This window comes from Mustela lutreola, chromosome 5 (assembly GCF_030435805.1).
Source record: "Mustela lutreola isolate mMusLut2 chromosome 5, mMusLut2.pri, whole genome shotgun sequence".
Lineage (NCBI taxonomy): Eukaryota > Metazoa > Chordata > Mammalia > Carnivora > Mustelidae > Mustela > Mustela lutreola.
In genome coordinates this window covers 76,599,383-76,671,471 of record NC_081294.1, presented here as the reverse complement: position 1 = coordinate 76,671,471, position 72,089 = coordinate 76,599,383, and the positions used below count along the sequence as shown (strand labels likewise).

The following is a 72,089-nucleotide window of genomic DNA, read 5'->3' as shown; positions in this document are numbered from 1 at the left end:
AGGGTGAGCATGAATGAGTCACTGGCCCTTGCTGGCTCTCTTCATGCCTCTTAATAACAGAGACCTACCTCCCCTCTTAAGTGCTTCATTGACGAAGTGCATGTATGCAGGACGGGGGGTATCTTTGCCTCCTAGCATTCTGTGGGGCTGCCAAAAGTTTGTGTTATCTAGTAGGACCAAAAGAATCAAGGTATGTTAAGAAGAGCAGGAGAAAAATAATTTGAGATTGGATTCTAAGGCATGGCCTCTGTCAGGGAATATTATCTGGTCACCCTTACACGAAGGTACTCCAAATAGTTTCTCTGTGGCTCAATGCCACAGAGCCCAAACTCTTCAAAATGCCTGCAGAAGGAGCAGCAACACAGAACCGCAGCAGCAACCCAGAACTAAACGATCCTCAGGGATTACTCACGCACCTGGCCAAAGGCCCTCACCATCTATTTGGTGATAGAACAAAGTATGGGCTTTAGGATTTTGAAGGGGAAAGCAGGTGATAGGGAAGAGAAACTTTCATGCATTGGGGTAATCAATGAATGTTGGATGAGGGCCACTGGTATAGGAATGTGTTTCCAAAGGAGTCCAAGTGCATGGGTAGTTGATTGGCAAAATTCTCACCTGCCAAAGGAGTCCATTGTCCTCTAATGGGAAGAGAGAGAAGTCTAGACTAAGACTAGAGGGTCTTGCCATTTCAGCCAAGGTGATCAGAGGGCTTACTAATATGGCATATCTACCAAAATGGAGATGGGAAGACAGGTTACTATTAGGTGGGCTTCCTGCACTGGTATGAACCATTCTCAGGACACCTTTGAGCCTCTCTGGGCCCTGATTTTTGTCTAGACACTTCCTCTTGAGCTGAGGCTGGGAAGCTGGTGCAGACACCCACAACCTCACTCTTCAGAGAGCTGCCATTAAGAAGCTGCTTAGCAGAACCCCATGCCGGGCAGCTAATGGGTTGGAGACATTAAGGATAAATGGTTTCCCAGACATCGGCATGAGCAGAGAGCTCAGGAAGAAACAAATATTTTAATTTCTAAGAAACACAAGTGTGGGAGGGAAGGAAGTTCCCTCTGCTTATTCTGCATCTATTGCTCTCCAGCTTCCACCTGTAACAGTCCCTGCAATGCTCAGGTCTAGGGATTCCCTGTCTGAGACAGGAAGGCCTTTGGCAGGCAGAGAGATCTTCACTCACCCAGACATGTGGCAGTAGAAGAGATTCTCAGAGATTTACAGGGAGGGAGATTCCTGGGTCTGAGTTGGCTCTAACCCCAATGGTCAGGAAATCCTTGAGTTAATCTTGTGATCAGTCAAGGCCAATTTCTCTGTGATTGAAGAATAGAGGGAAATGACTAGAATGGGATATCAGGGATGGGACACATTTAGACCCAAAGTAGTTGTTCTAGGCCAGTGATTCTCCCAGCATGGATGGGACCCGTAGCATCAACATCATCTGAGAACTTACTAGAAATGTAAATTCTAAGGCTCTACCCAGATCTACTGAATTAGTCAACTCTGGATGTGACAACTTATAATCTTGTTTGAACAAGCCCTCCAAGTGGTCCCTACGCATGTTTAAGCTTGAGAACTACTGCTCTTGGCTCTACCTCAGATAGAAGGGGAATGTCAAAGCAAAGAAGAATTAGGAGAGGACACAACAAGTAGCCTCATTCAACGGGAAATAATAGCAATAATAATAACTTGCCCAATGTGGAAATCCAAAGCCAGGCCTCCTCTGTTCTCGCTGTAAATGTCACAGCAGTGGTTAAGTGGCCCTACATGGACGAGTCTGGGAAAGATAACTAACCCTGACCCTTCACATTTTGTTGAGGGTAGGAAAGAATAATGGAACAATCATTTCAGGTAATGTATCTCCTATTCAGCTCCTCTAAGCTACCTTTTCCTCCAGCTGGGCCCCTTTGAGACTCTCATGCTTCCCCATCATCTCGTGTCTTTTTCTCTCATCCAGTGAATGAGAACTGGTTTAGTTTCATAACCATGTCAGTAATAAGACCCTACCCCTGAGGAGTAAGATGAAGAAGCCCACCTAACCTGCAGCTATAACCTATAAAGGGGCAGCCTTTCTTCAATATCCTCGGCTCTGTTCCCATCCAGGCCATGCCATAAAGAAAAAGAGGAGCTACTCAGCTACTCTTTCGGTGACATTTTATACCATACCTGACTGGTCATACTTGCAAAGAAAAAAAAAAAAAAAAAGATAAAATTAGTCTCCTAACCAACCTGTAAGTTTCCTGAAGGCCAGATCTGGTATATAGCTTATTGTCCTTTAATATTTTCCATACTAGATAACTAACACACTAGATGCCTAATGAATATTTGGGAAATTGAACTGAAGGAAGTCCCAGAAGCAAGACACTAATGAGTCTCTTCTTCTAAACTAGAAACACAACAGAGATCAAGAAATGGGTCCTCTCTGAAATGATTAGCCCTTTCCTGGTACCTCGGTGCCCAGGAACTGCCATCTTCATTCATTTTTCCTTCAACAAGCAGGTACAGCATACCTGCTATATGTGAACCCTGGATCTTACCTTCAAGTGGGGAGAAACAAATATAAAATAAGCAAACATATAATATTTCAGGTGGTATTAATTGCCTTGGGAAAAACAAAGTAGTGTAAGGGGGCTATGGACAGTGGGATTAGGGCTCAAGAAAAGCCACTCAGAAGAAGTGTCATTTGAGCAGACACCTGAAGGGAGTAAAGGAGCTAGACTGGCAGCTACGTGGTGGGGAAGAGTGCTCCAGGTGGAGGGAACAGCAACTGCAAAAGCCCTGAGGTGGGGGCACCTTACAAGGAGTCCAGCATGGCTGGAGTGGAGTAAGCAAGGGGGAGAGAGGTGGCAATAAGATCAGAAAGATATTTGTGCTCAAGTTACACAGGGCCTTGCAGACCTCCATAATAAGGATTTTAGATTTCATCCTGAATGAGAAAGAAGTCATCAGAAAATTGTGCACGGAAGAGTGACATATTTTCATTACATAGGACTAGTCTGGTACTGGTTGTTTGTGTTTTAAGAAAAAGAGATTGGGGCACAGAGGGAGAGGAAGAGAGAAAATCCTAAGCAGACTCATGGAGCCCAAAGCAGGGCTCCATCTCACAACCCTGAGATCATGACCCAACCTGAAATCTAGAGTCAGATGCTCAACCAACTGAGCCACCCAGGTCCCCCTTGGCTGCTGTTATGAGAAAAACCTACAGGGGATGAAGCAGAGAAGCAGGGAAACCACTTACGAAGTTATGGTACAGCCTACTCATTTCCTCCCAGAATTCATCCTCTCTTTCCACATTTTATTTTATTTTATTTTATTTTATTTATTTATTTTTTATTTTTTTTTTAAATATTTTATTTATTTATTTGACAGAGAGATCACAAGTCGGCAGAGAGTCAGGCAGAGAGAGAGAGAGAGAGAGAGAGAAGCAGGCTCCCGCTGAGCAAAGAGCCCGATGCGGGGCTCGATCCCAGGACACTGAGATCATGACCTGAGCCGAAGGCAGCGGCTCAATCCACTGAGCCACCCAGGCGCCCCTTTATTTTATTTTTTTATTCAAATGGTTTTCCTTCGCCATCCTTTTTCCTTTTTCTTCTTTTTTTTATTAAGATTATTTATTTATTTATTTATTTATTTATTTATTTTTTTAAGATTTTATTTATTTATTTGACAGAGAGAGAGATCACAAATAGGCAGAGAGACAGACAGAGAGAGAGATGAGGAGAAGCAGGCTCCCTGCTGAGCAGAGAGCCCTATGCGGGACTCGATCCCAGGCCCCTGGGACCATGACCTGAGCTGAAGGCAGAGGCTTAACCCACTGAGCCACCCAGGCGCCCCTATTTATTTATTTATTTGAAAGAGATCACAAGTAGGCAGAGAGGCAGGCAGAGAGGAGGAAGCAGGCTCCCTCCTGAGCACAGAGCCCGATGCGGGGCTCGATCCCCGGACCCTGAGATCATGGCCCAAGCTGAAGGTAGAGGCTTTAACCCACTGAGCCACCTAGGGGCCCCTCTTTCCACATTTTAGCTGGGCACAAGTCTGTTCAGAAAGAGAACTACATTTTCCAACCTCCCATGTGGCTTAGTGTGGCCATGTGACAAAATGCTGATTGACAGGGTGTGAGCAGAGAAATAGATGCAACTTTCAGGTCATGTTTTTAAAGGTATAAGCCTGTCCTCCTCTTCTTCCTTTTCCCCTTTCCATAGGCTAAAAGCTCATGGGCAGGACAGTGGCAGCTGGATCAGCTATCTTAGGCTACAAGATGATAGTCACATGATGAAGAGGACAAGGCCCAAGCCCTGAGAAACTAGGGTCTCTGACCATGTGGAATGACTATTATCAATGCAACTATCTATGCACAGGTTCACAGTCAAGAAGAATCAATCTTCTACCTTGTATAAAACCCTGTGTTTTGGAGACTCTGATACAGCAGCCTAATCTAGACTGTAACGAACTCAGAGGAAATCACAATGGCCTAGACAAGTAATGATGGTGGCTCCAAAGAGGGCAGAAGTGGTGTAACTAGAGATTCTGGAGATAATTTCAAGGTAGAACTTATGGGGCGCATGAGTGGCTCAATCAGTTAAGTGTCTACCTTTAACTTAGGTCATGATCCCAGGGTCCTGGGATTGAGCCCCAAATCAGGCTCCCTGCTTCTCCCTCTCTTCCCCGCTCACGCTCTCTCTTGCTATTTCTCTCTCTCCCTCAAATAAATAAATGAAATCTTCAAAAAAAAAAAAAAAAAAGGCAGAACTTACACCATTTCTGAGGAATTGGATTAGGGGCCATTAAAGGAAGAGAAAAGCCAGGAATGACTCTGAAGTTTTGGGGACTGGCAGAATAGAGTGGTATTTACCAGATAGGAGAAGAGAGAAGGGAGAAGACAGAAGGTGGGGGGGGGAGTGAGCTGGAGCGGTGCCTGAGTGACATTTACATGGAGATGTCAAGTAGCAGCTGGATGTGAGTCTAAAGTTCAGGAAAGATGTAGGGGTTGACGATATCCATTTGGGATTCATCTACATGCAGCTGGCTTTAAGGCCTTGAGATAGATGTCATTAGGTAGAGAGTGAGAGCGTGTCAAGAAAAGTAGGGGTGTGATGACAATCCCAGACCATCGCAGAGGTGAGGAAGATGAGGTAAAGCCAGCACAGGAGACTATGGAGGTGGGAGAATGGAGAGAGGGGTGTCTTGGAAGCCAAATAAAGAGGATGGGTTTGTTCTGTGTGTGTGTGTGTGTGTGTGTGTGTGTGTGTTTTGACAGAAATAGTGAGAGCAGGAACACAGGCAGAGGAGTGGGAGAGGGAGAGACAGACTCCCTGCCAGGCAGGGAGCCTGATGTGGGGCCCCAGGACCTTGGGATCATGACATGAGACGCTTAACAGCTAAGCCACCCAGGCCCCCCAAGAGGGTGTTTTAAGAAGGAACAAGCGCAGGGCGCTTGGTTGGCTGAGTCAGTTAAGTGTCTGCCTTCCGCTCAGGTCATGACCCCAGGGTCCTGGGATCGAGCCCCACATCTCACTCCCTGTTCAGTAGGAAGCCTGCTTCTCCCTCTGTCTGCTGCTCCCCCTGCTTGTGCCCTCTTTCTATCAGATAAATAAAATCTTAAAAAAGAAAGAAAGAAAAAAGGAAGGAACAAGGAACCATCCGTGCCAATGTGTCTCCAGAATGACTAAGAGATGACCATGACTGCTGAAACTGGCAACAGGGAAGTCACGGGTTGCACAGACAAGAGAATTTTCAGAGGAGCACTGAGGATGAGGCAGAAGAAGAGCAGAAGTGAAGATACCTTTGAATTCCTGGCAGGCAGAAATCATCCCAGCAACCTAAATTTCACCCCTCCTATCACAACTGCCAGCATGCTAAAGGACACGAGGGCCCCTGGCATTTGAAGCTGACCGGGCTCCCCATCCTCACATGTCTGAATAACCAGCCCAGAGCCTGCCCCATCTCATCTCCCAGAGTTTCCAGGCTTTGGAGCCCAGAGCTCCCGGCACTTGGTCCCTGCCCTGCTGGCTCCCAAGGCCGCTGTCAAGGACTGCCAGGAAGACTAGGTGGCCAGGCCTGACTCTCCTGGATCATAATTAGGGCTGCTGCTGCTAATGGTGTTTGGCCCCTGTGGAAGAGCAACCTGGGAAATCCTGATACTTCCAATTTTCCCCCTCAGTGCTTTTCCAGATTCAATTTCCCAGCCAGCGTCTGTGCTCCAGCCTTGGGCCCTGGCTGCCTGCTCACCAGGGAGAATGAAGACAATGCCGTGGCTGCCATTCCGGAGGGCCTAACCAGTTACTGAAGTCATCTCCAGGCCATTATTACAGCAGCATCATATTAAGGCAGGTGCCAACTATGGGGCAGGTGGCAGGGGGTGCTATGAGGAAGGGGTGGGGGAGGCAGACCAGCTTCACAGAGCACACGATGAACATGACTAGTGGTGTGATCAGAAAACTGATGGCTAGGAGAAAGTAGGCCTCCCAGGAGAGCTCTGGAATTTCCAGCAGAAATACAACTCAACCATCCACTCTTGCCTGACAAGGAGACTTCCTCGTGCTCTTCTCTCTAGGGGAGACAGCCTCAACAGGCAGAACTCTGGACACTGTCCCATGGCCTGGCATCCCCAGACCTAGCTCTCCTCTGTCTTAGCAGCCTCAGGTCCTGGCCTCTTGCCCTGCAAAGTGCTCAGCCCATAATGGTCCTATCTCCCAGGGCTGGAGACTATATTTCATTGCCCCAAAGGACCTCCAGCTCTCTAGGGCAGGAGTTGTGGTGCCTCAGGGTCTCAGAGGAGGGCCAGAGGGTTCCCTTGGGTTAAGGGCACTGGGATTGATTGGACCTTGGCTTCTGCTATGGCAGATAAAGACAGAAACCAGGATTTATAGGGCCCTGCTACATGTGAGATCAATATAAGGTCCTTGTTTAAGTATAAAATATATATAACATAAAATCTACCATTTTTAAGCATATAGTTCTACAGCAATAAGTGCATTCCTACTGTTATACAACCATCACCACCATCCCTGTCCAGAACTTCTCCGTCTTACCCAACTCAAATTCCATACCCATTAAACACTAGCTCCCTTCAGTGCAGGGTCTTGCACATTTATCTCTGGTAATCCTTGTTGTGGAATAAGAGTTATCCCCATTTGTACCAGTGAGGACACTGAGGAAAAATAATGCTGCTTTTCCTAAGGAAAGACACGCAGAGAGAGGATCTGAATTCCCGTCTGCTCAGTCCCAAAGCTTGTGCTCTCTCCACTTCTCCACACTGAGCTGTCCAGTATGGGCATGGTATCCCTGAGTGATGTCACTGATGACTAGTAATCTCACACATGATGTTGCACGCTGAACTATGGCTGGTGATGGGAGCGCTTCTGGCCAGCGTGTTTTGTACATCTCGAGAAGGATTCCCAAAGCCAGGCCAGGCACCATTAGTTAGTCTTGTGAGGAGCTCACAGCACCCAGGGTCTCTCACACACCCTTCTTTAAAAAAATTTTTTTTTAATATTTTAATTAATTTATTTATTTGAGAGAGAGAGAGAGCAGGAGCAAGGAGGGGAGGGGCAGAGAGGGAAGCAGGCTTCCCGCTGAGCAGGGAGCCCAACACAGGGCTTGATCCCAGGACCCTGGGATCATGACCTGAGCCAAAGGCAGAGGCTTGACCAACTAAGCCACCCAGGTGACCCCACATCCTTCTTTAAATTGGTAGCTCTCTTCACAATGACTATGTTCATTCCCAGGGTGTTGGGCCTCTGACACCCTGAGGGGCTCCCCCTCCATACTGTGGGATAAATGAAAGAAGCATAGGCTATGCGGTGGGTCCGATGGCTTGGATTGGGATTCTGTCTCTGTTATTCTGTCCCACTCAAGTTAGCTCCAGCAGAGAAGGTTCATGTCAGCATGCTGGGGCCTCTCTAGACCCTCCAGGAGCAGAAGCTGAAGCAGAGCATGAATCTAGATGCGAGACTCCTCAGCGGCTGGACGTTCTGGCTCTTCCTTGTCAGGTCCCACCCACACTTAAAATGATTTGGCCACACTGGGCAGGTCGGCTTCTCTTCCAGGCTCTGGACACTTCTGGGGAACTCTATGCTTTAGGTGGAGGCTTCTAAGACATGGAGTCTGACTGGCCTAGCTTGTGTTTTTTTCCACCAGGCCACAAATTAGAGGGGAGTGGCCAGCTCCTAAACTGACCATGGGTGAGAACCTCCTCTGGTCCAATCACCTAGGGCAGAGGAGGGTGGTGGTGGGTAAGTGGTGGTTTAAGAAACTGGTGGGCAGAGGGGTCCTGTGGTACATAATATGGCAGGCAGCCAAGTTTGGGCCAGTCTCTTAAAGGGGGCCGTGGACTGGGTAGTAAATGGATCTAATACAATATACTATGTATGTAAATTACTTAATGTTTCTGGGCCTCAATTTCTCTCATCTATACAAATGGAACAATAATTCCTACCTCACATTGTTGTTGTAAAGACTAAATGCAAAGACAAAAGTCAAAGCGCCTGGCACATGCTTTCCCTCTTGCAGAGGGAAGTTGCAGGGCCACTTCCAGAGCTGTATTGACCTCAGCTGAAAAAAACTTGAGAGGGGATTCTCTCTCCTGCAGCAGACTGAATTCTCCCTGAGGACAAACATCATGCCTCACTCTCTTTTTGTTTTCCTCTTGGCACCTTTTACTCTCTGCTGCTGAAATGAGCTTCCCAGCCAATCATCTAGTGGGAGAGAGAGATGAGGTATCCTCCTTTATATTCCTGAAGGGCTCATATTGCTAGCTAACCCTCTCTAAGAACCATTGGCAGCATGAGTGATGGAGAGCAGAAAGGGCTCCCATGACAAAAGGAAGATAAATGTGCCCCTGTGATTAGGAGAACACTTTGATGGAAAGCCTGGGACAAGGCAGCATTTTTCTCTGAAATGCTATGAGACAATAAAAATAGAAATAGGTCTTCCCCAGTGCAGGGGTCTAGGGCAAATGACTTAATTTTTCAGTGGTTAATCTATATTCAGAGAAATTGTCCTAGGCATCATGCAATCATTGACTCAGCAGATATTTACAAAATGTCTGCTCTTATGGAACTTTCAATCTCCTCAGAGAGAGACAGTAATCAAACAATCCCATATGAATATATAAGGACAAACCAAATCACGGTGAGCATTATGAAAGGAAGGAACATTTTCTAGGAAAGCTTATACCAAAGAACCTGAAATAGGTTGGGGAGTCAGACATGTTAAAGATGTTGATCTTCCTCTTGAGAGCAGTGGGAGGTCATGAAGGATTCAAGCAGGGTTTTGCATAGGAGCGCCTGGATGGTTCAGTCATTAAGCGACTGCTTTCAGCTCAGGTCATGATCCTGGGGTCCTGGGTTTGAGCCCTCCATTGGGCTCTCTGCTCCGCAGGAAGCCTACTTCACCCTTTCCCACTCCCCCTGCTTGTGTTCCCTCTCTCGCTGTGTCTCTGTCAAATAAATAAAATCTTTAAAATAAAATTTAAAAAAATCATTTCACTATAATAAAGGGGACAGCTGTGGTAACTCCAGCAAAAGATAACAACGTCTTTGACTTTGGCAATGGTGTTAATGGTAGAGAAAGAGAGAAATTGTGGACTAAAAAGATATTTAGAAGGCAAAATTAACTGAACTTGATGATTGACTGGAGATGGGGCAGAGGGAATGTGGTCCAGACAAGGATTCTAGCTTATATAGCTGCAAGGAAGACAACGCAGGAGACAAGTCTTCGACAGGCTGCCCTTGGGGAACCTTTGACAAGTCCAATATCAATGTTGAATTGATAGCTGGATACATGTCTGGAGCTCCAAGGAAAGGTCAAACCTAGAAAAACAAATGTGTGGGTCACTGGTTCAAAGGTGGTTCAAAGGCAGTAGAGGAGTTCACCTAAGGAGAGAGTGAAGAGAAAGAAGAAAAGAGGACTGGGTCAAACCCTTAGGAACTCAGATATGTCCTTTAGGGCAGTGGCTCTCAAAGTGTGATCCAAGGACCCTTGGGAGGCTCCCCAGACCCTACAGATCCACAAGGTCAAAACTATTTTCATAACACTATTAAGACATCTATTCATCTTTCTCACTGTCTTAACATTTGCACTGATGGTGCATAAGCAACTGAGAGTAAAATAGTTTGCACCTGAGCAGAAATCAAAGCATGGCACAAAAATGTACTAGTAGTCCTTGTATTGTTCACCACACACATGCAGAAAAAAAAAAAATCACTTTCACTTAGAAATGTCTTTGATAAAACAGTAAATATTATTCGTTTTTACTAAATCTCAATTTCTTTCTTTTTTTTTTTTAAGTAGGCTTCATGCATAATGTGGGGCTTGAACTCACAACCCTGAGATCAAGAATCACATGCTCTACAGACCAAGTCAGCCAGTTGCCCCTAAATCTTAACTCTTGAGTACATCTTTTTAATATTCTGTCTGGGGAAATACAAAGTACATTTAAAGCACTTCTGCTATATCCCAAATACAATGGTTGTCCCCAGGGAAAGCACTTCTGCAACTGTTTGAGTTTCAAGCCAAACTAGCCTCTTTTTCCATGGAGCATTATTTGGACTTGAAAGAATGATTGAAAGACAAACTAAGATTATTCAGACTTGGTGTTTGGCAGACAATTTCCCCAAAATGAACAAAGTAAGCCTGTCACTCCAAGGAAAACAACTGACACTATTTGTTGCCAATGATAAAATTTAAGCTTTCAAGCAAAAATTAGAATTCTGGAACACTTGTATCTGCCACAATGAGCTTGACAGCTTCCCAATGCTTAAAGATTTCTCTGATGAGATTGATGATGGTAGAATGAATATGATTTTTAAAATATTATATAATGAAATGTATCAACATTTGGAAGATCTATGTAACTCCAAGGATCTAAATTTTCCAAATGACCAATGTATGATGTTAAAAAACATACTCAAAGTGCAAGATAAGCCAATAGATATAATGTAATAGAGTAAGAATTATTTGATATGGTCCCAGATTCCACACTGCAACTAACCCTTAAGAAATTACTGTGTATGGAGTTTTGGTGTAGTATCAAAGAAGAAGATCTACAATTATTTGCAAGCTAAAATATTCCCTTTTTCAACTCCATGAGTTTTCAACTCTTCATATGCTTCAACCAAAACAACAGATTGAAACTGAACAAACGCAGAAGCAGAAATAAGAATCTAGGTGTCTTCTACTAAGCCAGATATTAAAGAGATTTGCAGAAATGCAAAACATGCCAATCCTATCACTAACATTTTTTGTTTAAAAAAATATATTTCTCGGGGCGCAAGGGTGGCTCGGTCAGTTCAGCACCTGACCCAATTTCAGCTCAGATCATGATCTCAGGGCTGTGAGATTGAGACTTGCATGGGGCTACCCACTCAGTTAGGGATCTGCTTGAGATTCTCTCCCTCTCCCTCCCCCTCTATTTCTCCCCCTGCTTGTGCTCTCTCAAATAAATAAACAAAATCTTTAATAAAAATAAAAAACATAGTTTTTTTTTTTTTTAAGATTTTGTTTATTTATTTGACAGAGCTCACAAGTAGACAGAGAGGGAGGCAGAGAGAAAGGGGTAGAAGCAGGCTCCCCACTGAGCAGAGAGTCCAATGCAGGGCTCGATCCCAGGACCCTGGGATCATGACCTGAGCCGAAGGCAGATGCTTAACCCACTGAACCACCCAGGTGCCCTAACATAGTTCTTTAAAAAAAAAAAAAAAAAAAAAATATATATATATATATATATAGTTCCCTTTTTAAAAAAATGTGTTATTTATGTTAACATATAATGGGGTATTGTTTTTAAAGGGATTAATCAATATTTTTTTAATTTCTGGATTTTTTTTTAAGATTTTATTTATTTGACAGAGAGGGATACACTGAGAGAGGGAATACAAGCAGTGGGAGAGGGAGAGGGAGAAGCAGCCTTTCCAACAAACAGGGCATCTGATGCGGGTCTCAATCCCAGAACCCTGGGATCATGAACCGAGCTGAAGGCAGATGCTTAACTGACTGAGCCACCCAGGCGCCCCCTGGGTTTTTTTATTTTTTTAAAGATTTTATTTATTTATTTGACAGACAGAGATCACAAGTAGGCAGAGAGGCAGACAGAGAGAGAGAGGGAAGCAGGCTCCCTGCTGAGCAGAGAGCCTGATGTGGGGCTCAATCCCAGGACCCTGGGATCATGACCCGAGCGGAAGGCAGAGGCTTTAACCCACTGAGCCACCTGGGCGCCCCTGGGTTTTATTTTTAATACAGTAAATATCAATAGATATAACCCATATAAAAGCTTTGGGAGACCTCGGTAATTTTTAAGAGTATAAAGCAACATTAAGACCAAAAAAAATTCGGAAGTGCTAACTTAAAAATTGCAATCCTCTCATTTTAAGAGGTCATTCTACACAACTCCCTGAACAAACAACTTGGAATAAGGTAGCTCTCCTAATTCATAAATATCTTTAGGGAAGAGGAAACACTACAACTCACATACAGGCACAATGTTTTAGAGCTGCAGAGATGGGCCCAATCAGTTTTTAAAAGGGCCCAGGAAACCCCCCCATCAGGAAGCCCCCACCCTGTCCCTCTTTCTTCCCCCAGAAAGTAATGGCTAAAGTGGTCAATGAAATCCAACATCTTTCCCTGTAAGTGCCACCACCTCTTCCCATCAGCATGTCTCACTCTTGATTTTTCAATCTGAACTTGGGAGAGGCAGTGCTAGAGGAAGGGAACATGAAGGGGCAGATAGGGTCAGATGCGTTTCTGAAATGCCAGCACATTCAATTTGTTGGGTATTTTGCGTGAATTTCCTCTTGAGTTCACAAGCTCCTAACTCAGCAGAATTAAAATGGAATGAAGTAATTAGAGCAGCAGACTGGGAGGATGTTCTGGGCCTGGCACACACAGGAAATGTGGGGCAGAGGGAAAGGAAGGAGAGAAGACAGCCTTAAAACAGAGGGCTCAGCAAGAGACCCATCCCAAGAGTTAGCTCCTTGGGAAAGTCTCCCCCATCCTCCCTAGTCCCTGGATCAGCAGCAATCTCCTCTGCTCTGCTTTGTAAGAATCTTCTCCTGGTCTGGTCCATCTTAATCAGGCTCCAACCATCCCTTCTAGGCCCCTTTTCAGACACTCTGACCAGACACATCTTACTTCTTCTCATGCCAAACTCATCATTCTCTGCCTACACCATGATTCTTTGTGCCCTTGGACTGGTATTTATTACACTGTATTGAAATAACTGCTTATATGTCTGACTCTCCCAAGAGAGCAGTGGCTCCCCAACTGCTGGACTTCAAGTATGCATTGCATCCTATGCACTAAACCAACTGCTACCTCCTAATAAGACTTTCTCCACTGCTTCCTAAATTCATTTGGACCTACAAGCCTTAAGTTATAAACAGGAGGATGCAGCCTTGCATGGTGAGGTGAGCTTAGGTGCTAATGCTACATTGCTAGCAGGTGTGTGACTGGCTTGGTGATACGATTGTAGGGATTGATGTGTGGGTTATTTATGCCTGAGCCATGAAAATCCCGAATGCCTGGCTCATTGGGATAAAATTGGTGACCCCATTGCATTACACCGCAAGAAAGGCCAGAGGCTCCTCATTCTGCAGCATCCTACTTCTATTTTGACAGCTTTTCCTGTTACACTTGCTGGATCTCTCTGTAAAAGTGCTGTCCTTTCCCAAAGAGAGGAATGCAGAGTTCCTAGGCCTGTAGGCTCCTGGAAATCAGCCAACCCCCCCCCCCCACAATGCTATCAGGAAGAGTAACCGCTCTCTATAAAGGAAATTCCTCTCTAGAATCCTGACTCTCTCAAAACCAAGGACACTCCCCTTCTCCCATTTCTGATTCTTGAGAGGGTAGGAAATGGCATGAGAGTCTCCTTTTGTCTTGGTCAGTCTGGTAAATTGATGTTCTCTACATAGGTCTACCCCTTTGGATGAAAAAGGCCTTCTCTTAGTCCCACCATCGTAATGAGGAAATTAATCTTTAACCAGCAAATTTCTCTCATACACACCATTTCTGAGACATGACAAAATATTGCTGACGTCCCATTTTGCCAAGTAAACATAAAATGAAACAAAACAAAGCCCTACTATTTACCATCATCTTTTCAAGGAAATATGCACATACAAATATAACCTCCCATTATAAAGGAAAGATTTCATATGAAACATATTTAGATTTATTTGAAGACTCATTACATTGTCCTTGTTTTTTCTCAATTCAGTGAAATGGGCCCTTGAATACTGTAGTATGGAGTTTGGGAAAAACTACACCAGACTGTGAGCTCTTATGAGAAAGGGGTGGTTTTTCTTCATTTGCGTTTTCCCGTGACCTAACCTAGAGCCTGGCTTCTGATAAACGCGCGCCACATTTCTGTGGAAGAAAAGAAGAGAAGAGAAGAGGAAGGAAAGAATTCCCCAGTTGGCACACCATGACAGGAGATAGACGTCAAGAGCTATTGTCCGTGGGGCCCCAACTCTACTCTGTGACCTCTTTATAGAGCAAACAGTTGATCAGCCTACTCCCTTGCTTAAATGTCCTCGGTAGTTCTACACTGTTGTGTGAGAAAGTCCAAGCTTAGCAAAATACACTAGTCACTTCATAAGTGGTCTCTCCCTACTCTTTCTAGTCCTCTGTCCAGACACTCCCCCAGGACATCCCTTACCTCTACTCATACCAAACTCACCGTTCTCCCCATTCACTGTGCTCCTTCATGCCTTTGGAATTCCTGTTCCCTCTGCCTGGAATCTGCTTTTTCTCTTCTTTCAGATTGGCCAACTCCCAGCTCACTCTTGGAAAAGATGCAGTTTAAGTGTCTCTTTCCCTCCCTCTTTCCCATTAGCTGCTCCCTCCTCCCAGATCCCATGTTACCTGTAAAACAGCAATTAGTGACCTGGGTTATGATTATTTCTATGCCTGTCTTCCCCACAAGACTGCATCTTGGAGGACAGGGACCATGATTTTTCATCTCCAGTGTCTGGCACTCTTTGGAATAAATGAATGAATGGATGAATGAATGGGGAAAAAAAACAATGAATTAACCAGCTAACCTCCCTTTCTTGCTGGGCAGTCCAAAGTTAGAGCCAACTGTGGATTAGGGGAATAAATTCAGGTTCCTTCTCCCGTAGAGAATGAAAAGCCATCTAAGACATTCCTACTCTCTGACCAAAACCCCCCAGCTTCCTTCATTACCTGTAGGGGCTGAGGCACTGCTGAGGCTAAGCAAGGAAAATTCATCATTTCCCCCACAAAGTCACTTACACAAACCCATTCAACTCTTCCTTGAAGTTACTAGTGCCAAAAGCAACCATGAGGGAATTTGGTGCTCCCTAAAGAAATAGAGAGTTTGGGTTGAGGGCTTCAGATTCAGGTTTTGTTGAAACAGAAGTTATAGCTAAAGAGTGAATAAAGTCTTGGCATGTTGATTACTCTCAAATACACTTGCCAAATATAAAATGTGAGAAAACATATCACCCACGAAACTATCCTTTCCTCTGGTCTTTCTTGCTTATTCTTTTTTTTTTTTTTTTTTAAGATTTTATTTATTTATTTGACAGACAGAGATCACAAGTAGGCAGAGAGGCAGGCAGAGAGAGAGAGGTGGAAGCAGGCTCCCTGCTGAGCAGAGAGCCCGATGCTAAGGACCCTGAGATCATGACCCTAGCCGAAGGCAGAGGCTTAATCCACTGAGCCACCCAGGTGCCCCATTTCTTGCTTATTCTTAATTATTATAATTTTCATGATTCATGCTCCCATCAATTTCACAGTAACTTGCTCCACATCTTTTAGCCATTATACTCAAAAAGTGGGGTCAGGATGTGATTCTCGACTCACATGTTTAATATAAACCTGGGCACAGCTAAGCCTCCTCCTGACCCAGGCACCACCTGCCTCTAACAGATTAGTTCATTAGCACAATTTCTAAATTCTGAGAAATCGGTGATACCTCTGCCTGTCCAGGTGCAGATACATTTTACACGATGACAGAATTTTAAACTTCTGGAACCCAAGAGCAATGTGAAGCCAACAGAACCATCTGCTTAGCAACACCCCAGGGAAGGGAGGAAGACCGGGAGATTAGGTTAGGGGGTCAGGAAGGATCAAGTGGGAAAGCAAGAACAAAGATATTCAGAGACGAAAATGACAAAAGAGGGCAGGAAAGGGCTAGAAAACAAAATGACAAGAAAAAGAGGAGGGAGAGTGTAGAGGTAGAAGGATCACACAGGTGAAAGCAACGAAGAGGGCAAGGTCTGAAGGAGAAAGGGCCCATCCCCTCTGACCACATGCTCATTTCCTCCAGAAGAAGGGCAGTCTCATCCCCCATATAACCCACTCCAAGTGTTCAACAAGTGCTTATTTTTTTTTTTTTTTTTTTTTTAAAGATTTTATTTATTTGACAGAGAGAGATCACAAGTAGGCAGAGAGGCAGGCAGAGAGAGAGGAGGAAGCAGGCACCCTGCTGAGCAGAGAGCCCGATGTGGGACTCGATCCCAGGACCCTGAGATCATGACCCGAGCCGAAGGCAGCGGCCCAACCCACTGAGCCACCCAGGCGCCCTCAACAAGTGCTTATTGACTCCAGCACTGTTTATGGACAAACGATTCAATATGAGAATCCAAGTATCTGGTCAGGCATAATTCTGGGACTGAGGTTTGGGCATTCATTACACCCTCTAATTTCTCTTTCCATCCTAGGCTCTTGATCTCATCTGTTAGAAGCATAATGTCAGGCTGTGGTAGATTCTGAGTCAGCAAGGTCAGCTCCCTATGCTGGGCCCATCCATCCCAAAGGAGGTCCACAGACCATGGTTAACCCATCAAGTTGTGATATTCGCCCACTTCTCCCACCTGAAAATAAATAATTCCCTTTGGCTGGATGCAGAAGAGATTCAAATGAAGAATTTTTAATGCAGATGCCTGGTCTTCAGGGCACACTCTGCCCATCTCCCCTTGCAGGGAAAGAGTCTTCCTCAGAATTCATTAATTTCAGCACAACGGCTACCTTCCTAGGCTTGGTCCTTGAGCCAGCCTCACTATCCCCTTCCGGTAGCTATTGGCTTAATTGTCTCTCCCCCGCTCTCTGCCTAGCTTCTTCTAAGAGAAGACCTGAAGGCAGGACTGTTCCAGATATTCTCTGTTCCGCTAGGATTCTCCACGGCTTGGTGAAGTTTCCAATTCTTTCCTTTCTAGATCTCCCCACCAATCTACCCCTAGCATCATCTTGGTAGAGATCTCAGTATCTTATAACCTCCTTTTTAATAAATTCATACTTGATCTCCCTTCAGTTTTATACATAAATCCAGTGCTAATAGAGAAATAACATATGTTAAAAAAACAACAACCCTTCAGAATCTGGATGACTAGTTCCCAACTTCCAGCCCTCTTTTCTCCTAACTAAAATATCCTCAAGCCTCTGAGTTTTCAGGTTAGGCCCCACTGTAACCTCTTCAAGCTCTGCCATTTATCTCTGGTAGAGCACTGAATACAGCAAGAGGCTACAGACATCCTGACATCTGCCCATCAGCAAGTCAGAAATGATGGCTTCAATTTCCTTTCTCATTTCATTTATTCCCAGGCTGCTCCCACCCCATCTTCATAGGCCAGTTCTTATTACAAATAGTCAAAGTAATAAAGCTATTCTCCACTATTTATCGGGTTGCAGGCTTCCTCCCTGTCACATACGCCCTCATGCCCTCTCTTCTGTCTCTCGATCACCCTCCTTTTGTGTCTCTGCCTCCTTTCTCTCACCCCTTCCAGAGGGAATTCAGGGTTACTGGCATTCCCTCAAAGTTCTACACTCTTCCTAGAACCTTCTGACAGCATTCTCAGCTAGGTTGGTGATCACAAGACTAAATACATTTTTTTAAGATCTTTCTTAAAGATTTTATTTATTCATTTTTTAAGATTTCATCTTATTGAATGAAACAAGATGGGATCGGGAGGGAGACAAACCATAAGGGATTCTTAATCTCACAAAACAAACTGAGGGTTGTGGGGGGGAGGGGGGGAGGGAGAGGGTGGTTGGGTTATGGACACTGGGGAGGGTATGTGCTATTGTGAGTGCTGTGAAGTGTGTAAACCTGGTGATTCACAGACCTGTACGCCTGGGGCTAATGATACATTATATGTTAACTTAAAAAAAGATTTCATCTTCTTTATTTATTTGTCAGAGGTAGAGAGAGCACAAGTAGAGGGAGCAGCAGGCAGAGGGAGAAGCAGGTTCCCCGCTGAGCAAGAAGCCCTATGTGGGACTTGTTCCCAGGACTCCAGGATCACATCTGAGCAGACCCTTAACCAACTGAGCCACCCAGGACATCCCTTTTAAAGACTTTTATTTATTTACTGGAGAGAAAGAGAGAGGGGGAGGGAGGGAGAGCACACTAGCAGGATGGGGGGAGAAGCAGAGAGGAAGGGAGAAGCAGACTCTCCTGCTGAGCTTGGAGCCTGATGAGGGGCTCAATCCCAGGACCCTGAGATCATAACCCAAGCCAAAGGCAAAGGTTTAACTGACTGAGCCACCCAGGAGCCCCTAAATACATTCTTTATGATATGTTTCATATTTACTGATTTCCTCATGCCAATGTCTCATGCTATGTATCTATTGACCCTACAAAACCTGCTGTCCTGGAAGAATTGAAAAATCCCAGGGAGATTCGTGGGCCACAACCCAGCCAAGTTTATCCTGCCCCATTCCAACAACAGGAATTGTTCTTTCTGAGCTGGGCTAACCCCAAAGGCCAAGGCACCAACCCTACAGACTGGGTCTGGATCAGAAACCAAGAATTCTGTGAGGACAGACCTTACATAGGCACCTGTGGAATCATTCTTCTTGCCAGAATGTTTTATATCCTTGGGCAGTAAATATAAAGAGATGCAATTCAGCGTGTGGGGTAAGGCATGGGGCTTTGGAGTCAAAACTCAAACTAACATTTGTTACTTATTTTTGTTACGTATTACATATTAAAACCTATTGTACGTGTTACACGGTACATGTTACATGTTACATTACATTACATGTTATATCACACTACGTGTCACATTGCACTACATGTTATATGTTACCTTGTTACATGCAACCCATTATACATGTTAAGTGTTACAACCTATTGTTACATGTTACATGTTGTTACATGTTACTGCCCTAACATTTGTTACCTGCATGAACTTGATCAAGCCCCTTAAAGTGTAATATCTCCCTGGTTGCAAGGACCAAACGAGAACATGTGGGTAGAGCATCTAATGCAGGGCCTGGTACATAATGATCACCAGATAACTGTTAGAAATTATCATGGTCATATATGAATGGACATAAGTCAGATAAACTGTTCAAACCATCACAGGCTGTTAAGTAAAAAAAAACACAGCTTCCCTTTTTTCTTTAAGCATTGCCTCCAGGAGTTGCTTTAATGGATTGCTTGAAAGGAGTGATTTATAAGTACCATATTGTTGGAATGCAAATAGAGACTTCAAAGAGGTGAAAAGTAACTTGTTTTCTGGAGTGGGACAAACATTCCCCTTGGGATCTTGTTTATAAACTAAATATTCTGTAAGCAAATAGCATTACGATGAACTCCAACTCTTATTTAGGTGAAATGATCACGAAATTATATTCCTAAACTTTTGACTAAATGAGGGTTTTACCCTATCAACAAGGAGCCATTGCTCACAGGAAATGCCCTAATTTCAAAAACACAAGGAAAAATGTCAAACTTGAGGGTTTTCCTTCTATACATCTCTATTGTAATCTTGCAAAACACTGGGTAATGGTCCAACTACTCGACAAATGCAATTTTCATTTATGTATGGGTTATCCAAGGCAGATATCTAACCAACCCTATGTTTGCTTCTGTTTTATCTGCCCTTTATCTTTACTGTGCTACACACACACACACACACTACTCTCCCACATACACATACATTCTTTCATTCACAGACACACAGTGACTCATTCAGACACACTCATTTACTAATACACTCTCTCACACACACATACTCACATTCTCTCTCTCTCTCTCACTCACACACACACACACACACACACACACACGTGCACGCGCGCGCAAATCCACTTGGCCCCAAACAATCTATTCAGTGCTTACAGAGGATGTCGATTCCTGGGAAAAGCATCTTTGTTCCTTTTTTTCCCCCTCTCTGCAGGTCCCCATTTCCTGAATATCACGCAGGGAAGGAAGAGAAAGCAGGAGGAAGGAAGGAAAGGAAATCATGGGCTGTGTACCCCAGCTCAGCAGTGCAGGCTGTGGGAAACAGAAGGCTCCTTCCCCCTGTGTGCTGGCATCTCTCTTGCCATTTTACTGAAACTTTGGGGTGTTTTTCTCTCTGCAGCACCCACGCTGCCTCCCTTTCTGCCAAACCTCCTTGTTGTGACAGAAAGAGAGGCTGGTGGGTTGGGGGAAGGGGAATGCAGTAGGTAGCCTGAGGGCTGAGTTATAGCTCCCCTTCTAGGAATAGGGAGGGGGGATTCAGCTCCAGACAAATCCTAGAAGCCCCCCCCCAACCCAGTGCTGAACCTCATACATACCCAGAGCAGCTGCATACACACCAAGCTGTCAGGACCCCCCGCTCCAAAACCCACTCCACCCCTCACAGGACTAGAGCTCAGCCGGCAATCAGTAATGCTGAGTAAGTAACACTCATTCAGGGACCTACATGCTCCACTGACCATGCCATCCAGACACCAAAAAAGTTTATCTCTCATTCTCTCTCTCTTTTTTTAAGATAGGGGGAATGGGCAGAGAGAGAGAAAGAGAGAGAGAATCTTAAGCAGGCTCCATACCCAGCACAGAACCCAATGCAGGACTTGATCTCATGACCCTGAGATCATGACCTGAGCCAAATCAAGAGTGGGACACTTAACCAACTGAGCCACCCAGTCATCCCAAGATTAACTCATTTCATTTCCTTCCAAATAGGGACATTCTTCCCTTCAGTCCAGGCAAACTAGACTGAACCAGTCCAGATTCATTCAACTACTCGATTATTCAACAAGTATTTTTTTAGCACCTACTATGAGCCAGAAACTGCTTCTAGTGCAGGAATATGCTGGTAAAAGAAAAGTACTGTGCTTTCATCGTGCTTGCATTCTAGTGGGAGAAGGCAGATAAGAAACAAGTAAACCAATAATCAGTGCTAGGATGAATATCAAATAAGAGGATATTATAGAGCAGGGACTGGATCAGCCAAGTATGGCCGACTTCCAATTTTGTAAATAAAACTCATAAAGTAAATAAAGAACACTCAGCAGGGGCCTACTTTATTTTCTCTCTTTTTCTTTGTATTTTTAAATTAATTTTTGAATAGATAATATATTCAGTGAGTCTAAATTTAAACGACAAAATAGAAAAGGATATGCAGAGAAGCCTACCAGCTCTGTTTCCTAGCTCTCCAGTTTCCCTCCCTAAAAACAACAAATGTGAATTTCTTGTGCATCCTTCCAGAGAAATTTTTCATATAAAAAGCAAATACATGTGTAGAGTCTATATCTTCACCCCAAGGAAGCTATTTTAAATTGGGAGATCAGGAAAGGCTTATAATTTAGGCTAAGATTCAAATGATACAAAGGTGGCAGCCAGGCAAAGATCTCAGAGCAGCAGCTTCCAGGATCTGGAACAGCTAATACAAAGGCCCTGATGCTAGAATGTAAATGGTGAGAAAGGAGGCTGATGTGTTTGGGGCACACCGGGCCAGAGGGCAGTGACTGGAGAGAAGCTGGAAAGAAATTCAGAAGCTGGAAGATTCTCCTTCTAAGGACTCTTTAGTGTCCTTATACTCCTGCCCGAGTTTCCACATTGTGGGGAGAGGGAAGTCACTCCTGACATCTAACTTGAGCCTTCTTTGCACCCTCTTGAGTCTTTAAAAATTATTTTTTAAGATTTTATTTATTTATTTGAGAGACAGAGAGAGAATGAGAGAGAGAAAGAGAGCGCGCGCATGAGAAGGGGGAGAGTCAGAGGGAGAAGGAGACTCCCTGCCAAGCAGAGAGCCCGATGTGAGACTTGATCCCTGAACTCCAGGATCATGACCTGAGTCGAAGGCAGTCACTTAACCAACTAAGCCATCCAGGTGCCCTGCATCCTCTTAAGTCTTAAAAGGGGGACACTCTGTCTTTTTTTTTTTTTTAATTTTTTAAAGATTTTATTTATTTATTTGACAGAGATCACAAGTAGGCAGAAAGGCAGGCAGAGAGAGAGAGGAAGGGAAGCAGGCTCCCTGCCGAGCCGAGAGACCCTGGGATCATGAACTGAGCCAAAGGCAGAGGCTTTAACCCACTGAGCCACCCAGGTGCCCCAACACTCTATCTTTTAAGAATAGAACTCATGTGTATCTACTGCATACATTTATATGAGCACGGAGAAAGGTGTGGAGTAGAACAAGAATATGAAGGGGGTGTGGGGGCTAACATGATTAGTGTCCCTAGAAGCAGGTCTTGCAATCAGAATTCTCAGTGTAGGACCTTGGTAAGACTTTGTAAAGATGATGATTATCAATCTGAATTGAGCAGATGGGTCCTTTCCTGGTGGCAAAGACAGAGAGCAATAACTTTCCATCCAAAGCTTTGCTTTGTAACATGTATGAAATTCTCAACTTATCTGATAGTTACATGGCCATAAAGTTTCAGTCTCGGGTTTTCTAGAGCACCTGTCATGTCTGAGGAAAAGCAAGTGATGTAGGGTAGCTATTCCCTGTGCCAAAGGAGTTTATAATCCAGCTGGGAAAAAAAGAACTGAAACTTGAGAAATAATGGTAGGCTAACCTAGACAGTGCTTACTAGTTCAGAGAAGTTAGAAACCAATGTGAGTAAGAGCTGCCAAAGATCTCATGGGAAGATGAATTGAGGGGACAGAGAGGATATGGGATACTTGGCTGGTTCAGGTGGTAGGGGCCCGCGATTGATCTTGGGTTCTTGAGTTCAAGCCCCGCATTGGGTATAGAGATTACTTCAATAAAAATTAAAAGAAGGGCAGGACAGAGAAGATATGAATAAAAGTAATTATATCTTGATTAAAAGAAGACAATGTGGGGGCACCTGGGTGATTCGGTGGGTTGAGCCTCTGCCTTCAGCTCAGGTCATGATCTCAGGGTCCTGGGATCAAGCACCGCATCAAGGAGCCTGCTTCCTCCCCTCTCTCTTTATTCCTGCCTCTCTGCCTACTTGTGATCTGTCAAATAAATAAATAAAATCTTAAAAAAAAAACAAAAAAACACTTTCTAATGAATCACTTCCTTTAATATTTACAATAACCCCGTGACTGGGTAGGGCAGGTATTAGCTGGCTCCATTTTACAGCTGAAAAAACTGAAGCTTGGGATCATTAAATACATTGTCCAAGTCATAGAGCAGAAACTGAAAACCAGTTTCAGTTTATTATCATTTATTATCATTTAAGAGCCCAGGCTTTATTGTGGAGACAGCAGCGGGAAATTTAAGCAGGAGGAAGACTGGATACCAGAGAAAGAAGCAGGGAGCCTAACTAATCTGAATTACATGTCAGTTGCACCAGGTGCACGTCCGTGCGCTCTCTCTCTCCGTGTGCTCTCTCTCTTCACAGGAGTCTACAGGCTCTGCCTTCTCCCTAATTCCCAGATCACAAGCCCCAGTTCAGGAAAAGGAGGACTTATTGGTGGACAACCTCAGCAGAGTAGGAGTACTAACCAGAAGTTCACCACTTCTATAATCATGTTAGCAATGCAGACCTACACCCATGCATCAGACCTGCAGGTTGTCAACAGCAAGTTACTAAGCCCCAGGCCTGGAGTAAATTAGGCCATGTCTCAGAAAAACAGGTTATGTTACTCATATTAAGTATTTGTGTGGATTAAAATATCACATTTTGTTTTGTGAGTCTTTTCTCAGGATCCTGCTGAGTGGCTGGAAGGGCTATCTTCCACACCTCTGCACCCCCTGAGCTCCTTAGCCTACACCTACCACTTCCCAGAGGGCAGTGGCTGAGATGAGCTCCCTCCCTGTTGTCTATCAGAGTCAGGCTACAAGACCTGGGGCAAGGGGCTTCAGCGACTGCCTTTGGAATGAGGCTGCCTTGGGGTTGCCCCTGGCAACCAAGCTGCTTCAGTGACGTTCATTTCTTAGAGAAGACTTGAGCTGGAGGAGGTCACTAACCCGTAGGATGCAGAGAATATACCAGACATCGTCCTCTCTTCCTCCTCCCTGTCCCAGATCCCAAGGCTATGGTGAGTACAAGTGCTGTCCTGTCACCTGTCTTCCCCAGGCCAACAGTATCAGCCAGTGATTCTCTCTGAGGACAGGGAGGTTTAGTTGAACATGCGTCGTTCGCTCTGCAGCTCAGATCCAGGCACCCAACACTTTCTTGGCCAGTTCCTCCCACACCATGTGCCCTCAAATGCCTAACACTTTTTCACCATTTCACCCTTTTCGCCCTTTCTCCAGGAAGCCTACCTTGACTTGCCTCCTTTGCCCCAGGCAGGGACAGGTGGCCCTGCCCATGAAAGCCAGAGGGTCACTCTACCCTAGCACCCATCACCCCGCCTGTACTTATCCGTTGTTATGATTAGTTCCTGGAGATCAAGGACTATGTCCTATTCTAGCATAGGGCCTGACATGTAGCAGACACAAAATACATGCTTTTCAGATGGAAAAATGAATGAATGAGAACACAAAATTTGGACAGAAGCAAACAGGGGAGGTGGGCAGGTGCTTTTCCAGCACTGGCTGGAGGAATCAGCACATATAGAGCACAGAGGGGCTTCTGGGATGATTCTACTTCCTCTAGGAGGTAGGGCATGAGAAGAGAACAAGGAAGGTAAGCCAGGGCCAAATAGGACAGTCTCGAAAGCTGAATTAAACATTTGGGAAAGGAGGGGGCACCTGGGTGGCTCAGTCGGTTAAGCATCTACCTTCACCTCAAGTCATGATCCCAGCGTCCCAAGATCGAGCCCCGCACTGGGCTCCCTGCTCAGCAGGAAGCTGCTTCTCCCTCTCCTACTACCCCTGCTTGTCTCTCTCTTGTTCTCTTTCAAATAAATAAATGAAATCTTTAAAAAAAAAAAATTGGGGAAAGGAGAGGGCAAACACAAAGCAGCATTTTAGGAAGACACATCTGGCCAGGTGTGCTGGATGGATTTTAGGGGAGAGCCAGCTGTCAAGAAGACTGGGCAGGAGGCTCTTTTGACAGTCCAGACTTGACATGTAAAGGGTCTAGACAGGAGCAGTGACAGGGGAAATAAAAGCAAGAAATCAGCCACCCAGCCCTATTGCACGGCTTCTTGGCGCTGCCTGGGAACGCCAGCAGCTGCCTGACCTTGGTTAATTAGCATCATGTGGTTGCCATCCAGACAGACTGGCCATGGAGCACTTTGCTCTCCCCGAAATCTCAGCTGCCATCCCAAGTGCTTACTTCAAGGGGGCTCAGCGGGAGTCGGGTGGAGGCAAAGTCCCGGAGAGAGTTTCTAACCCAGTAGCCCTGGAACAGTGTTCCAGTATATAGTGTAGGCATCTTGTGAAGAAAACAATGGAGTTCTCTGCTCAGACAATTCGGGAGACTACAGATTCAACCAAGGGCAAAGCTGTTACTTTACTGTGTTGTCTTAGGGGAGCCCCACGCCTCCTCCCTCAACCCTGTGTTTATCAGTTTAAATGGCAATAGAGACCTTTTCATGCCACACCCATATGCAACTCCTAATAGAGCACTCACAAAGCGGGTGGAAGACTCTGGAACCAAATCTCTTTGTCTTGCCTCCAGCAGGACACTTGTAGATTACACATGCAGAGCACGCTGCCCAAGTGCCCACCACCCTTGCTGAGAGGACTAACTTCACCTACTGCCCCCCTTAGAAACAGGAAGCTGCTTACAAGCAATGCCTCAGAAGCCAGTCTGCCTGCATTCAAATAGTAGCTCTACCACTTAACAGTTAATCCAACCTCTCTGTGCTTCAATTTCCTTATCTCCACAATGGGGAAAATAGAACCAACTTCAGCGGGGTTGTTGGGAGGATTATATTAGGGAGATAAGCCCTGAAGAGCACATTGCACTGTGGTTGGTGCAGAGTAATCCCTCCACGTGCACTGTTTTTTTGTTTGTTTGTTTTTTAAATCTTACGCAGCCAAGTAAGTATTCTATGATGAGAGCCCAAGCCCTCCAGCCCCAGCTCTGAAGTGAGACAACCAGCAAGGCCTGGTACAAGGAAGTGAGGGGGTCAAATTTTCTCTGGGAACACAGTAATAGAACACGGGGCTATGTGATTAACAGGGGAGTGAAAGCTGACAAGATTCGAGAAGAACCAGGATAGGTAGCTGGGCCTGAAGATCACAGCAAGTGACTCCTTCCACCATCTGCCCCTCCCTCTCCATGCCAAGATGCTCATCTTCCCAGGGCCCTGTTTGTACCCTACCTTTCTCAGAGAAGCACCAAGCCCTCAGGTATTTCAAGCCAGTGGCTTCCTGGCTGGAGTACTATTGCTAAAGTCTGTGTCTACCCATGGAACATTTCCAAAATCAAATAAGCAGGATTTTTCCTTACACCAACAACCAAATCTCCAACTCTCTGGACACCAGCTGGGTGTCCTACAACTTCATTCAATCCTGACACTATCTGCAGTTAATCTCAGATCTCACAGGTTAAGGGCTCCATCTCCTAAGACCGCCCCCCTTCACAAATCCCTGGCCACCTCTACCTCTGACCAACCAGTTATAAACTGGGGGGTTCTTACAATTTCCCCTCCAGATGCAAGAATTTGCTAGAACAGCTCACAGGACTAATGAAAACATTTTGCTTACATTTACTGATTTATTTATAAAGGGCATTATGAAGGCTATAGTGAACAACCAGATGAAGAGGTATACAGAGTGAGGTCCAGAAGGGTCCTGAGCACAGGAGCTTCTGTCTCCATGGATTTGGGGTACCTCACATTCCTGGACGTGGATGAATTCACCAAAGTGGATGGTCTCTGAACATTGTCATTTAGGATCTTTTACGGAGCTCTCACCACTCAGGCATGATCGATTAATTACCTAATCTCTAGTCCCTCACCCCTCTTCAGAGGGTGGGTGGAGTGGGATGAAAGTTCTAGGCCTCTGGGATCCTGGGTGGCTCAGTCGTTAAGCATCTGCCTTCAGCTCAGGTCATGATCCCAGCGTCCTGGGATCGAGCCCCGCATCAGGTTCCCTGCTCTGTGGGGAGTCTGCTTCTTTCTCTCCTTCCACCATTCCCCATGTTCACGCATGCTGGCTCTCTCCTGCACTCTCTCTCAAATAAGTAAAATAAAATCTTAAAAAAACAAAGTTCTAGGCCTTTAATTAAGGCTCAGTCTTTCTGGTAACCAGCGCCATTCTGAAACTATCTAAAGCCCCACCAAAGAGTTGCCTTATTAGAACAAGAGGCTCCTGTCATCCTGAAAATTCAAATGGGTTTAGGAGCTCCTCGTCAGAAACAAAAGGCGCTGCTATAAACCCCATCAGTTAGGAAATTACAAGCGCTTTAGGAGCTTTTGCCCAAAATGGGGACAACGGTGAAATATGTATTTTTTAATATGCCCCAGCTAACAACTCAATAGGTGTTTATAGACTCTTACTATTCAGGTAAAAAGCTCATATCACATCCTTCATGACTCAGGGGATATCATCTCATTGCCTCTTTTACTCTCCTTTTACCTCTCCTTGCCCTCACCACACACATACCTTCCCAGGGCTCACCTTGAACTCAAGAGCTTTCACACATTCCAAGGAGAGGCCTTTGGATTTGGAAGGCAGAATGAAGGAATGGGGAAATAAGTCCTTCCACTGATACAGCATTTTACAAAGTGCTTTTATGCACATTCCCTGATTTTGATAATAGCCTTTGAGGAAGGTATTACTACTTCCATTTTAGAGATAAAAAAAAAAAAAAAAACCACAAAAGTTTAAAGAAGTGAAATAATAGCTCAAGCTAGCACAGCTACATGGAGTGGAATCAGCCCTGACCCCAGCACTTTTGACCTCTAAGCTAGGGGTCTGTCCACTATACCCTCTAATCTGGCCTCCACCCCAATCCAGGACTCAGGGTCAGACTCACATACTCAAGAAGCATGGCTTTGATCTGCCAGAGAATTTGTCTCTGGGTAGGTCACACTCAGTTCTGTGGGTCTGTGGGTAGGCAGCACCCCGAAATACCTAGCTCTGGCTCCGGAAATGACTTTTGAGAGCAGGTGAACTGGTGATGGCATTCAGGGATGCCAGAAGCCAAGTCTGCATTCTGTATACCAGGGACTCAGGAAGTTAGACACCTTGATTATCTGATAGGTTCTGAGTCTCATTTGTTAGCCGTAGTAAGAGGCATCACACCCTTCTCTAGCCTCCAGAGAGGCCAACTGACCCACCCTTGGAAAAGATGGCTGCCTCCTTCCTTTGTTTTCCTTTTTTAGATCTGTCCCTCCTCTCCTCCTACAGTGGGAACCACTTTATTCTCACTCAGTAACCAGCTTCTGAATCCTGGGACTCACCTCATCTTGGCCCTCACTTTTCTTCACCTACCAGCTTTATCACAGAATCTCTCAGAAGGCACCCCCAAATCCCCTGTGTTTTTATCCTTGTAATTTCAGCACTTCTTCATTACACTGGGCGGGGGCAGGATAGATTCCTTTCCCCGGGGCGCCTGGGTGGCTCAGTGGATTAAGCCTCTGCCTTCGGCTCAGGTCATGATCTCAGGGTCCTGGGATGGAGACCCACATCGGGCTCTCTGCTCAGCAGGGAGCCTGCTTCCCCCCCTCTCTGTCTGCCTCTCTGCCTACTTGGGATCTCTCTCTCTGTGTCTAATAAATAAATAAAACCTTACCAAAAAAAAAAAAAAAAGATTCCTCATCATCCTCCCTGTGCTGTGGGGATGTGAAGGGAAGTGGTGTGAGCCCTCATTCTACCCTACCCAAATTATTACCCTCCCCAGCTTCACCTCAGCTGTCAAAGCCTATGATAGCACAGATACTAAGGCAACCACACAAAGTTCCCCCAAGGTACCTGGAGGAAAGCTGCAAGCTTTTTACGTTTCTCCTAACACACATACACATTCAACTTTCTCTCTCTCACTCTCTCTCTCCTTCCCTCTCCCTCCCTCCATACAATGATGTGTTAATGGAGTCCTCTATTAAATGTAGCAGCTGCCAGAATTTTAGGCTGACTGGGCAGAGGGCCTGAACCCATTTATTCCAAACTATAGCCTCATCACATATCTCAGGTTTTTATCTTTTAATTTCCACACTGTGCCTCAGCCAGGTCAGTGAGTGCCAAGTCCTGGTCTGAGAGCCCACACGTTTCCCTGGACTACACACTGATGCCTTTCTGTCTACCAGCCACAAAAGTAGTGCGTGGGGATTTAGAGGGGAGGACAGAGGGAAGGGTAAGTTAGTACACATCTCCCAAAGTCCACTCATATCCAAGAAAATGCTGCTTAAAAAAAACCCCATTGCGGAGCCTTTCTTTGACATTTGTCTACAATTGTGACAATTTACTACAATGTCAAAAAGTCTAAAAGCCACTCTCAAGAAAACACTGCCTGTTTCTGAAGACTTTGGACCTGAGACCATCACCCACTATCATTGCCATCTGGTACCTGTCTTGTCCTCCATCTTGAGTTATTTGAAAGTCATACACTACTTCACCAGTTGTTTAGAATAAAGACAACAAAACAACTTTAATCATAGTGGGGGAAAAATACTAGAACATCATCGGCTATGTACAACCTGGCAAATTATGGAAACACAACTTGGTCAAGGGTGGAATTCCTGCCACCACAAAAGTTTGGTTTTTCCTGCTTCTCCCAGTTTTTTCATTGACCTACAATTTTCAGAGCATTCATCCCACAAATACTAAGTCAGTGCCACCACATGCACTGATATCCCATCCTTGCATAGCCCTTGGATTCATGGCAAGACTGCCTCTTCCCTGTGGTTCTCTGACATCCCCATCTGATTCCCTGTACACTGTGATCAGAGGCTCCCCAAAGCAGCTGGGCCAATTTGAGCCTTTTTTTTTTTTTTTTTAAGATTTTATTTATTTATTTGAAAGACAGGAGGTGAGAGAGAACATGAGCGAGGAGAAGGTCAGAGGGAGAAGCAGACTCCCCGTGGAGTTGGGATCCCCATGCGGGACTCGATCCTGGGACTCCAGGATCATGACCCCGGCCGAAAGCAGTCGTCCAACCAACTGAACCACCCAGGTGTCCCAATTTGAGCCTTTCTTGAGCTGAACTTGCCTGTCTTCACACCTGAGTCTAGAAAATGCCATTTACCATTAACTGTCGAGCCTATAATCTGTGTTTTGTAAGAAATTTCATTTAAATGGGCTAGATGTACTCCACAGTTAAAGAGGAGAATGGGCGATACACACTGTAATGGACAGGTCCTTAGGGAATCAGTTTCTCCCATTCCCTAGTTATTCTAAGAGCATATGGTTCTGGAGGGACAAGATGACCCTTACAACTTCAGGGATAAGGACATGACCCAGGCTTAGCCCATTAGATTACTTGGCAGCAACTGGTTCAGAGAAGGACATATGACCCAAACCACACCAATCACAGTCTTCTCTATGTTTTTTCAGGATCTATGGGAAAAGATACATGCTTTCTCCCTCTGGAATAGTGAGTTCTAAGGGTGGTACTGGTGTGGGGCTACTGGTGGCCATCTTGCTGCAAGATGTTGAGAGCCTGCCTAAGAATGAAGCAATGCAGCAGCAAGCAAAGCTAAATGATGGAAGTCTATACCTTGATGGACCATTTGAACTCATGGATTTAGTTTTCCTGAAGCAAGTCTACTCTTCACTGGAGATGTTTGGGAAGAAAACAGATGGTCGCCTTTCACTGGTCTTAAAGGCTATTAAACTACCTTCCGTAAAACATATTAGGAGAAAAGTTATGGAAATGGGTAAGAGTTGCCCCAAATTCCCTTTTTCTCCTCCAGATCTAAACATGAGATCCCAGATTTCTTGAGAAAAAGAATCGGGAACCACTCTCATTCTAAAGTTTTTGGTTTTGGTTTTGGATTTTTTGGGTGCTTGGGTGGCTCAGTCAGTTAAGCATCTGTCTTGGGCGCAGGTCATGATTCTGGGGTCCTGAGATTAAGTCCCCCATCAGATTCCCTGCTCCCTGCTCTCAGCTCTCTCTGAGGGCTCCTTGCTGTGCTCTCTCTGTGTCAAATAAATAAATAAAATCTTTAAAAAAAAATTAAATTAAAATAATGAGTCAACTAAGTATTTGAGGCATGTCCCTAAATCATTTGGGAATATCTGGAGGATTTACTGTGCTCTCACATTTTCCTGCAGCTACTATCAAAATAGATGGACCAAGATATATCAGTGGCATGCCAGGACCCAGTGACATGTCAGAGAGAGTTCTCCGTTCCTTTGCCTACTCCATCCCTTCCTATCCTCCCCATCAATGTGAAGGAGGTTAAACTCTAAGAGGTAATGGGAAGCAGTTAAGCCTTATAAAGGCTCCCTTGGACAAATGTAAGAATCCACCCTCACCCTCCCAAGATGGAGTCAGTTCCATGTCTTAGAGGTTCTGATGATAAAGCCTGGACTCAGAGAAAGCAGAGAGTAGAAAAGGAAGAAAGAGGGAACCTAAAGAGAACTATTACAAAACGAGTGAAAACAATCTCCCAAACACAGAAACAGCAACATGAAGAAGCCCAACAGACTGGCCAGAACATAGCAGGACCTGAACTCCTGAAGCCCCCCCATCACAGCAGGGATTTCTCTGGGCAGGTCCTGACTTTCTACTCTCAGACAACTCTAGACCCTGCCCAGGGGAGTGTGGAAGTTGGTCGGCTCCCAAACAGAGCACAGACCTGCCCAATTGACCACATTGTCTCCTCATGGCTCAAGGGTTCATGCAGTCAAGATGCTTCCATAATTGGTTAAACCCATGGAACCTCAGCCTGTGGTTCTATGCTAACAAGGCTATTTAAGCCCTCACTGTCAAGGAAAGCACAGCTGTCTGCCAGATGCCTGTTGAAGAAGCTGTCTACTGATTGCTAGAACACATCCTCATCTTCTCTCAGTGGACCTTTACTCATCTATACTTTTTGGTCAGAGGAATAGGGGGTGTTGTTCCCAAAGTTCATAATCATGGGGTATTAATCATCATCACTATCCTCACAGTCATCTGGGTTGTTCAGTACTCTGCCACTTGGGAGAGGTGCTGTCTTAAATTGGAAGCAGAGCCTGAGACAGGATTTAGGTCATATGGTGTACCGAGGTGTGCCCTCAGGAGAGAGAGAATGAAGGAAGCAGGATAAGGCAGGAAGAAAGATGTGGTTGCAGCTTTGCGTTTGGCCTCAGCCCGATCCCATGGCAGGGGGCTCAGGAGCATGAATAGCACCCAAAAATTTGATCCTTCCTTCAGGTCAAGGGGCTGGACTTTGTACTTTCTTGACTGCAATCTATAGGGGGGTACAGATGGGGTCTTCCACCCACCAAGAGCAATTTTCTGTGCCCAGTACAGCAGCTGGAGACATGGATACACTAATGTGGTAAAGGGGATTCAGGCAAGGTACCAATAGCCCTCTAGGGCTACTGTATTAATGAGCTCTGTCTGACATAACAAATTACCATAGACTGGTTGGCTACAGTTTATTATCTCATAGCTCTGGAGGCTGGAAATCTGAGGTCAGGGTGCCATAGTGGCTGAGTTCTTACAAGGGCTTTCCTCCTTGCTTGCAGAGGGCCATCTTCTTGCTGTGTGCTCACAAGGCAAGCCCTGTGATGTATCCTCTCACAAGGGCACTATTTCCACCATAAGGGTCCCACAGTCCCACCCTCGTTACCTCAACTAAACCTAAATACTTCCCACAGGCTCTTCTCCAAACACCATCCCATTGTGGGGTTAGGGCTTTAATCATGTGAATTTCAGGGGGACACAATTCAGTCCATAGCAGCCAATACCCTAAACAGGGAAAAGAAACAATTGTTAGCCAGATTTGTTCCAGAAGAGCCATCTCCCTTGCACCTAAGTTTTTCCAGAAGCCCATCAATGGTCTGACACAGAAAAATTAAACCTTGATGGGCTGAGCCCGGCCGAGGATCTCCCAACAGCTTCTTTTCTAGGTCTCAGCAGGCACTGCTTCCTGCCCTGGGAAAGTCAGTTTGTGATTGTTTGCAAGCCCCAGTCCTTGGTACACATTCCATAGGTGACAGCAGAGGCATCTGTGTGCCATCCTATCCAGCTTAGACTTTGAAGCTCCCAAGCAGAGCCATTAGCATTCTCTTCGGTCACAGACTGTTCTCTTTAGCCCTTGTTATCTCATTTTCTTCCCTTCTGACTTTCTCATCAAGAGCAGCCGCTTCCTTGTTCCTAGAACCTCTTCTTTACTTCAAAGAGCTCTGGACTCCAGGGAGGCCTGTGGCCAAGAAACTTGCTAGACACCTCTGGATTCCCAATGAAGGACAGATTGCCACCTGCTCTGCTGCTAAGAACTCAAGCACCTCCTAACTCCCCTCACTTCAGGACTGAGCGAACAACCAGCTAGGAAGGTGCTTTCCCTCTGGGCAGTCTGCAGTGATTAGGCCTGGTTTATGGAGGCTAGCCTGCTTAGCTCCCCAATCCACTCCTACTTCTGGATTTGGAGAATTTAAATAGAGCAAGTCAGCAGGGAGCATAACAGGCCCTGCCCTGGAGAGTGGGAATCCACCTACTGCCCAGCCTCCATTCTGAAGTCCCTTTCTGTTCATATGGGAGGTGGGGAGGACTCTCCATTTCCCAGAAGGAGTCCTAGGGGGCAGAAGAGAGTTCTCAATGAGGGGACCATTCATGCTGCCATTATTTATTAAGAACTGCCATACATACAGCTGTGTGGTAGGTTCTTTTTTTTTTTTTTTTTTAAGATTTTATTTATTTATTTGACAGACAGAGATCACAAGTAGGCAGAGAGGCAGGCAGAGAGAGAGAGAGAGAGAGAGAGAGAGAGAGGGAAGCATGCTTCCTGCGGAGCAGAGAGCCCAATGTGGGGCTCGATCCCAGGACCCTGAGATCATGACCCGAGCCGAAGGCAGCAGCCCAAACCACTGAGCCACCCAGGCGCCCCTGTGTGGTAGGTTCTTAACAAAAAGGAAAAACTAATCTCAGGGAAGCTCAAATTCTACTACTGGCCCCAAAGTAAATTTCTTTAGCAGTCTATAGATTTTAATAAGAGGGACATCACTGCTTGCGGTTCTGACAGGAGTTTGACAGATGGTAATTCAGCTTCATTTTTTAAACTCTCCTTTGAAGGCTGCCCTTTCCTACCAAGAGCCACTGGTTGTATCCCCAGCCACAAGCTGTTCCAGGATGAGAAGACTATGCCATACTCCTCCACTGCCAGGGGCCTCATTCTGACATCTCTACATCCTCCCTTTTCTCATGCCCTACAGTTGTCTAAGGCACACAAGCACTCACGCCTTACAATTGCTTCTGCAGTAATTCCAGAGAGGAACATGAAAACCACTTTCCCAGGATCATATTTTACCAAACTCCTCTGCAAACAAACAGTTGTGGCAATAGGTTGCCATTATTTGTATTCATTTCAGTCCTACCTGGTCCCAGAGCTGGGTCCAGCTTCACTGGCCATATGAATCCAGGTGGGCCCAGAAGCACACAGAAAAGGACCTCGACTCCATCTGCTGGTTTGACAGCAGCTCTTGATTGCAGCTTTTGAATTCCCTGCAAGGCAGGCTCTGGCTCTGAACCAGCAGACCAAGATATCTTTTCATCATGATGGAGTAAAGATATTTAGCCATTTTATCAGAAGTGATGACATCTACCCTTCCAAACTTAAACCCACAGACAGAGACACAAATACAGCTGGAAAACACAGAGCCAAGGATCATTGATCTAACAGGAGCTGGCTGTGCTCTGAGCAAGCTCTGCTCTGGGGCTGTAACAGGGACCTGCCTGTAACAAGTACACAGCTCCAACCCAAGGCCAGGGTGGGAGGGGTTAGGACAGAGTTTAGAAAAACACTGATGAAATTGGGCATTTTCTTTTCTTCTTTCCATCAAGCCCTTCATCTCTATTTGCATTGTGTATGAAAAATGTTGCTTCTTGCAGATTATTGAACTATTCCCCAGAACCTGTGGTCCATCCAGAATCATCTCTGTCTGTGCAACTTCTAATTTATCTATCTTTACTGTGAGGCAAGGAAAAGATGGGGGTCCATTCTATAGATAAGGACAAGTAATCTTCCTCAATAGAAGAGAGAAAGACAAAATGATGTTACCTACCATCACTCAGAAATTAATTACTTGGTTCTTGAAATCCCTACATGGTGTTACGTATTTGGACGTTTCAACAGAGACTCTGCTATGTAGTATCCAGGTCATAGCAAAGTGAGGTGCCAGCAAAATGTTCACAGAAAACAGTTGAAAAACAGTTATGAAACTCTAAACTCCTCACATCTTGAGTAAAAAAGAAGTTGTTAGATACTAAGAGAAGGTCTTCGAAAAGGATTTATTTGGGTGCAAAGTCTTGGTGTGCTGTATGTACCTGCCTCCAAAGAAAGGGGGTACCTGCATTTTACCACAAGCTGAATGAGCAAGGCTTCAAGGGGACCCCTCAGAGGACGTGAGACGGGCCTTCTACAGTTAGAAGGGCAGAGTAGACTACTTTCTGACTCCAGCCCGAGAAATACAGGGACCATTTTATAGGCTGGCAGCTGCTGGGCAGTGCTGGGATCCGCCCATAGTCTCAGGGCTTGTGTGAGCAAAGAACCTATTTCTCATGGAGAAACCAGAAATGGACTATTGAATTATTAGGTGCTCTAGAGGAAGAAAGCAACTGACAGAGAAGAGTGTACTTGCCAAGGTCAAGTGTAGGTACGTGTGTGTAGAGGGGAGTTCGGATCTCTAAAGAACCCACAAGAGTGCCCCAGAAAAAAAGTCAGATTTAAACATCAGCCCATTGTGGCTTTTTTTTTTTTTTAAAAAAAGCCAGCTTCAATAACCTGAACCAAGTATAATATTTCCTGCCAGCTCTTACTTCCTTGCTCTAATCCTGGGGGTCAGAAATTTCAGGAAAAAAAAGAGGACCACACCTCCTCTCTTCAGTTGCTGCAAGCCCCAGATTGGGAAGGACAAATAGATTAATCTTCAAGAAATATGGAAACATGGATAAGACCTGGACTGAACATGTTAAGTACCTAACTGAGATCATGTTTTACTATATAAAGTCACTGTAGGGCTTCCTGATTAACCTGCAAGAAAAAAAGCACTTGTTCAGGAGCAGTTAGGACCATCACTACTGAGCAGAATGAAAATAACAGTGGGAGCCAAAAACAAACTTTCTGTTATGATTGCACCTCATGAATCCTGCTTTTCATTGTTCCAGTCACAACTGTAAAAGTTGTTCTTCAACCTCTGTTTTTAAAAGTAATAAAAACACCACCAAGGGGGTCATAACAAGAGGAGATGTTGTCAGGACTAATAGTTCTCCTTGGCTTAACAGCACTCTAATGTCCTTGCAGAAAATGAGACCTATGGATTCAAGCTCTGCTCACTTCTCCATTTCTTCTTAATTTCCCAAAGTATCCCCTGTTCCCTTCTGTCACCCTGCAGTATACACCACAGTTTTAAGGGAAGCTACTTTTCTTTGTTTTTGTTTTTAACCAAGGTCTTGAACTCACAAGCCTGAGATCAAGAGTCACATTGCTTTACTGACTAAGCCAGCCAGGCAACGCTGAGGGAAGCTACTTTTAACAGTGTCTTAAAATTTCCTGTGCTGGCCACTCTGGAAAACAATATGAAGGTTCCTCAAAAAGTTGAAAATAGAGCTACCCTATGACCCAGCAATTCCACTACTGGGTATTTACCCTAAAGATACAAACATAGTGATCCGAAGGGGCACGTGCACCCCAATGTTTATAGCAGCTATGTCCACAATAGCCAACTATGGAAAGAACCTAGATGTCCATCAACAGATGAATGGATAAAGAAGATGTGGTGTATATATATATATATATACAATGGAATACTATGCAGCCATCAAAAGAAATGAAATCTTAGGGGGTGTGATTATGGACATTGGGGAGGGTATGTGCTTTGGTGAGTGCTGTGAAGTGTGTAAACCTGGTGATTCACAGACCTGTACCCCTGGGGATAAAAATATATGTTTATAAAAAATAAATAAATAAATAAATAAATAATAATAAATGGTTACTTAGGGAAAAAAAAAAAAGAAATCTTGTCATTTGCAATGACGTGGATAGAACTAGAGGGTATTATGCTGACCAAAATAAGTCAATCAGATAAAGACAATCATCATATGATCTCCCTGATACGAGGAATTTGAGAGGCAGGGTGGGGAGTTGTGGGGGGTAGGGAAGGGAAAAAAATGAAACAAGATGGGATCAGGAGGAAGACAAACCATAAGAAACTCTTAATCTCACAAAACAAACTGAGGGTTGCTGGGGGTGAGGGGCTAGGGATAGGGTGGCTGGGTTATGGACATTGGGAAGGGTATGTGCTATGGTGAGTGCTGTGAAATATGTAAGCCCGATGATTCACAGACCTGTACCCCTGGGGAAATAAGACATTATATGTTAATATTAATTAATTAATTAATTAAAAAATTTCCTGTGCTGTTGTAGTCCTGCCCACACCCTGCCCATCCTCAGGGATAACACAGAGAGTCAGAAGTCATCTTGACAGTTTCAGTCTCTTCCATGCTAACATTTACATTCTCAATTTCCCCCCAGAGTCCCAGGTGGTTGAGATACATACACCCACATACAAAGAAAATTATATATGTGGATTCTCTGTCCTCCAAGAAAGTACAACTTAAAATGGCTAACATTAAACAGACAAACATAAATGTATAAATAACAGAAACAAATACATGAATGAACAGCAGGGGAGATACAGCACTGAGATGGGAAGCAGAACCGGCCAGTCAATGAGTGTTTACTGAACAGCTACTAGATGTCAGCATTGGCTAGCATCTGGTAATAAAATTTTCAGCAAAAAAGACACATTCCTTGCACACACACACAGAACTTTCAAAATGCCAGAGAAAATAAACACTAAACAAGTCCTTAATAAAAAGTAGGTTAATGATAATAATACAAAGGACTGGTCTGGGCATTAGGAACCAGATGAGGATCTGGTGGGAGTTTAAGAAACTTGCCTACACCAGTAACATTTTAGGTAGGCCCTGAAAGCTAAAGGGTTGGAGAGACGGCTGGTGGGGAGAAGAGGGACCTAGCGAGAAGAAAGGGCAAATGGGAAGGCAGAAGCAACACATCCAAGGAACTGAAAGAAGGCCTGTGTGGCTAGAGTGACTCTATCAATGAAGCAGCAGGAAAGGGGACAAGGTGAGGAGGTTGAAGGGATCAGCAGGAAGCTGGGAATTTTAGATGTTGATTCAGAACAAAGCAAGTGAGAATTACAGGATCAAAGATTTGGAGGACTGGAAGGAACTTTAAAGGTTATCTAGTCCAACCAACCAGATGATGCTAGAATTTTATTTGCCCATTCCCTACCCGGATCATTATGAATGGAGGCCAGAAAGGGCTTGGCGTGGGGCTGCTGGAAACTGGTTTAAGGGAGTGAGTGAAATACCCACAGAGCCCCAAGGGTTGAGGCAGGAGGGTTCTTGGCTCCATTTCTCTGTCCCCAGAGAATGAAGTGGAGCTGCCAAGTTCATCAGCCTGCCTATTTGTGTGAAGACACCCTCACAGCATCAGCCAAAGTGAAGCGGATGGTAACCATTCATGTTTATTAACCACAGCTTGGTGGGTGGTGAATTACTTTGAGCAGGTGTCAGGGAGGTTGGTTTGTTCAAGAGAGTTTGGCTAGTTTGCATTGAAGACAGAATAACCTATTGTGGAGGTCCAGGCAAGGCAGCCTGGAGAGAAGCCAAAGGACAGCAAAGTCAGAGTCCACCACCCGGAGAAGCTCTGGCCCATTCACTCTAATACTGGAATTTGTTCATCGCCATTAGGGTGAATGATATTTCTTGTGCCAGATGCAGAACATGGAGGCTAGTCCTGTGTGGTACAAAGCAATGAAACCTTCACGTTTCTATGGCAGAAGTGAAACCTGCTCCCCCTCTCCCCTTTATCTTCCTTCTTCTCACTATATGGCAGAGCTGGGTGTGCTCAAGAAGGGTCCCGTGCCTTGCCATCATCATCACTAATCAGCATTTGGTAAACTTCCCATACTACAAAGAGCCCCGTGGTGGCTCAGGATACAGGAAAGTGGGGGTTTCTGTACTTGAGATCCTCATAAATCTAGGTGAGGAAGGTAGAAACATGCACCAGAAGATAAACCATAATCTCAGGTACCAAATGGATAGGCAGAAAAACAACCTGGGCATTATGGAAAACTAGATCACTGCAGAGCAGATTCATTGTGGAACTATGTCACTAGTTAACCCCCAAGCTCTCTGAAGGAGCTGGCACTGGATCTGGGTGTCACATCAAAGTCAGGTGTGGTGAGGAGGTAGGAGAGCAGGTGTGTGTGGAGAGAAGGGTGGGAGGCATGGGGGTAGAAGGACAGGGTTAGGCCAGGGATTTTGGACAAAGGAGTGATAGGAAGTCAGATCTGAAAGGTGAAGAAAATCACAAAAAGCCCTAATGGTAGAATAAAGAGCTTGAAGCTTTGATTTTATTCTGCAGATAGTGAGAAGCCACTGAGAGTTTTTGGGCAAGAGTTTTAGAATAACTCTTGTGATTGGAATGTGCAAAATAATTTGAATGGAGAAGAGGAAAAAAAGGCAAGGAAGCCAGCTTCAGATCAGCATATGGCAGGATTTGATAACTTTTAGTTTTTCTTCTCTCCATTTTTTTTCCTAAAAGAACTGGATTACAGACATTTCCCTTAACCTCCCATCGAAATTTAAAGAAAAATAGATATGAATTTTGGTTGCAGTGGTAGGGGTTTGGGATTTATAAGACCAGTAAGGTTACCATAAATCAGAAAGATAGAACCAAGAGCTGGAAGAGACTGGCTGGGGAAAAGCAGGATGCAGCAAGCACTCCAGGCAGACCAGAGATCACCCTGGGTTGCACATGAAGTTGGGTTTGTAGGACCAGGAACAGGGGGCCTAAGCCTTGCTCCCTGGAAGCACCTGAGGAGGGAACACCACCCTAGAGAAGACTGGCCACAGGATGCAAGTAGGAGACAGGACTCAAGGCTGCAGGATTCGGGGCCTCACAAGAATCCTGAGTCAAGCAGGAAGATCAGAGGCTCAGTCCCTGGACCTGATGGGACAGTCCAAATGATGGTGCAGTGGGGATCCAGCGATAAGCAGCAACTCAAAGCCCTCTCTAATCTCATGGCAAAATATAAGATCCTGGAACCACAGTACAAACGTGAAGATGGGAAATAGGTGAGGTTAAATTTCCCACCAGTCAGATGGGATAGGAGCAGATAATTGGAGTGTATCCTTATTTAAGGTTATAAATAAATGTGATACTTCCCCCACACATGAATTTATAAACTGAGAGTCATACCTGCCATAAGCGTTGCAGTTCAAGTGTGAAGGGATGACACCTAGATTAGAATGATTGCAAGGAAAAGACAAAGACATAAAAGTCCTAGACATATTATACAGGAAAAAAGAACAGGACTTGATCTGCCCAGAATCTACAGAAAATCCCAGGGCACATTGAGAATGCAGGAAGTTTCTCCTTGCCTCTGTCACTCTCTACCCTTAGGCATTCCTATAGGGGACTCAAGTAAATGCTTTATGAGTTAGTCTCAGCATCCATAAATTATGATGAAATGCAACTTTAAAAAGATTTGTGCTCTCCCAGGGTTGTGTATTTGTGCTTGAGTAATAAAAATATATATATATATGAGATTTAGTTACAGAGTTTCTACTTGGTGTCAGATATGGTAGGCGCCCACAACACCTAGACTAATGTAACTCTGTTCTTGTCTCGGAGATGCTCACATTCTAGTGAAAGGGATGGACATGCTGTCCACTGTGAGTGTCATAGCAGAACTGGATAAATGGTCTAGAAGGGTCAAGTGACAAGCTCTGCTTCAGCAAGCCAGAGTAGGCTTTACAGAGGTGAGACTTCAGTGGGTTTTATGGGTTGAGTAGGAGCTCAACATTTTGATAAGGAAAAAAAGGGCACTCCAGGGAGCAGAAAGATATACACAAGGCATGGAGGCATAAAGAAATAGGGAGCTTGTAGAAGGGGCAGATGAGAAGGGATGAAAAAGAACTCGGAAGAATAAGTCCCCCAGCATTTTCATAAGATTAATTCAACTACAAAGATCACATAAGTGATTTTGCAAATTCACTGGTAGATTAGGACCTATTTCTAAGCCTCAAAGCTGAGACTCACAGGGTAAGTGGGATTATCATATCCAAAGAGGAAAATTCAATTGCATTAAGTGAAAACGATGTTCTGCCTAGTAGACCCTATGATCTTTAACCAAGGGCCAGCTACCCATATGATGGACACAGGAGGGGCAGCTATTAACATATTCATCCTCAAAGGACTTGTGAGCTACACCAGACAGTCACCTGTCACCTGGTGTGTGGCCCTGCATTGGAAACGACATAAAGGGATACGGACACTTGACAACCTGTAGAGAACCTAATAACCTGAGACCAAACTTCATTGTTTTCTCTGAAGACATCTTTTTTTTTTTTTTTTTTTTTTTTAAATTTCCACTTACTTATTTGACAAAGCGCAAGAGCACAAGCAGGGAAAGCAGCAAAGAAGGAGAGGGAAAAGCAAACTCCCCGCTGAGCAAGGAGCCCTGGATCATGACCTGAGCAAAAGCAGATGCTTAACTGACTGAGATACCCAGGGACCCCTCTCTCTGAAGATTTTCCACCAAAACTGCTAGCATGTTTTCCCTCCTCATTAATAGCGAACCTCATAACCTTCTTCATCTACCACATGAGCAACTTGTAGAGAAAACACTTAAGTTTAATATCTGGATTCCAAGAGTCTGGATAAAGAGAGGCACCCTACAACACAGTTTCAAGCTTTCTGTCTTGGGGGTCAGTTCACTTTAGGCCCTACTTCTTCCCCATCTTTGGCCTTGAAGACAAAGCCAGTGCGAAAGAGGGCTATCCCTGTCTACCATCTGCGGTCACTTTATGTGAAACACCGCGCAAGAAGAAAACAACCCCCGACCCTGGAACTTCAGAGTTTGTTCCTAATAATGTGTCTGAAGATTTACTGGAACATCTGAATCTCATTTTCAGTACATTAAAGATCTGGATTGCAAATGAACCGGTAATATATTTTGCGATGTTTTTTCTGATAGAATTCAGGAATCGGGGAAGAAAAGATATTATTATCGGCAGATTTTTTTTTGAGAGTGAAGGGAGGATCTTAGAGAACTGACTTCAACAACAACAACAAAAAAAGAAAGGTAATCTAGTTTTACCCTTCCAATAAAAAGTGCATTTGATTTTGAAAAACAATCATCGAGCCTCAGATTTTTATGTTTAACAACCACCTTGAAATTGGTCTCCCTCAGAGGACAGCATGATTCTGGGCTACCTTGGTATGAATGATTTATGACATTCATGAACTTGGCAACTACATCCGTTTTTCTAAACCTGGCACCCAACACCACCTGCATGTTAAGTGAAGATTTATGATTTATAAAACTTACCTCATTATGCAGAGGTACATGAATTGTCTTATGCGTGTAGTCTATAACTCCCAAGACAGATAAGGAGGCAGCTATGTCATGGAATTTATGGCTCCTTCCTACTAAAGCTGAAGTTTTGAAGAAAAAGTAAATAAATAAATAAATAAATAAATAACCAGCCCTTTGGAGAAAAATAGCTTTAGCTAACCATCACACCCCCAAATGATGAACTGGCCATAGCTCACCACTATATTTTACAGGAACAAAGATGCTCACGGTGAAAGTCACTTTAATCACAGCACTGAACTATGTCTACATTTTGAACACTGCAGTAGTGGACAGAACCTAAATGACTCTTTAGAAATATCAACAGTCTATCAGCCTAATTTCCCCCCAGTTTGGTGTCTGAGATCTCTTGCTGAGATTTGGTGAGAAGTCTCAATAGCCCAGCCAGATCCACAGACATGGACTTCAAAGAAGAAAATTCAACATCTTGGTGTGCCCAGGGCTGCCTGCCTTCACCCTCACAGTGAAGAAATGCAAGGGTTGGTGCAGGTTCTGAAATGTAGCTTGTTTTCAGAGGTATTTTAAAAGCGTAGCAAATCTCCCCCCATACCCTGAAAAAAAGAAGGAGCACAAAGGATTCAGTGGAATAAACTCATGCATCTCAAGAAAGAACAAGGTTATACAGACAGCCATTAAAAATGACAAGTATAGGGGCACCTGGGTGGCTCAGTGGGTTAAGCAGCTGCCTTCGGCTCAGGTCATGATCTCGGGGTCCTGGGATCGAGTCCCGCATCAGGCTCTCTGCTCAGCAGGGAGCCTGCTTCCCTTCCTCTCTCTCTGCCTGCCTCTCTGCCTACTTGTGATCTCTGTCTGTCAAATAAATAAAATCTTAAAAAAAAAATGACAAGTATATGGGACCAGGTTGACAAGCAGGTATCTTTAGACAAGATAAGCATAGAAAGCAGAATATGAAAATGGTAAGCATGCATGTTGACAGGAAAAAGGCAAAGTGATGGAGAAAATGGTGTGTCCAGCTTAAAGATATTCCATAGTATAAAAAGAAGTTAAAAACAATTCTAAACAATGTATTTTCAAACAACTCCATAAATCAGGAAATAGAGACATATACATGGCTGCTAAGTGCCCTGAAGGCAAGAAGTACCCCATCCCTCTGTCCTCTGTAGACCTCTCTCAACAGTGTTCCACACTTCCTGGCCTCTGAGGTCAAAGAACACCAGGACTCAAATCCCAAAGGCAACAGAAGAAAGCTGAAAATGTCAAGTCTCCAGGTAGGGGTAAAAAAATTACTTGGAAAAAAAGAATGTGGGGAACCCACTTCCAGCTTTTTTTTTTTTTAAGATTTTATTTGACAGAGAGCACAAACAGGAGGAATGGCAAAGGGAGAAGGAGAAGCAGGCTCCCTGCTGAGCAGGGAGCCCCAGGCCGGACTCGATCTGAGGACCCTGAGATCATGACCTGAGCTGAAGGCAGATGCCCAACTGACTGAGCCATCCAGGCACCCCACTTCCAACTTTAACAGTTATTAAGCCACTTCATTTTTGAAATGTGTCTGGGATTTTTCCAGTTCTAACTTTAGATATGTCCAGTTCTAATAACACCTTCTGTCTGCTCAACCCGATGCAGTTGCACTAACTCATGGAAATGATGTCCTTCACACCAAATGGTGCCCTAGGGTAAGAGACCAGCACCAAAGAACCACAAATGCATCAGTTAAAGTAAAGCCTCTTTGGCCACTGGGAGTGTATCCAAGAGCAGAGGAGATGCACATTGAAGAACTGAATTCAAGCTCAGAGACTTGGTTAATAACTCTCTACCTGCTACCTGCAGACACCTGACCACTCAGGCAGAGATGCTATTCTCCAGGGCTCAGGGCACGGGTATTCTGCTGAGTGCCTATAATCCTGAAAGTCACCTCTCCAGCTCAAGCCAGGGAGTCATGCTATAAATGGAATGAGTGAGAAGTGGGCAAGTGCCATACACACAAACACAAACACACATACACACCAGCCCAGGAAAGAACCAACACCCTTGCAGGAAGCCATGCAAAGCTGCAGAGAGCACACGCAGCCTTGTCCACAGCCTCTTTGTCAGGCATGCACTTTGCCAGGCTCAGAAACAGTTCGTGACTCTGGTGGAAGACAGGTGCTCACGCAACCCACAGCAGCTACCATGCCCACAGATTCCCCCTTCCCCCTAAAGAAAGGGCCACAAGGCTCCTCCCTGGTAAACCAACTTGTTTCACATCATGTCACACACACACAGTCACCACCCCCACCCCACCTCAACTGCTGGTTAAATAAAACAAGGAACTGGCACCTACACCAAAGGTCTATGAATGGACCCAGTGACCCTTGAGACAATCTGGCTCTTTTCTGTGCCTTTGCACAATAAAGGTACTCCCTATGAATGGTGGAGTTCAAGCCATGTGGCAAGGTAGCCAGGGTGGTGCAAGCAGCTCCAAGGATACACTGGGATACAGAAAGAAAATGGTCACATGTACTTGCATTTTTTTTTCTTTTTCACTTTTATTTTCTATTTGACATATGTTTAATAACAGCACTATATACATGTATGTTTACAAAGATGTAAATATATACACAATGGAGGTGTGTGCTCAAATATATTTTTAAAAGATTTTATTTATTTATTTGACAGAGAAATAGAGAGCATAAGCAGGGGGAGCGACAGGCAGAGGGAGAGGGAGAAGTAGGTTCTCTGCTGAGCAGGGAGCCTGATGTGGGACTTGATCACAGGACCCTGGGATCATGACCTGAGCCAAAGGCAGACACTTAGTAGACTGAGCCATCCATGCGCCCCTTAAAAATTCTTTTTTTTTTTTTTTAAAGATTTCATTTATTTATTTGAGAGAGAGACAGTGAGAGAGAGTACGAGCGAGGAGAAGGTCAGAGAGAGAAGAAGACTCCCCGTAGGGCTGGGAGCCCAATGCAGGACTCGATCCCGGGACTCCAGAATCATGACCTAAGCCGAAGGCAGTCGTCCAACCAACTGAGCCACCCAGGTATCCCCTCAAAATTTTTTCTGATAGGTGGGGCACCTGGGTGGCTCAGTGGTATAAGCTTCTGCCTTTGGCTCAGGTCATGATCTCAGGGTCCTGGGATCGAGACACACATCGGGCTCTCTGCTCAGCGGGGGGCCTGCTTCTCCCTCTCTCTCTGCCGGCCTCTCCGCCTACTTGTGATCTCTCTCTGTCAAATAAATAAATAAAAATCTTTAAAAAAAAATAAAAATAAAAATAAATTTTTTCTGATAGGAATGTGTGACACAAAAGTTTGGAGACCAGAGGACACCATGGTGCCTGGGGTGTGGTCATTAAACCCCACCCTATCCCCCATCAGAATTCCTTGTGGACTAAACATGCAGATTCCTGGAGCCATCTCAGACTCACAGGACCTCAATTCTCTAGGAGTGGAATGCTCAGAGCTTCCCAGTCTGATGCCTTCTGAAGTTTGGGAACTAGCACAATAGACAAATTAGAGAACCAGAGCTATGAAAAGGGCAGAATCAGTGCAGACTGGGAATATCAGAAACCCATTTCTGAAGGGAAGACCAATAAACAGTTGCTAGAAATCAGGTCCTGTTGGGGCCTGACCAAGGGAGAGCAGTCACCCTCCTTGTTCTTCCAGAATTCTGGCTGATGTATATGGAAATGATGCCTATACTTCCCCCAACTACCCTGCAGTGAAACCTTCATCACCTAAGGAAACCTGAGCACTTCATCTCCTGACGGCTGGGGAGCAGGGCTAGGGAAAAACTGTCTCTCACATAAAGGGCCTGTAATCCAGGCAAAAGGAAAAAGTAGTGGACATAATTTCACTAATTATGTATCTCAAGGAATGAGGATGAGATATAAGAATGTACGAGCCAGAGTTGTCTGTGAGCATATGAAAAAAGGACTGCACTGATTGAACATATAATTTGAAAACATGTGGGTGATGGTGGGGAGAGGGGCAGAGGGATAGAATCTTAAACAGGCTCCACGCCCAGCACAGAGCTGGATCTTACAACCCTGAGATCATGACTGGAGCTAAAATCGAAAGGTAGATGTTTAACCAACTGAGCCACCCAGGTGTCCCTCATGTGGGTGATTTCTAAAAAAACATACCAAGTAAAAAGGAAGGCTATCTAACATTGTCCCTGTGACCTCAGGCAACTCATTCTTTCTGTTCTTCATTTATTAAATAAAAGGTTAGATTTTAAAAGGTATCTTAAACTCCTTTTTGTGTTTCTAGAACCAAGTTCAGATTTAACTTCTAGCTCAGGGTTCCTCCCACTATACCATGATAATTAAGAATAAATTAAAATTCTGGCGCTTTAAACTAGAAAATTCAGAAAAAGCTCCTATATCCATAAAAACTATTAAATTAATCCTCATGAAGACCCAATTTCTGCTCTCGTCAGCTCTTCTCCCCCAGCCCAAATAGGGACTTTGAACATTAGTTGGTCCTTCATCTATCCAAAAAGCCAACTGTTTTCCAAACCTGAATGAAAATCCAGAGTGAGGTTGACTGATTTTTTTACCCTGTGGAATGAGACTTCAGTATCAATGGAATGTAAATGTCCTATCTAATCAAAGTGACATCTGATTTTGATTTAGTGCGGCCATACTTTTCTTTCAGGGTCATACTCTATTTTTCTCTTTTTGGAAGGAAGGCAGGTTGGTGGGTTACCCAGGCAGTCGAAATAAAATGAAACCTACAAATTGACATCACCCGTGGGGAAACAGACATTACCTGACATAATACTTCCTACGCCTCACTGGGGCAAGCTCTGTTGAATCAAACTCGAGTGCAGTAACACCGTGTAATACACTCCAATATCGTGTAGCTAATGCCAACATGGAGAAGTGGGAACTGGTGCCTGAAAGCTGCAGGTACTTGAAAAATTCCAAGGAGAACAAAAGTGAACAAAAAATTCCAAGGAGACTAAAAGTGACAAAGTGACAAGGCGAACAAGAGTGACAAAAATATGCCACATTTTTATTTCATGAAGACGGAAAGTGTCACAGCAGGATAGTCATCTTTGGGGAAAAGTGAATAAAACGTCATCTGAGTCACCAGTTTAAAGACACTTTGCTTTAAAAATATAAACTTGCGGGGCACCTGGGTGGCACAGTGGGTTAAGCTGCTGCCTTGGGCTCAGGTCATGATCTCGGGGTCCTGGGATTGAGTCCCGAGTTGGGCTCTCTGCTCAGCAGGGAGCCTGCTTCCCTCTATCTCTCTCTCTGCCTGCCTCTTTGTCTACTTGTGATCTCTCTCTGTCAAATAAATAAATAAAATATTTAAAAAATATATATAAACTTGATTCTCGGGCGCCTGGGTGGCTCAGTGGGTTAAGCCCCTGTCTTCGGCTCAGATCATGGTCCCAGGGTACTGGGATCGAGTCCCGCATCAGGCTCTCAGGGAGCCTGTTTCCTCCTCTCTCTCTCTGCCTGCCTCTCTGCCTACTTGTGGTCTCCCTCTGTCAAATAAATAAATAATATCTTAAAAAAAAAAAAAAAAAAACTTGATTCTCTGAGTTCTATTACAGACTGAACTTTAGAGTTGTTTGGCACGTTAAACTGTAACCTAAACATAAATTTTTTTTTAACTATTTCTAATTCTTCTATTCCACTCCCTAAAATAACTGCTGTTAATAATGAATAAGGCCAGTATTATAAAACTCAACTTCTCGATATATGTGGAAGTAAAAGAAGAGACCCATTGGCAGCTGGGCCTAGTGGTTCACAGCAAAGCTCCAAATTCTTGCTTTACCATTCAATTGTTATGTGAAGCATATAACACATCAACCACTCTAAACCTCAGTTTCCCTTTCTGCAAAATGGGAATACTGATAGTATTTTACTTGAAACCACTGTGGTAAAGGTTCATTACACAATGTATATAAAGCATTTAAGATAGTATGTGGCATTTAAGTAAACATTTAACAAGAATTAGTGATTACCATCTAATAACAATTCCTATTAATTGCTGGGAGTTAAGCACTTGAAAATTAAATAAATAAATAAACATAGAAAACTAGTTTCCAGTCTTCAAATATGCCAACATACCAATAAGAATATAATTTAAAATATAGTATGCACAGATATTGGACAGCTGCCTATTCTGCCTGGTAAACATTTACCCACATGCAAATTATGTACTGGTTCCTTTCACTTTACAGTGTGACACTGAGATGACAACAGAGAAATGAAATACAGTACTGTGCCGTATGGTGAAGAATTATACCACCTGGCTGTGGATCTAACTGTCCATTCTTATTGCACCCTATTTCTTTTTAGACTCAAGCTCATTTCTTCAAGCCTTCAGGCTGTAGGCCATGTTAATTTGCAAAGCAGTCCAGCAACCTGTCCTTCACACTGGCAAATACAGTACCAGCCCCATTCTCAGGCTCCAGCTTTGAATTATCTGGAGCTCACCACACACCCCCTTGTGGCCATGGCGAGTATTTGCTAGGCTCCTGGAGAAAACAACCAGGAACCTCTATCATCCACAGAATCTCGGTTCCAGACATACTGTAGCTAACACTATTTGATTCCAGGATTCTTTTGATTAATACTTCGTGGATTTCAGGTGTATGCAACAAGAGAAAAAAAAAGACTCTTAAGAGAACCAGTTGAGAAAAGAAGGAACTGAGAATATATGTATGCCAATTATTCCACTCAAACTCTTCCCTCCCTGCCATATACAACACAAGAATGTACAATTATCCATTTCCATAACATTTTGCTTCAATGTTTAATACTATTTGTCGTTCCTCTCTACGTCTTTTTCCATCAGTACATTGTTTTAAAATATAAATCTCTACAAATAGCGGTCATTAGCCTGTAACTTCGATGGCCTCATAAAAGTCTACGTCTTAGGGAATTAAAAAACAAAAGAAATGATAGAACATAAGCAGACTAGTTAGAATAATAAATAAGAGATAAGACTTAGGTAAGAGTGTGGGGTTAGTTTTTTTTGTTTTGTTTTTAGAATTTCACCTGCAACCAACATTATGTTTGACATTTATTCTTTTTTTTTAATTTTTAAAAAAAATTTTAAAGATATTTATTTATTTATTTGACAGAGAGAGATCACAAGTAGGCAGAGAGGCAGGCAAAGAGAGAGGAAGGGAAGCAGGCTCCCTGCTGAGCAGAGAGCCCGATGTGGGACTTGATCCCAGGACCCTGAGATCATGACCTGAGCTGAAGGCAGCGGCTTAACCCACTGAACCACCCAAGCGCCCGACATTTATTTTCTTACTCCCACTTCCAACCCCTCACAATGCAAACTCTAGTTACCTTCTTTCCATCCCAAACTTCCCCCATTTCGTTCAGAATGCCTCACACAGTCATGATCACTTAAGAGCAGAGCATCTCTCTTTCAAAACAGCACTGCTTCACCTTCAAAATCAAGCACAATCTCACTGTCATCTCACCAGTGAATTCACGTTTTGCTTTCACTGTACTCCTACCACTTAAAATCGTGTCTGACACGTGGTAGGCACTCCAGTACATATATGTTTCATCAGCGAACTCTATTTGAAAAACCTAAAGCGGTCACACAGCCTCAGCCCCTGGAAACCGGCACAAGGTTCGAGATGGGCCTGAGGAGCTTCAGGGAAGCCCAGCACAGGGCAGCGAGGGGTGGCTAGGAGCCTCAGCACAAATATTTTTCCTCTTGGGGGTCTGCACGACAATTAGCCTAACTCAACCCAACAAACTATGAAGGAAAGACTGCTTTAGTAGTTAGAACCCAGAGATCCTTGTGATAAACAGCATGAATTCGTCCGAGGTCTGCACACCCAGGTGCAGTTCAAATTACCACACCAGGCAACCAAATGACGAACAAGAGAGCAGAGCAACAAACATTCTGAGCCAAGAATTTTCACTGAACAAAGGCCCAGAGCAAGATGGCTCCCTTCTCCAGAAACTGGAGCGAGAAAAACGTCAACGCTCAGGGGCGTGTAAGCGCCGGGTCTCGCCCCGGGCTACAAGCCGGCCAAACTCACGTGCGCTGGGACGTCCAATGAGTGCTGCAGTTAGATTCCACCCCCGGTTTCCGCCGCTCCCTGTGCACATGCGCCTTAAGTGCGCAAGGGGATACAAGTTGCGCAGGCGCAGCAGGCCCCTCCTCTCACGCAACTGACGCAAGGACACTGTAATCGGTTCGTAATTTATCCGTGTGACCTTGTCTTTCCTGCCGCTGAGGACCGGGGCTATCCAAAGTGATGCCTTTATACCTCGCTTAGCTCCCTCGCCGCTCACTGAGCCCAGACCTGTTGCAGCCGAAACAAAAGGACACAATTTTTCCAGACATCGTGCTGCGATGCCTAATAGCCATACGTCCTAACTCCGGGAGTGGCTGTCACGTACTCTCTGGTCAGGCAACACGAGTAGCGCCTCAGCGGGAGAGTGGTCCTCTAGGCCGCAGCAACTAACCCCCGCCCCCCCGACCCCACGTGGTTGGAGGTTTCCAGAAGCGCTACCGCTGGGGCGCCGCGCAGCACTTAGCCGTCCGAACGCGTTTGCCGCTTCGTACTTCCACCATCTAGCGCCATGATAAGTGCCAGCCGAGCAGCGGCTGCTCGTCTTGTCGGCGCCGCAACCTCCCGGGGCCCCACAGCCGCGCGCCACAAGGTAGGGAATAGCTGGGCCTTCTCCGAGGGGCTCACGGCCTTGACCTCATGCTGCAGGCCTCGCCCTTCAGGCACAGAATTCTCCGGCACAGATCAGAGTGGTGGGAAGAAGATAACCAGCCTTCATTAATCAGTGCTGCCGTTGCAAGGTCTAACTCAGGATTGTGCTTCCATGTTTCAGGTTCTGCTGAGTCACACCTCTTAAAAGAGTATAGTTTTATTCTAGGAAGTAGCGGATAGTGTTTCTGACGGTCCTTTCAGTGGCTGTTGACACGGTTTTGGCCTTGGGGGCGAGGGACGCAGTTTTAGTTGGGAGAGAACAGCTGTTGTGGGTTTCGTTTAAATCTACAAGTCGAAGGGTGATTCTTCGCCTCCTCTAAAATGTGTGCTCGAAGACCCCGTTATTAGGGTGAAAAGAAAAAAGGAAAGTATCTTAGAAAAGTCAAAGCCAAGCACAGATTTTCTTTCTTAGGAACATTGGTCTGTAGTTCTCTCAAAAATTTTTGGCGTAAGATTGTCCTTTCTTGTTATTTCAGGAAAAATAAAATCAGGAAATAGCCATGGAGTAGTTGCTTACTGTGTAAGACTGAACATGTCTTCGGAGAACAGGACCTGGTCTCCTCTTTGCACTCACCATGGCGTTTAAAAAAAGGCTTGCGAGTATCCTGTGATTAGGTTTAATCCTGGTTTGAGGCCACTCCCGAAATTCTTTTCTAAACGACTCCAGGATTGCCAGTCCTGGTCCCCTTAAGGTGCTAGGTTAGGAAATGTCTCTGAGCAACTTACAGCTGCCAGCACACCTAGTAGGGTCTAGATACCTGTACACTGTTGCTGAGTATGAAATTGAGAAGTGTCTGGTTAGCGTTTTGTAAGGCAGTGATTCTCAACCGGGAACAATTTTGCCTCCTGCGGTGATGTCTGGACATAATTTTTAAAAATTTTGGGGGCCGACTGGCTTCTAGCAGTAGAGGCCAAGGATGCTGTTAAACATCCTACAATGCATGGAACAGCCGCTTGCAACAAAAATTTGGTTCATAAGTCAGCAGTGCCAAGGTTTGAAAATCAGTAGTGCTAAGTTGAGAAACCCCATTATAATTGAAGACGATTTTATGTGTGTGGGGGGGGTTCCATCTTATTTGGAAAATTCATGCTCAATTAAATTTTCTTCTATTTAAGTACCACAATACCTTTTATATATAAGATTTGATCTTTTCAGGTTATGGTTACCAGAATGAAGGTTTAGACTTTGTGTTCTTCAGAAGAATAATGGGAACAGGCTCAAGTTTTCATATTTGTTGATGCATTTTTATCTTTCTTTCTTTCTTTTTTTTTTTTTTTAAAGGATGGCTGGAATGGCCTTAGTCATGAAGCTTTTAGAATTGTTTCAAGGCGGGACTATGCGTAAGTATAACTTCGTTTCCTCTGAGAGGTAATAAATATTAAATCCTAGAGTGGTGGTCTCTAAACTTGTGCTTAACTCTTCCTTGAAGAAAAAAGTGACACATTTCTTAGAAGTTACAGATTATTTAATGCACAACTATTTACGCACAAGTTCTTGTGTATCCCTGCAACCGTTCTGGAGACCACTATTATGAAAACATTAACCGTAGCGTTATTTTTAATGTCTTTTAGATCAGAAGCAATCAAGGGAGCAGTTGTTGGTATTGATTTGGGCACTACCAACTCCTGTGTGGCGGTTATGGAAGGTAAACAAGCAAAGGTGAGCATGTTTGGAAGCTCTGGATCATATAGTAGTAGTAGTTAATACCCAGTCTGGAATTCTGTGTCCTTCGGCTTAGATGAGGGACTTTTTAGATTTTACTTATTAGTCAGAGGGGAGAGAGCACAAGCAGGGTCAACGGCAGAAGGAGATTCAAGCCCCCCGCTGAGCAAGGAGCCCACTGTGGGACTAGATCCCAGGATCTTGGGATCATGACCTGAGCCCAAAGCAGACGCTTAACCAACTGAGCCACCCAGGCATCCTGATAAGGGACATTCTTTTTTTTTTTTTTTTAAAGATTTTATTTATTTATTTGTCAGAGAGAGAGAGTGAGTGAGAGCGAGCACAGGCAGACAGAGTGGAAGGAAGAGTCAGAGGGAGAAGCAGGCTCCCTGCGGAGCAAGGAGCCTGATGTGGGACTCGATCCCAGGATACTGGGATCATGACCTGAGCCGAAGGCAGCTGCTTAACCAACTGAGCCACCCAGGCGTTCTGATAAGGGACATTCTTAAAGCTGTTTTTAGGAATTCTTGAGGTGAACCTTGGTTCTTAATTGCAAGGTGCAATTCCAGGATTTAATTATGTCCTGCCGTTAGAGGTAGAACTACTTAGGTTACCATTAGGACCAGTTTGGATGACTTGCTCTTTGGATTATTTCTGTTATCTGAGTCATGCATTTCTATAAGTCTGTTGAACCACGGAGGTGCAGGAAGAGTTTAGAAGCAAGTGAAGCGCCACGTAACGTGTAGGCTGCATCTTAGGAACTCTTGCTGTGATACAGGGAGGGACCTCATTGGTTTGTTCATAAAACCTTTATTCCCACTGGGTTCCTCTCAAGATGCAGAGCACTTGGGATTCTTGAATTGTTATTTTGGCAGATTTATTTATTTATTTATTTTTAAAGATTTTATTTATTTAGTTGAGAGAGAGACAGTGAGAGAGAGCATGAGAGGTGAGAAGGTCAGAGGGAGAAGCAGACTCCCCATGGAGCTGGGAGCCCGATGCGGGACTCGATCCCGGGACTCCAGGACCGTGACCTGAGCCGAAAGCAGTTGCTTAACCAACTGAGCCACCCAGGCGCCCGGCAGGTTTTTTTTTTAAATGCCTGAGACTAGGAGGCAGCATGAAAAAATTTAGTAGTAGATTTTTTTATTTTTATTTTTTAAGATTTTATTTATTTGACAGAGCATAAGCAGGAGGAGCTGCAGAGGGAGAGGTAGAAGCAGACTTCCCACTGAGGAGGGAGCCAGACATGGGGTTCAAACTCAGAACCCCAAGATCATGATCTGAGCCAGAGGCAGACACTTAACTGACTGAGCCACCCAGTTGCCCCTAGAAGTAGATTTAATTCCCTATACTGGCAGAAAGTGTACCTTGTTCCAGGATCCTACTGTGAAAGATTTGATTTCTATTTATTTTTTCATTTTTTTGTTTTTAGTTATCACTTGTTTCAAAGTAAAGGACTAAAGATAAATACTTTAGGGGCACCTAGGTGACTCATTTGGTTAAATGTCCAGCTCTTGATTTCAGCTCAGGTCATGGTGTTAGGGTTGTGCTATCGAGCCCCACATTGGTTCTGCACTCAGCTGAGTGTGTGTGTGTGTGTGTGTAATACATTTTTTTTTTAAAGTAAAAATACTTTAAACATGTACCTGACATAGTGGTTACTATGTCAGCATTCACAGAGCAGAAAGCATGCCCATTAGTACTGTTCTTGAACATTTGTTTCACGATAAGGGAGGTGTTTTGTCTTAAAATGATTGATAAAAGAGACTGGTGGTAGTGAGTGGAACCTCATTCTCTCTCTGTCTTTGGGAGTTTTAGGTGTTAGAAAATGCTGAAGGTGCCAGAACCACCCCTTCAGTTGTGGCCTTTACAGCAGATGGTGAGCGACTTGTTGGCATGCCGGCCAAGCGACAGGCTGTCACCAACCCAAACAACACATTCTATGCCACCAAGCGTCTCATTGGCCGGCGATATGATGATCCTGAAGTACAGAAAGATATGTGAGTAATGGGAAAAGCATAATTAACTCCCAGAGGCCACACAAAAAAATTTTTGCAGCAAGTTTCTTAGAGCATCTTCTGATATTTTTATACATTGTCTGTGGAGGCATGTCCTGCACCTACCAAAAGGGTTTTTCCTTCAAAAAAAAAATTCTTTTGCCTTCACATAATAGGTCTTTGCTATGTACTGACACGATGGGAAGATTTAGCTAGTCATTTCTGGATGACATAAATTGGTGTATCTTTGGTACACCAGGTAGAGAGAGGCAAGGTACATAGTGGCATGGGCTTTATCGTGTGTTAATCACCTAGGATTTCCAAGGTTTGTCCATGGTGATAGCATGTATCAGTATTTCATTCCTTTTTATGGCCAGATATTATTCCTTTGTATGGATATACTGTTGACCCTTAAACAGTATGGGATTGTAGTGCTGAGCCTTCATCCATTTGAACATCCATATATAAATTTTGACTACCCAGAAAGTTAGCTACTAATAGCCTGCTCTTAATCAGAAACCTTACAGATAACTAACATAGTCCAATTAACACCCATTTTGTATGTTATAAAGTATGTTAGAGTAAAAAGAAAGTTAAAAAGTCCTAAGGAGGAGGAACTATTTTTGTAGCATTATATTTACCCAAAAATATCTGCATATAGGTGGACCAGTGCATTTAGAACCCATGTTTAGGGGCAAGCGTATACTACTTTTGTTTATCCGTTAGTCAGTTAATGGATATATGGAGCTATTATGAGTACTACCAGAAAGAATACTGCCATAAACATCTGTGTACAGGCTTTTGTAAGGATCAGTTTTAATTTCTCTCAAGTAGATACCTAGTAATGGACTTGCTGGGTCATTAGATAACTCTCTAACCATTGCCAGAGCAGCAGCACAGATCTTTTGTTCAGCAGGAAATAATGTTCAGGTTTCACCAGGATGTTTTTACGTGTTAATGGTTACTTTCTAAAGGTTTTCATTAAATGGATTCCTGCCAAGTTTTTGTTTGTTGGCCATGGATCTCTTGGGATGGAGGATGGGCATTCATGGTATATGGTAGCCTTGTCATGATAGGTTGTACATGCACATTTTTTCAAATGCAATTTTTGTGTCTTTCAGTAAAAATGTGCCCTTTAAAATTGTCCGTGCCTCCAATGGAGATGCCTGGGTTGAAGCTCATGGAAAACTCTATTCTCCAAGTCAAATTGGAGCGTTCGTGTTGATGAAGATGAAAGAGACTGCAGGTGAGAATATTTAGTTCCTATCTGGGAAAGTTTGAAGAACTGGATGGTTTTTCACTTACATACCTCGATGTCCCTTGGATGAGTCTGTGGTGGTTGTTAGACAGAAAACCTAGAAATGGCACTGTTCCTCCTCACACATTCCCACATAATGAATTTATCTTCAGAGTTTTCCTAATGGTGGTTTAGCTTTTTCAGGATAGAGGGGTGGTATTCTGTATTGAAAGACAGAAGACTACACATTAATCTTTAAGCTCTGCTAAGTAAAATTTAAAACTTCCCATTTGGAGAAACTAGTGGCTGTTTTAAGTCTAAGAATAGGTCATTATAGCTGGGGAATCTTCACTATAATGTTAAAGGTGAGATACTGGGTTTTCAACCACTATCTTTAATTGGAATGTTTTCTGCGAGCTCTCTCTTGGTGTTAGGTCAGATGCGAAGAAACTTATGAGTTGTCTGTGGCTCCAAGAGGATAACACAAGTTGTTAGCCTACATGAGTAATTCTCTTAACTGTTTCATCTGACAGAGTCTCAGGATTGTTTTCATTCTTTAATTCTTTTCCAGAAAATTACTTGGGGCATACAGCAAAAAATGCTGTGATCACTGTTCCAGCTTATTTCAATGACTCTCAGAGACAGGTGAGTTCAGTTGGTTTTCCTGTTCAGGAAATACTTTATACTTAGGACACACGGTGGAAAATGCTTTTTTCTTTTCCTTTAGGCCACTAAGGATGCTGGCCAGATATCTGGACTAAATGTGCTTCGAGTAATTAATGAACCCACAGCTGCTGCTCTGGCCTACGGTCTAGACAAATCAGAAGACAAAATGTAAGTTTGTGTAGTAAACTCATTCATGGAACCATGAAAGTACTGGGCTGTAGTCTTTTGGGGGGGGGTATTCATATTGTCAAGTATTTATTTAAAATAGTGTTTGGGGATATCTGGCTGGCCCAGTCGGGTAGACCATGTCACTCTTGATCTCAGGATTATGAATTCAAGCCCAAGTTGGTTGCTGAGACTGCTTTTAAAAAAAAAAAAGAAAGAAAAAAACAGGTGATAGAGTCCTGTCAATTTTGCCTTTAAAAACGTAATTCATCTCTGTATTTATAAATAGCTATAAGGGCCATGTAGTAAAATACCTGTCATATAGGCAGTTATCCAGTTTCAGTATTACTCTTGAGGGGAAATCATCAAGTTTATGTTGGTTTAGTTATTAAAATTAATACTTTAGTGGCACATGTTCCATAAGGTCTTCTTTTTTTTCTTTCTAGCATTGCTGTATATGATTTAGGTGGTGGAACTTTTGATATTTCTATCCTGGAGATTCAGAAAGGTGTATTTGAGGTGAAGTCCACCAATGGAGATACGTTCTTAGGTGGTGAGGACTTTGACCAGGCCTTGCTACGACACATTGTGAAGGAATTCAAAAGAGAGGTTGGTTCCCAGTATAGTTACTATGTAGACATTGGAATGTTGAGAATTTTCTTTGACCTTAATAGAACATTGACTACAACGCTGAAACAATTGAATTTCAGTTCATTTGCATTTGCATTTCATTTCATGAGTGGAATGAAATACTCTGATTATTGTAGCTTCAGCTTGGGAATAAACAGATTAAGAAGGATATGGTACTGTGTATAATATTGGCAGAGAAATTCTGGGGACTCCTGTCTTGAGCCAGAACCCAGTGATTGGAAAGAACCGATTTGGATCCAGGCACAGATAGCCTTTACAGAATAAGGTTTCTTTTCCTTACAGATTTTTAAGGCAGTAAGTGATTCATGCTTATTTATTAAAGGATGGATCTGTTTTATGTTGTTAACATTATCACTGTATCATAAAATAGTATTTATCAGCTCGCTAATGCTAGTATTTTGTGTTCTCATTTTGTAGACGGGGGTTGATTTAACCAAAGACAACATGGCACTTCAGAGGGTTCGGGAAGCTGCTGAGAAGGCTAAGTGTGAACTCTCCTCATCTGTGCAGGTGGGATGTGGAAAAATCCCAACAGTTTTGATGTTTTCAGCCTTAATTTATTTGAATTCTGTGTTCTAATTTGCATGATGTCCGTCTGATCTTTTTATACTTTGCTGGTTGGTGTAAAAGCCCTCCATGAACAAAGGAGCAGTACTTTAAGGATGAGCCAGAATTTGTTAACCACCCAAATAAGAGGTTTTCTATATCAGAGCCAAAACATAATAATGATCTGAATTACATTGAATACATTTTATTTGCCTTAAAGGTACTGATTTTAAGATCTAGACTAGTAGCATACAAAATTAGAATCACTGGCCTAGAAATAATAGGACTCTCTAAGAACTGCTATTGTCTTCATTTCAGATAGCCCTTCAGGTGAGTCTCTTAATTGTCTGGTTTAATTATTTGGATCAGCAATCCAGAAAGTGAGCTATGAAACCTGGCTGAAGGCTGGGATATAGATACTTGTGTACTTTTCTTTTAGCATCAGAGTTGCTCAGCGCCTATAGAAGGGGTCAGCATGTGGTGTCCAGTCCTTCTCAAGAGGTGAAGCTTTAGTTTGCCATAACCACTAAGAACAACTATATAAAGCATGTTAGATCTGGGTCAGAGAGGCAACAAAATGGAAGGCAGGAGATCTGTTTCTGGGATCTCTGGTGGCAGCAGGAAAACCTTAACCCGTGACTACTTTAGTTGTTAATTTGATCATATACATTGGGTCATCTAGTGGGGGGAAACCCAGTTTTCTGTTTCGGTCCCCCCCCCCCCCCCCAGATGTGGATTTTTTTTTTTTTTTAAGATTATTTATTTATTTATTTGACAGAAATCACAAGTAGATGGAGAGGGAGGCAGAGAGAGAGAGAGGGAAGCAGGCTCTCTGCTCAGCAGAGAGCCCGATGCGGGACTCGATCCCAGGACTCCGAGATCACGACCCGAGCCGAAGGCAGCGGCCTAACCCACTGAGCCACCCAGGCGCCCCAGATGTGGATTTTTAAAAAGTTTTTTAAAGTAGCTATGAAGAGTGACAAAGTACAGAGTCATCCATAATTACGGTGTGCTTTGTCCCTGCTGTCATACAGAGTGGCAGAACTTTGCAATGTGATGGTTAGGATTAGAGTTGGAATACACAACACTGCTTTGGAGGTAGAGGTTGGTTTTTAGTGTGATTCTTACTGATAAGCATTTGGATTGTTTTTTCTAACATTTTGCTGGTAAAGCAGAGTGTGTTAAGCACTCTTTTTTTTTTTTTTTTTTTTTAATATTTTATTTATTTATTTGACAGACAGAGATCACAAGTAGGCAGAGAGGCAGGCATAGAGAGAGGAGGAAGCAGGCTCCCCGCCGAACAGAGAGCCCGATGCGGGCCTCGATCCCAGAACCCTGGAACCATGACCTGAGCTGAAGGCAGAGGCTTTAACCCACTGAGCCACCCAGGCGCCCCTGTGTTGAGCATTCTTGCATATTAATGTTTGTGCATGTTTAACTAGAGATTAGTAGAATGAATTTCTAGAAGCGTCACCTTCATGAGGTTTACAGTGTGGTATAGAGGTGTTTTGTTTTGTTTTGTTTTTTTAAGATTGATTTATTTAGAGAGCACGTTGCAGGGTAGGGGTAGAGCAGATTCCACCCAAGCAGATTTCCCGCTGAGCCCGTGCAGGGCTCCATTCCAGGACTGAGATCACGAGCCAAAATCAAGAGTCAGATACACAACCAACTGAGCCACCCAGGCACCCCAAAGATAAAATTAGGACATTGTATTAATAACTAGTCAAGCCAGAAGTAATGTGATTAAGAGTGGCCCTGTGGGGGGACCTAGGTGGCTCAGTGGGTTAAGCCTCTGCCTTCAGCTCGGGTCATGATCTCAGGGTCCTGGGATCGAGCCCCGCATTGAGTGCTCTGCTTGGTGGGGAGCCTGCTTTTCTCTCTCTCTCTCTCTCTCTCTCTCTCTCTCTCTCTCTGCTTGCCTCTCTGCCTAATTGTGATATCTCTGTCAAATAAGTTTTTTTTTTTAAATCTTAAAAAAAAAAAAAAGAGTGGCCCTGTAGACAGAATGATGGGATTCGAGTCCTTTTTCAATACTTAATAGCTGTGTGGCCTTAATAAATTATTTAACATTTCTGTTCTTTTATCTCTAACATGAGGACAATAGTGCTTTCTCCCTTAGAGTTATGAGGATTTCTAAATTGATACATGGTTAGGACGTGTCTTAAGTAGTAGTCTGAATTAAGTTATTGGGGCACATGGGTGGCTCAGTCAGTTAAGCATCTGCCTTCAGCTCAGGTCATGATACCAGGCTTCTGGGATCAAGCCCCGAATTGGGCTCCCTGCTTAGTGGGGAGTCTTCTTCTCTCTCTCCCCCTGCTTGTGTGTACATGTACACTTATTCTCTCTCTCTCAAAACCTTTAAATAAAAAAGTTAATGTAGTAAAAAAGCAAAGTTACATTTATAATTGTAAGAGAAACCTGATAAAGGTGTTTGACCTAAAAAGGGGAGTTTCTGAAAGATGTTCATAAGAGAAGGATAAAAGGTCAAGTAAATAACAAGGCTCTGGGGTAAAGACCTGAGAAAGGGCTAGTAGTTTGAGAGCAGGCATGCTAAGAAAGTGGAATATGAGAATAGAGGCTTTATAGGTTTGGGATTTGGGTCTGTCCTGACAAGAGTGAGTATAAACCAGTGAAAACTTTTTTTGAGAGATCTCTACACCCAACATGGGGCTTAAACTCATGAGATCAAGAGTCGCACACACTGCCCCCTGACCCAGCCAGTCACCCCTGTGAAAATTTAGGGGCAGTAATGTCAGATGTGGCTTATGACAAGTGCAGTGGCAGAAGTGGAGTAAAGAATTGTTCTGGGTTAGGAGAGTTCCTGTGGCAGAGGCAGCTTGAGTGGGAGAACCTTGGGAAGCTAATGTGGACCTGGACTAGAGTGTGAGAAACTGTTGAATTTTTGAGAGACAAGGGACAAAACTTGGTCACAGACTGGTTTTAGAGGGTTGAGAGTCCTGGAGTTCAAATTGTCAACATATAGCATAGAGAGAACTACATTAATAATGTCCATGTGAGGGGCGCCTGGGTGGCTTAGTGGGTTAAGGCCTCTGCCTTTGACTCAGGTCATGATCTCAGGGTCCTGGGCTCGAGCCCCGCATTGGGCTCTCTGCTCAGTAGGGAGCCTGCTTCCTCCTCTCTTTCTCTGCCTACTTGTGATCTCTGTCAAATAAATAAATAAAATCTTCAAAAAAAAAATGTCCGTGTGAGGATTTTTTAAATTAAATTTTAGAATTCCATTTGTCAGTTGTACTGCCTGTATTTCAAGTGATGAGCCATGTGTGGCTAGTGGCTGCTGAATTAAACAGCACAAATACAGAAAGTACTGTTGGGTATGTTTATATCATTAATTTTTATTTTCTGATTTGGTTTTATTAAAATTTTGCAAAGAAAGAAGAAATTGTCCATGGTGTTCTTTAGCAGTACTCAGGATCACTCTTTTATAGAAGGGATGTATGTTTTAAGTCTGGCTATTGAGCATTTAAATGCCTAGGGTAGTTTACCTGATGAGAGATGGTTAAGGATTTGTTCCTTCTTAGTCTTTTTCCTGTTGGCGTTGCTTTGATGTGAAATTGGAAGGGGGCGGAAAGTAATTTTGTTCCTGAGGTTCTACCATAGGACATGTGTTTCAGCATGATTAGTGAGTTTTGTTAGTCTAAATATTCTGAATCTAGGCCTTCCTAGGATTTGGGGTTTATTAAATAATGGCTATTACCTGCTATGGTTATAGCAGTGTTTGCTACTTACCATGAAGGTGATGGCAGTCAAGTCAGTCTTCAGAGTTACCTTTAGCATTTTTGTTGTAGCTTTCTTACCATCTTCTGAAACTCCGAAATCCCTGGCTTGGGGCAAGTTATTTGGTTCAAAGCATGCCTTTGACTTTATTGTGTATACACACATTGAGTTTTAGAAAACTTGGTGACTGAAAACAGTAGTGTGACTCCCTACGTATGTTTAGTGGGAGGACATTTTTTCATTTTCTATGTGGGGATTTTCCCTGCTCTTACATTCTTCACTGTTTTTTGTTTCTTTTTGTTTAAGATTTTATTTATTTGCAACAGAGAGCACGCAAGAGTATAAGCAGGAGGAGCAGCAGGCAGAGAAGAAGCATGCTCCATGCTGAGCAAGATCCCAGAATTCTGGGATCCTGACCTGAGCTGAAGGCAGACACTTCACTGAGCCACCCAAGCATCCCTACATTCTTATTTTTTTTTTTTTTAAGATTTTATTTATTTATTTGACAGAGAGAAATCACAAGTAGATGGAAAGGCAGGCAGAGAGAGAGAGAGGGAAGCAGGCTCCCTGCTGAGCAGAGAGCCCGATGCGGGACTCGATCCCAGGACCCTGAGATCATGACCTGAGCCAAAGGCAGCGGCTTAACCCACTGAGCCACCCAGGCGCCCCAGCATCCCTACATTCTTCTTTGTTCATTATAGATTCTAAATTTTTTGCCTCTGGGAAGAGAAGAGCTTGAATCTTAAGGACTCATTGTCTTTGGTGGCCATTCATTTAAAGTGGGTCTCTCTGTCCCTATAACTTTGGAAGTCTTCTAAGTGGGAGTATGGTCTTATTTTAATTGAAATATATAAAGAAACATCACAACTATTGCTCTCCTTGCTTTCTTTGCAGACCGACATTAATTTGCCATATCTTACGATGGATGCTTCTGGACCCAAGCATTTGAATATGAAGCTGACTCGTGCTCAGTTCGAAGGGATTGTCACTGATCTAATCAGGAGAACCATTGCCCCATGCCAGAAAGCCATGCAAGATGCAGAGGTCAGCAAGAGTGACATCGGAGAAGTGATTCTTGTTGGTGGCATGACTAGGATGCCCAAGGTATGGATCCATGGAATCTTTGGCATGGAAAAGCAGACAGGGCAAGCATATAATGTCTTCTCTGGACAAATGGTTTGTGTAAGGACATGAATATATGGCTTTCCTGCCACAGTGACCTGAAAGGGCAATGAGTTTCTTCTCTCACTAGAGTTCTTTTTTAGACTCTTTTGGACAGAGAGAGAGGGAACACAAGCAGGGAGAGGAAGAAGAAGGCTTCCTGCTGAGCCCGGAGCCCTATGTGGGGTTCAGTCCCAGGACCCTGGGATCATGACCTGAACCAAAGGCAGACACTTAATACCCAGGTGCCCAGCCTCTTTTTAAATTAAAGGTATCAGGAAAAGGATTGGGAAGGATCGGATGTCTTTGGGGTGGTAGCATGGAGGATCCTGAACTTCATTTTGGGGAGTATTTTTAGAAATGAAACAAAGTTTGACATCAGAGATAGCTTAAAACCTTGGTATTGTCTAGCTCTAGGGGCAGTTTTGGACAGGAATGTCTTCCTACCATGGTGTTTGGGCTTCTGGCTGCATCTTTTCAACAAGGATTTGTGCAGTGATGCATTTTATCAACACATCATTCTGATAAGACAGGTGTGTGGAAAACGAATGACTGAGCACAGAACCTGTTGAAGATGCAATTCTTGGCTGTAGCTTGATTAGAATTTTCATGGGCCTTGATAGAAATTTTCCTTTGTTGTTCCTGGGCTTTGGAGAATATGCACAGAATAAATTTGGAGAAAAAGAAGCTTTGAATCAGGAAGAGATCTTTAGGTTAACAAATTATCCCAGATGCTATTTAAGTAGCACTTTTTCCTACCATTAATAAAAGAAGCAGGAAGAACATGCTTCACATTAGCACCAGTGTTGAATTACTGAATTAACCACTACTGCTTGTAAGTTGGTCTGTAGAAGAGGAATTAGACTAACTAAATCCTGATGTCTTACACCCTCTGTTTCTGGTGGTGGTTTGTTTTTTAAGTAAATCTATGCTTCGCATGGAGCTCAACACTGGACTGGAACTCATGAACCTGAGATCAAGACCTGTTCTGAGATCAAGAGTTGGACACTTAATGAGTTGAGCCACCCATTCACCCCATGCACCCTCTGTTGCTTTTTTTTTCTTTTGAAGATTTTATTTTTTGAGAGAGTGAGCACATGAGCTGTGGGAGGAACAGAGGGAGAGGGACAAGCAGACTCTGCACCAAGTGCAGAGCCCAATGCAGCTGATCCCAGAACCCTAAGGTCTTGACCTGAACCAAAACCAAGAGTCTGAGGAAATCAAGAGTTCGATGCTAAACCAACTGTGCCATCGAGGCACCGCTTTACCCTCTGTTTCTAATTTAAAGTGTTGTATGGGAAACCCAGTAACAAAACGTAGATTTTTCTCATATCTTTCTTTCCAAGATTTTTTTTTTAAATTATTTGACAGACAGAGATCACAAGTAGGCAGAGAGAGAGGAAGAAGCAGGCTCCCCGCTGAACAGAGAGCCCAATGCAGGGCTTGATCCCAGGACCTTGGGATCATGACCTGAGCCGAAGGCAGAGGCTTTAACCCACTGAGCCACCCAGGCACACCGATTCTTCCCATATCTTAAAAGGGCTTAGGAATGATAGTCAAGTAAAGTATTTGAGTATTTCCCACTTGATACATTGAAGTCATTGAGAAAAACTCATATGAAATAGTAACTTGAATAAATACTCTTTGAAGCAGACTGTCCTAAGATTTGCTGTGATTTTGGGATACACTCTTCCCTTCTTGGGTAGTTATCCTTAGTAGTTAGTGACAGACTCTTTTATTATTTATTTATTTATTTATTTATTTTTGATGGCTTAGGTTCAGCAGACTGTACAGGATCTCTTTGGCCGAGCCCCAAGCAAAGCTGTAAACCCTGATGAGGCTGTGGCCATTGGAGCTGCCATTCAGGGAGGTGTGTTAGCTGGTGATGTCACAGATGTGCTGCTCCTCGATGTCACTCCCTTGTCTCTGGGTATTGAGACTCTGGGAGGTGTTTTTACCAAACTTATCAACAGAAACACCACTATCCCAACCAAGAAAAGCCAGGTAAGAATCACCTACTCCTCCATTGTCCCAGAGATACGAGGGTCTGTGAGGGACGTGACTGCGTCCTCCTTATGTGAGCTTTTATTAGAAAACTTCATTTTTGTCTTGGAAGTCCATACTAGTTGAATGTGAGTGCTAAGAATCTTGTGTTCTGTTCTCTTCTGTTGTTCCTGAAAAATTTTTCTTTACATGTCAGCCAGCAGTGATTAGAGGGAGGGTATCAATCTTCTTCTTCAGGGGATTTAAGTAACTTTGCAAAAAGGAGCCTCATCATTTGGGACTAAATTCCCTGTACTTGTCTGTTCTGAAAGGCAGTAAAGAGGAGGACATGGCCAAGATTAAGAGAACGTACTTGTTTTGTGGGTGTATGATGGGGTTCCTTAGATAGCAAGCAAGGCTACTTGGACAGTGGCTTGCTCAACCTTAGATTAAGAATTATTTCCCGCCTTTCCCAGTTTTGATGTTTTTCTGAAAAGCTGTTAATACTAAATGGAAATGGATATGTGTATTGCCAACACATCACTGAAGAGAACTATGGTGACTTTGCGTGACTAAGCATAAATAAAATGTCTGTGACCTGTTTCTTCAGATGAGCATGTTTCAGCATCTCACTTTATTAGCTCCTTTTGAGGCCGTTTACTAATGTATCTTTGTATAGTGTATTTGCTTAGCTGAAACAATAGCTGTTGTACACTCTTTGTGCTACTCCTACTCCAGTTCCCTGCAAAGACATAAATAAGTCTTTATTCTGAACGTGGTGTGGATTGGGATTCTGAAGTGTTGAGATGTGAGTTTCTTTCTTTGGTTTGCACTTTATATAAGGGAAGCAACCCATTCAGATTGCCAACCCAGGGAGTTTCTTTGTTCCTAGGTGTTTTCTACAGCTGCTGATGGTCAGACTCAAGTGGAGATTAAAGTGTGTCAGGGTGAGAGAGAGATGGCTGGAGACAACAAACTTCTTGGACAGTTTACTTTGGTAGGTATCAGGAATCCTGGATACTGTACTCGTCATTCTCTTTCCATACAGTTAGACTACATTTTAATCCTTAATGATACCACAAAAAACTGTTAAAACACACGGGGACCTAGTCTGTGTTACCTTGACTTTGATTTTTACCTGAAAGTGTTGCTTGTTATCTGATGTCTTAGGAACTTCATTAAGAAATTGATGAACACAAGAGCCAGGAAAATATAACAAAGTTAGGAAAAATCTCCAATTACTATTTAAGACCTTTTGATATTGGCTCCTGTTCAGCATTGTTATTGGTTCTTGGTGAAATGAACAGATTTTTCCTCTCATTCACTGGTCCTCAGATACATAAAGCCATGATGGCTACTTGCTGTCACGAAGCTATTTCAGGTAGCAATGAAATTACCACCCTTATTATGAATTTGTGTTTTTTTATACATTTTATTTGTTCTTCCTAGGAACAAGTAAGACTATATAGATTTGGAAATAGAACACTGGACCTCTCATGAGAGGAACTTAACTCCGTATATTTATTTATTTTAGATTGGAATTCCCCCAGCCCCTCGTGGAGTCCCTCAGATTGAAGTTACATTTGACATTGATGCCAATGGGATTGTACATGTTTCAGCAAAAGATAAGGGTACAGGACGTGAGCAGCAGAGTAAGTGTTTTTATTTATCCAACTGTAAGAGTGAGGCAAGGGACCTTGAAGTTCCTTTGTTTGAGAAACAGATCTTCTATGTTGTACATAGCTTTACCCCCACCCTTAGTGGAGGATGAATCCTCTTTGTTCCTTTTCTCCTTGGTTGGCAGATTACATTAAACAGGTATGGTGTTTATTACCTCAAATAGGCAGGCACTGGGCTTCTGGATCAGTGAAGTGTTGGTAGGCAGGCAAGTCGGTTAATCTATGTTATTTCAAGACCCTTGGTTTCCTTTTTTTTTTTTTTTAAGATTTTATTTATTTGACAGACACAGATCACAAGTAGGCAAAGAGGCAGGCAGAGAGGGAGAATCAGGCTCCCTGCTGAGCAGAGAGCCCAATGTGGGGCTCAATCCCAGGACCCTGGGATCATGACCTGAGCCAAAGGCAGAGGCTTAACCCACTGAACCACCCAGGCCCCTCCTTTTTATATTATAAGGACAAGAGTATTCTTTTTATTACATATCAAAATTGGTTACTCTGTACAGGTGTATTCTTTTTCTTAATAGAATAAGCAGATATTTTTACCTAAATAATAATAAGATGCCTTTCTTTCTCACTATAGTCGTGATCCAGTCTTCCGGTGGGTTAAGCAAAGATGATATTGAAAATATGGTTAAAAATGCAGAAAAGTATGCGGAAGAAGACCGGCGAAAGAAGGTAACTACTTTCTGCTCTTGCAGTTGGGAAGTGAAAGGGGGAATATGGATACATGAATTTATTTTTCCTCTCTTTGCTCATAACTTTTGTGTAGAATCCCTTTCTTATGCTCAGTCTTTCAGTATCAGAATTCTTATGTTCTCCAGTCCAGCTGTAATCACTTACAGACATCCTAGACTCTTTCAGACCACAATAACTTGGTTTTGTTTTTTTTTTTACTCTGTAACTATATGCATCACTTAAGCATGTTGTCTAGCTTGGTGGGGACATTCAACCAATTGCTTGATTGGGAAGTCTTCATACTAAATTTCTGATTTTTATTAGGAACGAGTTGAAGCTGTTAATATGGCTGAAGGAATTATTCATGACACAGAAACAAAAATGGAAGAATTCAAGGACCAATTGCCTGCTGATGAAGTGAGTCCTCTTTTAAAATAGTTAATGAAGTTAGGCATTGTCACCAATGGCAGTGAAGTGGGATTTTTTCGTTTTTTAAGATTCTGTGTATTTGAGAGAGACCAAGCACAAGCAGGGGGTAAGAGCAGAGGGAAAAGGAGAAGCAGACTCCCTGCTAAGCAAGGAGCCCAATGTGTGGCTCATTCCGAGGACCGTGGGACTCCCAACAGCCAAAGGCAGATGCTTAACCAACTGAGCCACCCAAGCACCCTTTTTAAGTTTTTCTCCGTGAGTCTTGATAAGAATTCAGTGATATTTTTTGTTTCTCAAGGCTTTTTATTCCCATTTTTCACAAAAACTTTGATTTGGGACCATTTTATAAATAAGGAAATGGAGATATAATTCTAAAGATGAGTTTTAAAAAAAAACCTTAAAGATGAATCCTCTATCGGTGATAGGAATTTCTTAATGTTTCTATTACTGCTACATAAAATGGGATAAGAAACCCAGAAAAAGAGTTTGGTTTTTTGGTTTTGTTTTTAAGTGCAATAAGCTAAAAGAAGAGATTTCCAAAATGAGGGAACTTCTGGCTCGGAAAGACAGCGAAACAGGAGAAAACATAAGGCAGGCAGCATCTTCCCTTCAGCAGGCATCACTGAAGCTCTTCGAAATGGCATACAAAAAGGTACAAGGGCTGAAGGGCACATCCCTAACTTGATCTTAATAGAACTGTTGATTACTGTTGTTACTGATGGCAGTGTACATGGCCATTTTATTGGAACTGGGAGTACTGGAGTTGGAAATACTCTTGCATTCTTGACTCTGCATTGGGAGGGAGGGTGATAGCAGTCAGAAGGAGGGCTGCACAGAAACCACCAATAATGTACAAGGAGGGAGGGAGAGTGGAATAGGCTAGATATGCCTCCTCCATTTTTTTAGTTTATCAAAGTACAAACTGTCAGACTTAATACTGAATGAGTTGCTCTCAAATATTTTAACAGATGGCATCTGAGCGAGAAGGCTCTGGAAGTTCTGGCACTGGGGAACAAAAGGAAGATCAAAAGGAGGAAAAACAGTAGTAACAATAAACTTTGGAGTCAAAATACGACGCTTGGGAGTGAAGGGATTTCCTGAGCAGAAATGGGCAAACTTCAGTCTTTTACTGTGTTTTTGCAGTATTCTATATATAATTTCCTTAATATGTAAATTTAGTGAGAATTAGCTAATAATTAATGAGAATTTCAACCATACAAAGTTCATAGTACTTTCTCATTTTTTCAGCAGCATGTAAAGGGTGGGGAGGGAGGATGATTTATGGATAATTATTGAAACAATGTTTTGTGCTTTAGTACCCATATTTTCAAGAGGTGAAACTACCTCGAAACATAATAATGAAGGTAGTCAGCCATAGACCTGGAATGAGATCATACGGGGATGGGATCCTTCTAGTTAACTGAGAACTACTACACCAGCCTGTTAAATACCTAACAAGGTGTTCTTTAACTGAGGCTTTGCAAGGCAAGCCAGCTGTGTCACATTGGGAGGTAGGGCACGAGTAACTATATCAATGGAAAAATAGCTGGAATATACAGCTTTAAAATAGGGTTCCTTAACTTCCCTAAGGCATATTTTTCTAGCTATCTTCTGTTCTGTGACTGGCACTTGTGTCCTTGTTGATTTTTTTTTTTTTTTTTTTTTGATCATTCTTTTTTTTTAAATAAATACAAAAAGCATCTTGATCTCTTGTTTTTGAGGAGTGATGCTCTGGAGATTTAGCTTCAGGAATAGGACATGAATCCTACTTCCCAATTCCCTGACCTAAAAAGTCACTCAGGTTTCTAACACTGGCCAAAATTCAGGATTTGGAAGGGCTAGTATAATGAAATACTATTACCAAGGACAATCAATCAGGATTGGACTCTTTCTACATTTCTCCTGTTTAATCCTGAATGAGTTGCCTTGTCCCATACTCTCTGATACAGTTCTGGTTAAATGCTGACACCTTCAGAAGCAGAAGGGTGACTATCTTTCCTATATTAGTTAAGTGTGAAGAATTATTTACCAAAAGTTTTCCAACAGTCTCCCCCACCCCTTTTTGCAAATTACTGTCATATACCATGTCCAAAGGAATCTGTCAGTCAAGAACATGGCCTTAGACCCCATCAGATGTAATGCCTCCTTTCATTCTATGAGATCTAAAAATGAAATTGATGTATAATTAAGTCAATATAGTGCTCTAATGTGAAGGAGATTGTTTACACAAGTATTACATTCCTGAAAAATTAAGTGTTCCTTAACACCCATGTAAACATTTCTGGAGATTCATATGAAAAATAAATTTTAGGCTCAAGTTTTCAGTTATGTGAACACTTGGGAACCTTGTGGGATGTGCAATTCTTTGTGAAAGATTATCTAATGGCATGTTGGAAGTTACTTATTTAGTATCTCTGGTCAGTGTTTGCCCACTGAATGTCTCTAGAGTCTCCCAATCTTTGTGATAATAAGCCCCTCAAGGACTTCTAAAGCACCCCAGGTAAGAACTAGTAGTTTTTTATTAAAGGTCCATCTTTGGCATCAGGTAAAAGAGCTGCTTGGAAAGGCACTCAGAGATACAATCTCAAGCTACTCCATGTGTAGCAAACAGAGCAGCATTTCAGGTACCTAACAGTAAAAATTCTAAATGGTACAAACAACTTTGAAAGGCAAAAGTCTTTCTTGAGGTATAGTCTCCCTTTTGTGGTGATAACTGCCCTGACAGGGCCCAAAAGGAACTGATGGTTTTCCTTCCTAAGTAGTCTTTCCAGTTAGAATAAATGTGCTTCTTAGACTTGCCTAAACAAAAAAAGTCAATAAATTTTAGCCACTGTCAATGTACATCCAGAACTACCTTCTTCACTCCTACCAATGAGTATAATTTACTTGTTGGGTTCTTCCAAGTAGTTTTCCCCCACTTAAAATCACACCCTTGCCACTCTGGTCATTTCCCGTAATAGTCAGTAACCAGAAATCACAAGTGGCATTTCAGGGTGCCCAGGTGGCTCAGTTAAACATCTGACTCTTGATTTTAGGCTCAGGTCATGATCTCCAGAGTTGCGGGATAATCCCGCAACTGGCACGCTCCACGCTAAGTGAGGAGTCTGCTTCAAATCTCTCTGCCTACTCCCTGGTCTTAGGCATGCACATCCTCCCCCCCCCCTCCCCTGCCCTTTCAAATATTTGAAAACAATCACATGGGAGCATTTGTGTCCTTTTCAGTAAGAATGGTTCCTTTACGATTTTGTTAGAGAAAGCAAGCACAAGCGGGAGAAGCAGTAGGCAGAGGGAGAAGCAGGCTCCTTATGTGACCCTGGGATCATGACCTGAGCCAAGGCAGATACTTAGCCAAATGAGCTACCCAGACATAGAATACTGACTTGAAGGTACAGGCCATTTAGTTTACAGAATGGACCTTGTCACCTGATGATTTCCTTGAGTTCAGAGTCATGTACATAGGTGTTCTATCAATGTATCAATTACCAAGAAGAATAAGATGCTCTGCTCCATATTTCATTTTGAAGATACTTTTAGTAAGCTACTAAGGTGGCTTAATTTTAAGTATAACAGTTACATTAGAAATGCTATAGCAAGAAGAAACAGTAAAGGTAAAAGCAAATTCTTACAGAAGGTACATGAGCTTAAAAGTGAGAGACAATCCAGACCTTGAAAATAAACTAAGCAAAGGCTGTTCACTATTTCAGATACCACTGTGACTCCATTCTGCAGTCCTAAGGCTGCTTTGTAAGAACTGTCTCCTTTCCTCTAGTATCAGAATAATGAAACGGATGAAAGCTTAAATAAAGGAACTATAGGGTGACCTACATTACTCAATCTGTACAGCATGGAGGCAATTTAGCAATTACAGAAAGAACCAGTGAAAGTCATTTCCACAGGTTAAAAACGACTCAGCAATTTGATAATGCTTAAACCTAATACAATGCCTCATTATCAAACCCGTTTCTGCTGCAGCAGGTCACAAAGCAGAGATTTGGGGGAGGGACCTGCAGAAGGGGAGAGAATCTTAGCAGGTTCTGTATCTAGCACTGAGCCTAACACTGGACTACATCTCACAACCCTGAGATCATGACCTGAGCCAAAATCAGTGTTACACTTCTAATAGACTAGAAGTGTACTGGGCCACTCAGGTGACCCAGTAAGAAGATAATCTTGACCCTAAAGAGAACACTGCAGCTGAATCAGCCTTTAATAACTATGAGTTTCAAGTCT

The 72,089-nt window shown here is 43.5% G+C and overlaps 1 protein-coding gene and 1 non-coding gene across 2 annotated transcripts; both read left to right on the top strand.

The window, feature by feature from the left end:
- Positions 1-51,020: 51,020 nt before the first annotated feature.
- On the top strand, positions 51,021-70,176 carry HSPA9 (heat shock protein family A (Hsp70) member 9). The gene is made up of 17 exons (XM_059174695.1): positions 51,021-51,210; positions 52,552-52,610; positions 52,842-52,929; positions 54,754-54,935; positions 56,054-56,178; positions 56,741-56,814; positions 56,897-57,003; positions 57,447-57,609; positions 58,069-58,161; positions 62,827-63,036; positions 64,870-65,097; positions 65,969-66,073; positions 66,611-66,728; positions 67,336-67,430; positions 67,755-67,847; positions 68,371-68,511; positions 68,828-70,176. The coding sequence occupies exons 1-17, from the start codon at positions 51,130-51,132 to the stop codon at positions 68,903-68,905; spliced, it is 2,040 nt and encodes a 679-aa protein (XP_059030678.1). The 5' UTR covers positions 51,021-51,129; the 3' UTR covers positions 68,906-70,176.
- LOC131832902 (small nucleolar RNA SNORD63) lies at positions 63,584-63,654 on the top strand. The gene has a single exon (XR_009354246.1). It is a non-coding gene; the product is annotated as a small nucleolar RNA SNORD63 (small nucleolar RNA).
- Positions 70,177-72,089: the final 1,913 nt, after the last annotated feature.

Bases quoted from the DNA above. Each gene is read 5' to 3' on its own strand.
- HSPA9 (XM_059174695.1), top strand. From the start codon at position 51,130: ATGATAAGTGCCAGCCGAGCAGCGGCTGCTCGTCTTGTCGGCGCCGCA. The intron at 56,179-56,740 runs GTGAGAATATTT...ATTCTTTTCCAG, and splicing joins GAAGATGAAAGAGACTGCAG to AAAATTACTTGGGGCATACA. The intron at 56,815-56,896 runs GTGAGTTCAGTT...CTTTTCCTTTAG, and splicing joins TCAATGACTCTCAGAGACAG to GCCACTAAGGATGCTGGCCA.